Here is a 60948-nt window from a genome sequence, read left to right as displayed (position 1 = left end):
TGGAGAAGTCCCACTTTAATAGCTATCTCTTAATGAAAGATCTTTCCTACTGAGTCATGCTGTTCCTTATATTCAGTGGCAGCAAACGCATAAATTAATAATTGTATAAATTAATAATTCAAATAAAGCGTAAAATAGTTACACAAATTGATAATTTATAGCAATGATGTTCCTTTGCTGAAGTCGGGTTAATTGCAAAAATTGTAAAACAATAATATTTAGAGATTAAAATACAAAAGGGGATCTAAGCCCCCTCCGTGTCCATGCCTGCCTGTAACTGTAATAGTACATCAAAATTTTCAAAACATTTATTATTTTCTCAACTTTTTCCTTGTTTTTAATTTTTTACTAATGATAATGTGCTACAAGAGTAACTGACTCAATATACAATAGACTTAATTTGATATAAATAAGAAAAAAAAAATAAAAAGTCCCTTAAACTATGTGGGAGGCCTGTTTTCTCTACGCGCAGTGTATTTATATAGACCAGGGCGGATCTGTTTTGAGGTGGATGTAAGAGGTGACATTCGGATTTTTGCAGTTGCAGATAAAGTTAGGTGACAACTTCAGTAATAATTAACATAACATTGATAAAAAAATTAAAATATTTAAACATTTAGGAAAATATCGAATTTTTTCTATTTTCTTTGCATATAACTTCAAAAAGATTTATTTTGGAACAATGTCGTACAGAAATAAAATAAAGATAATTAAATTTTGTATGATATACGACTGGTTAAAAATGTCTTAAATTATTACCATTTCTGAAAAATGGCAATAAATACAAAATAAGGGGGCAAAGTAAGCCTGTTTTTGTTCAATGTTTTTCAACCACTTTGGTTGCATTAAGAACCTTCGTAATTCATTTAAAAAAATCTTATAACATACTTAAACCGTTCACCAAATTAAAAAATCGACCTATAAGATTTTGCATAATAATTTTGCAATCAAAATTTTTTTAAAAAAGTTTAAATTTTTTAAAAACTTTCTGAACAAAAAGTAGACCCTTTAATTTAAAAGGTTTCTAATTTTTTAACATATAAACATGCGCTCTATCTATCTAATACACCTTACAGAATTAAAATCGGATTATTTAAACAGCCTCACCAATGTTTCAAAGTTATAAACAATTTTTTGGCTTATAAACAAATTAGTTTTATCGCCAGAGAGGGTGCAACGGCCTGCTTTATTTAGATGGACTTACCCAAGCCTTTTTTATGTATTTTGACCTGTAGAACACGAATTTTTTGGGTAACAGTTGATCTGGATGTCGATAAGATTGTTATAAACAAATAACTTGAGGAATTACATAACAGCGATTTTTGGTAAAAAAAACATTTTTTTGTATTTCTTGAGTAATTCTAAGCAAAAAATGTTCTTACAAGTTTTTTCGTAGGATGCATAGTTTTCGAGATAAACGCGGTTGAACTTTCAAAAAATCGAATTGCAATTTTTGAATCCGAATAACTTTTGATTAAAAAATAAAATAGCAATTCTGCTAACAGTATTTTAAAGTTTAAGTCAAATTATACCGGTTTTGATTATTTGCATTGATAAAAATTAATTTTTTTATTGTTAAACAAAGCTATTTGCTTATAAGCCAAAAAACTGTTTATAATTTTAAGACATTGCTGAGGCCCCTTAAATAATTCGATTTTAATTCTGTACAGTGTACTAGATATGTATAGTGCCTCTTTATATAGAAAAAAATTAGCCAACTTCTAAATAGTCTACTTTTTAAAATAAAATAAAAATGTATACCATTTTTATTCAGTTGCAATGCGAAGGCAAAACAATCTTACTTTTCAATTAGAATACGGAGTGCAGTCCAGCCCCTTGAATCGCGATTTTCGGCTCTTATTGGAGCCTTCATCGGAAGGAACGTAGGCACTGTTCTCCATATTTTAACTGATTCGTATCGAGAGGTTTTCCCACCCATTGCAACTGAAGTGATGATAGTAGGTGGCTAGCGCCATCTGGCATTGAAAGACGAAGTAGTTTTCAATCCTAATAGTAAATTATTAATATTGAAAATATCAAAAATATTACTAAAAGATTTTTAAATTGAAAACTTGTTGGTACACTTTCCTGGTGACAACTCCAAGACTTCTACAATTTGCAAGTCAAAATTTATTAGGTCGATTTTAATGAAATTTGGTAGACGGCTGAAGTATGCTATAAGAATTTTCTAAGTGAATTACTAAGGTTCTAAGTGCCAGCGAAGTAGTTAAAATACTTTGAATAACAACAGGCTTATTTTGCCCCCTTATCTTGTATTTATTGCTATATTGCAGAAAGGGTAATACTTTAAGACATTTTTAAGCAGTCGTAAATCATACAAAATTAAATTATCTTTATTTTATTTTTGTGCGACTTTGTTCCAAAACGAATCGTTTTAAAGTTATAAGCAAAGAAAGTAGAAAAGAAATCGATATTTTTCGAGATTTTTAAATATTTTAATTTTTTTAATTACGTCAATAGTTTTGATGGGAAATAAGTCACAATTTTACTAAAAAAATTTCCCATCAAACTAGTTAATTGCAAAAATGTCACAAGAAAATAGCTTCAGAACAACTTTAATTTTTTTATTAATGTTCCGGGCATATTTGAGAAGGAGCATAAGTCAATTATTATTATTGAAGTTGTCACCTAACTTTAACTGCAACTGCAAAAATCCGAATGTCAGCTCTCACATCCAAAAATAGACGTTTTTTCACAGATCAGCCCTGGTCTAATATTTAACTTTATAATTAGGTTGTGGATAACACTGTTATCTTTAAGTGTTTATTTGAAGCCAATATAACCGTCTCTACAATCGAATCAGTACACATCTCTACTTTTAAACAAACAACTCTGTTAAAAAAACAAAATACACGATGAGATGAAATTATTATTTATAAACATTTATTTCAAGTTTTTTGTTTGTTACGGTTTGTTGAGTATTTGTTATACTGAATTGTATTTAAAAAATTTGATTATTCTTTTAGTAGCTTTCATGAGTGTTGAGGGACTGTTTATTCACGGCAATGTTATACATTGTACTTTATAGTATAGGGGCTTATTTAATATTTAATCTGGTCTTCAAAATTTACGTGAAGTTAAATACTATGTCGTGTAAGAATAAGGTGTGTCTTGTAGGGAAAACTGTTATAGTCACAGGAGCCAACACAGGTAAGAACATTTTTAAAATACCTAAACGGCCTTCAGACAATTCAATCTGTCGTCCAACTTGTTGTACAACTGAAGCAGTGTTAAGCCGGCCCCTCACGATACTGCCGTGTCGTTCGACAAAATCGTCATTGATATCAATTCTGCAGTTCTGCAGCAGAGAAACCAATAATTTCTCTCTGGTACAATCGTAACGATTTTGTTGGATTCATGTGCAAAATGTGTAAAACAAAATCCTTCAACCTAATACACGATTACCAACCTATTTTGCATCGGTTTCTTGTCTTTTCCCAATTTTAAAATGGAAACGTTTATCACCCTTTATAAAATATAACATTTTAAAATTATTGTCATTTACATTTTGCTTTCTTCGGTTTCTTTGACTGTGGACTTGATCCATAAACCCAAATAAATTTAAAATTTATTTAAAAACTACCAAATAATAAAAACTGATATTTTTCTAGATATTATTGAGTGGTTGTGTTATCAGATTAGGTTTATATTATTAGGTTATCAAATGTGCTAGGATCAAATCAACATTGATTTGTCACATTAGTGATACGTGATAACTAATCTAATTTATGGTATCAAAAATATAATAAATCTCATTTTAACACTTCAGTATTATTGATACATTCATAAATTCGAGTCACTCTATTTAAATTTTCATATTTTCATTTGATGTACTAAACCTTTCGAAAGTGCTAAACCAAAGAGAAACACAAAAAAACTTTAAAAATTTGATGGACATGATGATGGAAGACTCCACTGAAGGAATGGTACAAAATCAAGCTGGAAAAAGATGTCAAAATTAAATAGGAGTTAGACAAAGAGATGCACTATCAGCCTTACTTCTGATTACTATTGGATAGTATTATTAACGAAATAAAAGCACCAGGAACAATTTTCAACAAGCTGGCAAGCAATAATAAACGAGAGAATTCAATACTTATGCTGTAACTGTCACTATTTTCCTCCATAACTCGGAATATATCGATCGCACGAAAAAACTGTAAGAATAGAAATTATAGAAAATCACATTTTCAACAAATGTAGTTCTCATACTTTTTGTCTAAAAGTTGAAAATGGCGGAGATATTGAGCAAAAACGTTTCTCGTTTAAAATCAAGATGGCGGTTAAAACAACGGTGGAATTCAGTCGAGATTTTAAATTTACACTATTATGGACCCCTAAAGATTGGAAAAATAAAATTTAGAGCAGCTCCTAATGCAAGGTTAGGCCTGTTATTTGTCTAACCCGACTGGACTAGTTTCCGAAATATGGTTATGTAAAGTTTTCCAAAAAAATCCAAAACACCGCCGACCATACTTTATTGGATTAGTTGTAGAAGCTGTCCTAATTGAGCTAGAACGCAGGGGGCAGTGGCGTGCTGGCCATATAAATGAATCGGTGCCATCACCGAGAGGCCGCGGCTTCTTGAGGCCGGCCAAAGAGGTTCACAAAAAATTTTAGATATAATAGGTCTGGATCGCGCGTATGAAAAAAAAGTTGACTAATAGCAAGCTGAAAATTTGTTAATAGCTTAAGGGTGTCTAGTCGGACAAACTTTGATATATGGGAACACTGGAACAGGGAATGTTTTAATATTTCTAAAACTAAGCGGTTTAGCATGAACGACCTTCTACATAAAATTGTTCTACATTAAATTTGAAATAAAAAAGGCCCTATGCATAACCCTTCTAAAATGAACGGTTTTAAAGTTACGGAGGTAGTATAGTATAATTGGTCCAAAAAAAGGCCTAACCCAGACATCCAAAGTAAAAGTTTTCCTTCAACACCAAATTGTTCTATATGGTCCACATATTGTTCAATAAAAGGTTACACCATTTTAAGCGTCCGGTTTGGGGGAGAGAAGGGGGAGAAGTCGGTAAATTAGTAGTTTTTTTAAGTTTTTCGTCAATATTTCTAAAATTATGCTTTAGCGTAAGGAATGTTCTATAGAAAAATGTTCTACATAAAATTTAAAACAAAAAAGGTTCTATACATAATTGTTATAAAATCAACGGTTCCCGAGTTACGGAGGGTGAAAAGTGGAGGTTTTCGATACTTTTTATATTCACTGATTTCTCCCCCCTCTCCCCCCCCAAACCCGACGCTCAAAATGGTGTGACTTTTTTCTGAACATTATGTGGACCATATAGAACAATTTGGAGTTGGAGGATAACTTTCACTTTGGATGTCTGGGTTTTTGGTATAGTTATAAATATCATAAATATTGCCCAAAAAATATAAAAAGTATCGAAAACCTCGACTTTTCACCCTCCCTAACTCTGGAACCGTTGATTTTATAACCATTATGTATAGAACCATTGTTTGTTTTAAATTTCATGTAGAATATTTTTGTATATAACATTGTTTACGCTAAAGCACAGTTTTAGAATTATTGACGAAAAACTTAAAAAAAACTACTAATTTACCGGCTTCTCTCCCATCTCCCTCCCAAACCGGACGCCCAAAATGGTGTAACTTTTTACTGAACAATATGTGGACCATATAGAACATTTTGGCGTTGGAGGAAAACTTTTACTTTGGATGTTTGGGTTAGGCCTTTTTTTGGACCAGTTATACTATACTACCTCCGTAACTTTGGAACCATTCATTTTAGAAAGATTATGAATAGGGCCTTTTTTATTTCAAATTTAATGTAGAACAATTTTATATAGAGGGTTGTTCATGCTAAACCGCATGGTATTTTTTTTTTCCTGGAAGCCGTCTGTTGTGAACCGGTTGTACTGCAGCCACTTGGCTTATTGTCCATACCGCATGGTATTAGAAATATTGGCGAAAAACTTAAAAAACTACGAATTTACCGATTTCTCCCCCCTCTCCCCCCCAAACCCGACGCTTAAAATGGTGTGACTTTTTTCTGGACATTGTGTGGACCATATAGAACAATTTGGTGTTGAAGTATAACTTTCACTTTGGATGTCTGGGTTATGCCATCTTTTGGATCAACTATACTACACTACAAGTATATTTATGGTTGTTCAATTTTCTTCAAACATGTATGATGTATGTACCTACTGTGCAGAATAAAAAATGGAAAAACGTTTTGCACAATTTTGACCGAATTATTGGAAGTATCAAAAAACGATTTGATCAAGACAAATCGTTTTATGACGATATAATCACTCTACATCCTAGAAATTTTGATACAATAAAAAATGGTATACCTTTAACGGCATTTAAATCATTTACTGAAAAATTCAGAAATTGTTATCCTACCATATCTGGGACTTGGGACTGCAATTACAGAAGAATTCGTGGATTTTGCTGATAAATCGATTGTATTAAAAAATAGGATTTTGCAAAATACTGAAATTATAGAAGATCGAGTTAATGATGAATATGTTTAGTCTACAGAAAATATAAAGGATTATTAATCTAAGTGATAATGAATATGAAGTAACAAATGACAATGTTGTTGATATCGTGAAAACTTCACCTCCATGTGGTACTAAAAAGTGTAAAGATTGTATAGCTTACTGTTACGCTGTTTTGCTTCAGTGTGCTTATCCAAATTTAAATAGTATATTATAAGTAGGGAGCGGATTTATATGCGATCAATTTTGATGAAATATGCGCATATATATGCAGTAAAAAATTACAAAATATGCTCAAGATATGCACAAAAATTCAAAAAATGCGCATTTCGAGAAACCACAAATTTTCTGTTCTATTCTAGCGGGCTCATTTATAGGGGTGCGGCAATCTTATTTATTATCTTTCAAATAAAATCATTATTTTTTATATATGCAATTTATTCACATTTTTTTTTTTGAAACTGGTACCAATAGTTACCTATTTAAAATAAAACAACAATATCACTATATATCTTCGATCATAATTCACTACAATGTGTTTTTCCAAATTTTTTACGAGGAAACATTTTCTTTGATCAGATAAAATATGTTTATAACTTAAAAAACTCCTTTCAACATCAACAGAAGTAATTGGGGCGTATTTAAAATAACTTGTTAAAACCGAAAATTCTGCACCAAAATCAATTTCAAAATTTCCATTAAAAATTTCGCATTATATGTCATGCATAAAAAACTATGGTTAAAGGTGTAAATTCTATTAAAAATAGGGGATTTAAAAGAATCACCAGAATTACAGGTATCTACTAAATATAATAAAAGTAAATAAAATTCGGATTTCCCATTAAACCATTCTTCATCATTTTAACATCCTACAATCATTTTATAACGGCGTCCTATAAGCACTATAAGTAAATACTTGGTGTAAAGATCGGGTATTTTTTAAGAAAAAATGAAAAGGCAGTGAATGAGCCGCCTCTCTTCAGGTAGTTCTCGAATTAATAGATACGACAGCCTGTGCGGGGAAATATTTTGTGTTGAATTAAAAAATTAAAACTTGTTTTTGGACTTAAATGTTTTTAAATAGGCACAAAATATGCATGTTTCTTTAAAAATATGCAAAATTTAGTAAAGTTCTTAAATATGCAAAATATGTATGCAATATGCATTTAGCATAAAATCCGCTCCCTAATTATAAGCATTTATTAACTTTTTCAGTAACATAAGTATCTTGCGAAAGAAGCTTTTCAACGTTCAAATACATAGAAAAATCGGTTAAGAAGTACTTTAACACAAGATCGCTTGGAAACATGTATGCTAATGGCTATAGAAAAAAGAAGCTTTGAATGAGCTTAAAAATGATGAAAAAATCTACGAATTTGCTCAAAAATTTACTTTAATGCGGAAATTATAAAATAATGTTTAGATTATTGTGTTGTATTAACATTTTAAATATTGTTAAATGAAAGTATTTGCTCTGTACTTGTATTTGTACTCTCTTGTGTAATTGATTTACTAAACTCCAACTCAACACATAACTGAAAAATTCTCAAAATTTTATTTTACTTTTATCTTAATTACATCAAATTCATATTATATTTTTCAGAAAATTATGATTTCTGCCTTACTACATACAATATTGTCATACATGTCATTTACTATTTATAAGATTGCTTATTCTTAAATAAAAAAATATAGCAAATTAAAAAAAAATCATTGAATTCAAAGTTTTATGTTTGATTTCAAAATCATTTATATTTTTGTTTATTTGATTTTATAAATAACGAGTAAAACATCCTTATAATAGAAGGTAAAATGAGGATGGGAGGCCGCTTTTATATAAAATCACCGGGCCGCTTGACAAGTTCCAGCACGCCACTGGCAGGGGGAGCTGTCATTTTAAGCTATTTACAGTGATATATTATTATACAACATGATGTTATGATGAACAAGTTTTTCTCAAACAAAAGAAAATTATTTTGACTAATTTTTTTTTCCAAAAAGAACATAATTTAAAATTTTCATAATATTCCTACAAATACATAGTACTGTTGTTAATAACATAAAAATTTTATCGTGGGATGGTGATGGGTTCAACATAAAAAAAAATAAATTTCATATATACAGTATGGTCCAAGTGAAAGGAATAAATTCGTATTTTCGCAAACTGGTGACTGGAAGGAAAAATCCCGAAACAGGTCGATTTTTATTTTTAAATTGTAATTTTTTGGAATATATATCATACTAGTGACGTCATCCATCTGCTCGTGATTTGAAATATTATATATATATTTCTGGCGAAAGTAAAATCTATTTTAAATTAAATAAATCACATACATTCTTCTTTTTTTGTTAATTAATTTAATTAACAACAAAACTTTTTTTCCCACGTGTATAAATAATTATATTATTGTTTATATTACTCAATAGATAATTGAATAACCTTTCAAATGAGCTAGCACACGACCTATAGTCTCATTTAAAAAAGTCACCGATTACGTCATCACGCCCAGATGGATGACGTCACCAGTATGATATATATGCCAAAAAATTACAATTTAAAAATAAAAATCGACCTGTTTCGGGATTTTTCCTTAAAGTAGCTAGCTTCCGACATTACGAATTTTTTCCTTCCATTTGCACCATACCGTATGTGTGAAATTTATTTTTGTTATGTTGAACCCATCACCATCCCATGATGTACAATTAGTCCATTCTTTCACGGTTTTTGCTCTAAATTTTAAAGAACCGCTTGGATTGACATGAAATTTGGCATACGTATAGCTTACATGTCAAAGAAAAAAAGTGATATTGTGCCGATGTGTGCTTTTGCCCAGGGGGTGACCTTCACCCCTCTTGGGGGTGAAAAAAGATATGTCCAAAATAAGTCCAGAAATAGGTAAACTGACAAGTTTTAAGTAACTTTTGTTCTATAGAGCTTTTTCGCCAAGTCAACACTTTTCGAGTTATTTGCGAGTGAATATGTTCATTTTTCAACAAAATAACCACATTTTTAGACGGTTTTTCGCAAATAACTCAAAAAGTAAGTATTTTGTCGAAAAAAACGTTCTTAGCAAAAATATAGCCTATAAAAAAATAAAAAAAATGTGTACGCGTTAGGTCTCTGGATCTCGTAGAACCAGAGTTATAGCCAGTGAAGAATAGATTCATATTCAGCAAATTTCAAATAGAATATTTCGACGTGAAATATCCAAAAAATTAAGCACTTTTTGGGGAAAACCCATTATGACTTTTTTAAAGTGTTTAAAAAAAGTTTTATTTCTGTTTTTACAAAAAGTTTCTAGCATTAAATTTAAGCAAGTTACGCTCAAAATAAAGTTGGTCCCTTTTGTTTTTGCAAAAAAAATCGGGAAGACCACCCCCTAATTAGCAACTTAAATGAAATTAATCGTTACCGCTCCACAAATTATTTTACTTATGTTGTTTTTATATGATCTGTAAGTTTCATCGATTCAAAGTGCTTATTTTTGAAAAAATTTGGTTTCAAAGTAAAATTTTTAAAAATTTAAATTTTGAAAAATAAGGTTTTTTCAAAATAACTTAAAAATTGTTAGAGATACCAAAAGTCTCGAAAAACAAAAAAAGTCAGATTTGCTTTTCTAAATATGATGTATTTTTTTGTTTTTCTGTTAGACAAAAAGTGATTCAGATTTGGTGTTTCTAAATTTGCATACATTCGTGATCAGTGACTCGTTCAACCACTTTTAACTATAGCCCTTTCAATAATAAGGACTTTGAACCCATGAAACTTACAGATCATATAAACAATATATACACGAGTTAAGAAACTTGTAAAGTCGTAACGATTAAGTTCATTTAAGATACTAATTAGGGGGTGATTTTCTCGATTTTTTTACCAAAACCAAAAGGGATTAACTTTATTTTGAGCGTAACTTGTTTAATTATGACGCTAGAAATTTTTTTTATAAAACAAAAATGAAGCTTTTTGTAAACACTTTAAATAAGTTGTAATGAGTTTTTCCCGAAATGTGCTTCATTTTTGGTTATTTCACGTTAAAATGTTCCATTTGGAATTTGACGAATATGAACCTATTTTTCATTAGCTATAACTCTGCTTCTACTAGGTGTAGAGACGTTATATATACACCATTTTTTTAAATTTTTTATAGGCTATATTTTTGCTGAGAATGTTTTTCCCACAAAATACTTACTATTTGAGTTATTTGCGAAAAACCGTCTAAAAGCGTGGTTATTTTGTTGAAAAAATGAACATATTCACTGCCAAATAACTCGAAAAGTATTGACTTAGTTAAAAAACTCTATAGAATAAAAGTTACTTAAAATTAGCCAGTTTATCCACTTCCTGACTTTCTTTGGACGAATAGTTTTTCACCCCCAAGAGGGGGTGAAAACCACCCCCAGGGCAAAAGCACATATCGGCACAATATCACTTTTTTCTTTGACTTGTTAGCTACGTGTATGCCAAATTTCATGTCAATCCAAGCGGTTCTTTAAAATTTAGAGGTTTTGCAATATTTTACCGTTAAAGAACGGACTAAATGTATTTGTAGGAATATTATGAAAATTTTGAATTATGTACTTTTTGGAAAAACACTTAATCAAAATATATTTTTTTTGTTTGAGAAAAACTTGTTTACCATAACATCATGCAGTATATATTACTTTAAAGAGCTTAAAAAATGTTGCAAAATGACAGCTCTCAAGCTTCTACAACTATTCCAATAAAGTATGGTCACGATGTTTTGGATTTTTTTGGAAAACTTCACATAACCATATTTCGGAAACGGCTTGAGATAAAAATTAAAAATTTTGTATTTTTCTTCATCTATTCATCCACTATGAATACTTTAAATTTTAACAAAATTTAAATAGGTCAGGAAAAAAATTAATTCAAAGTGTGTTGATTTGACCTGGAATAGCTCGGTATTAAAAATTGTTAATTTCTAAAAGTTTATTTTTCATAGTTTGTTCTGTTAGTTTTAAACATTAAATGTATTAAAAATTGTTAATTTCTAAAAGTTTATTTTTCATAGTTGGTTCTGTTAGTTTTAAACATTACATACAAAAGTATTCAGCAGATTTTAAATGTTTTAGGTATAGGATTTGAAACAGCTTTAGATTGTGCTAAACGGGGGGCAAGAGTAATTTTAGCATGTAGGGATCATCTTAAAGGAACTGTAGCTGTCCAAAATATTCAAACTTTAACGAAAAACCAGAACGTAGTTCTAAAAATTTTAGATTTAGCTTCGTTATCATCCGTTAAAAACTTTGCCAATGATATTCTACGAACAGAGGAAAAACTGGATATATTAATAAATAATGCGGGGGCCTTATTGCTTGGTGATCAATTGACTGAAGATGGTCTTCAGTTTGAGATGCAAATTAATTACTTTGGACCAGTTTTATTAACACTTATGTTAGTTAGTAAGTAAATTTGTTTATTTTTGTTTGTTTATGCTATATTTTGTTTAACCTCTGTAGAACAAAAGTTGCTAAGAATTAGTCAGTTTATCCATTTGTAGACTTACTTTTTTGTCATTATTCTTAATGGTTTGTTTATTATTTGTTCTAAGAGTTTCATACGTGTACAGGACATAGCAAGGTCAATCATTGATAGTTATTACTAAAGACCGGCTTATATGTTCCTGTTTTGACTGAAATATGTGCATATATATGTCTGAAATATGAGTAAAATATGTTGAAAATGTTCCCTAAAAGTTTAAAATATGTTCCAAATATGTGGAATATGTGAAAAACATTTTAAAGTAACAAGAAAATATGCATTAAAAATGTAAACTTTTATTTAATAACGGTAAGTACATATAGTGACAAAATTAACCTAAATATACCAATGTATACATCTAGTACCTATTACTATTACTTACGTTTCTACATTTTATTCCTTCTTATAAAAACAATTCACAATCAAATGTTTTTCAATATTTTCATTAGTAAGATTATGTCGCCTATCCGTTAGTAGTAATTTGTATGTTGAAAATCTTCGTTCAACATCAACTGATGTAATTGGTGCAAATTTTAAAACATTAACAATCTCCGCATTTAAATTGGTATTAACGTCAAAATCGCCACAAATAATTTGGTTTGCTTCCTGTAATAATAATTTTAAATCCAATTACATTCGTTTATTATATTAATAACTTGCCAGTAGCCTCTAAAAATGAAGTATCAGATTTGGGAATCTGGTTAGAAACTGCCATTCTCATGCCACATCAATCAAGTAACAAACAGGGCGATGAAAGTACTGGGATTTATCCAACGCACATCTGCAGACCTGTCTTTGTTCACATGTAGAAAACTTTATTGTGGTCTCGTTAGGCCCATTCTAGAGTTTGGATCAGTTGTATGGTCCTCATCATACAACTGTTACATTGAACATATTGAAAGAGTCCAAAATAAATTTTTGAGGGTAGCAGCTTATAAGAGTGGATACAGGAGAGAGGAATATGACTATCAGTGGGTAAGAGATAGTCTAAATTTACCAACACTTGAGTCAAGGAGGACATTGTTAGATTTATGCTTCCTACACAAAGTTATTAATGCTTTCATAGATTGTCCTCAATTGATATCACTTTTTAGTCTTAAAGTTCCTAGTAGAAGCAACAGACAATCAGAAATCTTTTCAGTGCCATTGAAATGAACCGACTACACGATTGGTTCGGAGTGCTAATAGCCTGCCAAGACAGATGGATATTTTTGACTCCAAAATTGGTTTGTTGAAAAAACAACTAAGGGGTATCTTACAATAAGTTTGTTGTAGTTCTGTATTGTTCTTACAATATGTTTGTTTGTATTATTCTGATGTGTTTATTATTTTAATAATTTATTATTGTTGAGGTGTAACTTGTAAAAGTCTTGTTGTGTGTAAAACTTGTAAATGGATGCCGTAAATAAATAAATAAATAAGTAAATAAATAAATAAATAAATAAATAAATCAATATTTTTCTGTAAAGTTTCAATTCATTTTTTATTTATTGATTGTCCAATTTTTCCAGAAACTTCTTCAGCCTTTTCCTTAAATTTCTGAATTAAATTAAGAGACTCTTGTAGTGGAAACGATTCAGTTTCAAGATTGAGGATGGTTTTATAAACAAATTCATAATTCGATTTAATAAAACAAAGCTCATTGTGCAGTGATCTGTTTTCTAAAATTGATTTGCATTTTGAAATCGGACCAATATTTGTTTCTTCAAAACATAAAATTAGTCCTTTTATAGGGAGAAAATGGTCCGCATAAAAACAGGCAGCTTTTAAATATGTTCCCCAACTTGTGATTATAGACTCCGGTAGCAAAGAAGTATTTAGTAATTTTTCTTCATATATCTGAATCCTTAAAGGCGATTTTAAAAATATTTTCTTCACGTTGCTAATTAAACTATTAAATGTAGGATATTAATTTCGAAACTCTTCCGCCACTCTGTTTAAACCATGCGCCAAATACGTCACATGAATTAAATTGGGATATAAAACTTTTAGTTGTTGGCCATCTTTGACCATGTATGATGCATCGAAAACCATAAGCAAGATTTTGTTAGTTGGAACAATGTCGAGAAGGAAAAAGTTCATGAAAGCATCATTTATAAACCTAACCATTGTTACATGGTTAACTGTGTCAAGCTGTTTACAGCCAAAAATATGTCAAAATATGCCAAAATATGTTAAAAATATGCCAAAATATGTCAAACGGTCGAAAATATGTTCAAACCGTCAAAATATGTTAAAAAACCGAAAATATTCTAAATATGTAAAATTAAATTAGTGTCAAACTCTTTTAATTATCATAATTCGTCCACATCCTGAAGCGTTTGATTGTATCTTTGATGGTTGTCGATATGCAAAAAACATATAATCCGGTCTTTAGTTATTACATTCTCGGCTATCTCCTTTTTTCTATATGGAGTATTATTAGGGACATTTTCGAATCTTCCAGAATTTCTTAATTTTTCTATATTTTATTCTTTATTTCAAGTGATATTTTGTTCTCAATTTTTCACATGTTTTTTTATAATTACTACTGTTATTCTGTCCACTCCAGGAGCTTTCTGATACTTCAACGTTTTTATTGCTTCTTCTAATTCTTCCACGTTTATTGACTTTTCTGTGTTGTCTTCCAATATATTTTTTTGTTTTTCATTAATGTCGTCGGATTATCACCACTAATAGTTCCTCAAAGAGTTGTTTCCAAAATATTTTAACTGTTGATCTTGTTTCTATTATATTTCATGTTTTTTGTGCCCTTATCGTCTTCAAGTTTCTGCAAAATAGCTTTTGCAGGAGCGTCATTTGAAATTTTGTTTGGGGGGGGGGGGGCAAGCGCTATATATACAATACATTATATATGATGTTATGATGAATATTGATGTATTTTCTGTAAATTTCAGTCATTTTCAGGGCCAGGGGGGCAAATGCCCCTCCCTGGACGCCCAAATGGCGCCCCTGAGCTTTTGATTACGTTTGCTATTCATTTATTAATTTTATCTCCTCATTTTTCGCAATTATCTCTTTTTGTTGCTATTACTAATATCTTTACCAGTTTTTCTTTCATTTTTAGAGTTATTGTATTTCTCAGTTGTTTTACTTTTCAGATATAGTTTACATGCTATTTTCTTCACTTTTAGTTGATTTATAATTCTTCAGACCACCAAGCTGTCTGTAGCTTTGTTGAGTCTTTTTTAATTGTTCCACATACTGCACTCAACGAAAAAGGTACGTAATATCAATAAAAATGTTAATTCAGACAACAAACGCAATTCTTAAAATTTGTCCAATTCTTGGTTTTATTGGAACAACAAAGCGATGTTCATCAATTCATTATTTTCGTTAGTTGAGCCAATGTATTACGTTTATTGAATGGACGAACATTCATTATGTATACCATAATATCACTTTATTGATATTACGAACTCAGTTCATTGAGTCAACGAACACTGTTTATTGAAACAACAACGTCGTTAATTGACCGACGAAGACCATTCGTTGTGCCAATAACAGTGTTATTTCTCCTAACGTATTTCGTTTATTTCTACAATTATTTCCGTTTATTGTTACAATTAATTCCGTTCATTGGCACAATAAATACGGTTATTCTTACAAGCAATTCTATTCATTCTTACAATCAGTTTCGTTCACTCCTACTATGAACGTATTTTATATTAATAATTACTGAATGCATTAGCCCAATGTATCATATTAATTGATTAATAATAATTTTTTAAATCCCCTTTTTTGTCCTTAACCTTTAGGACTTTACATTGTGTTATTTCTCATAATTATTATATCGCTTATACAGTGCACTGGAATAAGTGTTACACTCCCCCCCCCCTTATTAACTTATTTATTTTTAGTACATAAGCAAAACGCTCAGACGGGTCGATTTTTAAAATTATCTAAGTATTATATAACATCAATGTTTCGAACTTGTGACAGGCGTAACTTTGATTTTTTTTAATGGGAAAGTACATCATGTGACAGCTCATTTTAAAGTGTTTGAAATGGTGATTTCAAAAATGTATAACACTTTAATCATTTTTGAGAGCGCAGGGGCAAAATTTCGATCGAATTATTTTTAAACGCATTCATTTTTTTGGAATCCTGAGAAAACTAATGAGTATTTTTGAAAAATTTAACCGCAGAATAAAAGACTACATTATTACTGAGGGCTGAAAGTCCCTTAGAATAAACAAGAAGTTTCTTTTGAATAGTATATTTGAAATAAAAAAATCATACTAAATTTTCTATTTTTCACCCCTGTGACTTATTAAAATAATCATTATAGAAGTTCTCAGGGACGTCAGACCCTCGATAATACTGTAATATTTTATTCTGCGTTTAAATTTTCAAAAATACTAATTATTGTTTTTCATTCAGGATTCGAAAATTCATTTTCAGTTCATCTTATAAATAACATCACAAGACAATATTAAAAGTAAACACTTACAAACATAAGACACTGATAAGTTTATTTTTAATTAGAATGTTCTCCCGTATCTACCTTATCAGAAAAAACTTACTTTTATTCAAATATAAAAAATAAGTAATATCTTATCCTTATCTTCCTTCTACTACGGACTACACTTGGAAACAAAATGCAATTATTATTCGGCACTTTCAAAGAAAAGCCGTTACATTTCAAATGGTCAAGCAAAACATTTATTGTCTCAACAACCACGATTATTGTCACAATTAACGCATTGATTGTGGGAATTAAAGGCCGTAGTAGATTAATTAATGCATTCGTTGGCACAACAATCAGTGTACATCTATTCAATAATCATATATTACTCTATATTAACAACATTTGTACATTGTTTTAATGAAATCTGTACGTTGTTACGATAAACCAAGGTAATTGCTTGTCATCTACGAAATCAAGAACGTGAGTTGCTGCCACAATTAACAGTATTTATTAAATATACGAAACTAAGTTCTTGGCTGAATAAATTGAGTGTTATTGATTAATGTACTCTAGTTGTTCTCACAATTATTATTCAATCATTGTGACAATAACCAAGTACATTCGTCAATGTCTAAAAGTTCGTTGAAACAACAAATTAAATTGTTGTGAGAACGAAATACTATTCAATAATCACTGTTAATCAATATTACGAACTAAATTTTTTTGAGTGTGCGTTAGCTGCATATAATAGTAGATCCTTATAGTTGTTCCATAGGTTGTAGGTATATATCACAGATTAACCCAACAATGTTGGGTTAATCTGTGGTATATATCATTATTTCCTTCCGTTTCTTTTAGTGTTCTAAGTGTTTCGTTTATTTTGTTTCAAATATTTTTGCCTTTTTTTAGATTATATGTTTTTATCATCCTTTTTAAACCTAAAATTATGTCAAAGTTTTAAAGTTTTCAACCTAGTGGAAATATTAAAAATATTAAAAAATAATTACGTATTTTTTATGGGAAATAAGCCACAATTTTACTAAAAAATGAATTTATTAACGTTTCGAAGCCCAAATCGGGTTTCGTTGTCAAAATACCAAATACTATTAAAATAAAACAAACATGTTGTTGCTCAGTAAAAAATTTTTTCTAATAATTTATTTAATCTGACTCATTTATATTGGCAATTCAGACGTATATTATATATTTTAAAGTAGAAGACTTTAAAATGATATCGCCAATATTTATGAGTTGCGTTCCTGGGACGACTTTACTAAAAGATAGATCATTCGATTACATGAAATCAATCTCAACTCAAGAATATCCGCCGCAAAAAAATCATAGCATGTGATCTGTCTTTAAAAAGACAACCAAATGCAACGATGACAGTAAAATTCTCGCGTTAGAGATTCCATAGTAAATCACGAGGGAAAACCAGGAAAAAACCTCGTGATACTATCCCGACATCGTAAGTATTTGATCTTACATTTAATCTACCTTCAAAAAACTAATACCAAATTCTGATTTTATATGTTTAAATTATAAATAATATTAATATTACATAGATATACAATAAGTAATACTAAAATACAAAATGTGTACTAACTCGATATGTTATTGACTTACTAATCGTGGTATTTTCTTCCTATTGAATTCCTCTTTCAGTATGGGTAACCACATCCTACTGCATTCTACCGAGGAATTTGCGACACAATTGGTTTCATTTAGCATAATTAGAGCCGCTTCTTTGATTTTTCTCTTTTTACTATCTGATTCTTTCAGGACTATACTTGAATATCTCCACTGAACTCTATGTTCATTATCCCATGCGTGTTGACATATTTGAGATCTATCAAATTCTCTATTTTTAATATAAGACTGATGTTCACTTATTCTAACGTTTAATGGTCTTGATGTTTCACCTAAATAAAATTTTTCGCATTCACAATTAGTAAGTCAATAACATATCGAGTTAGTACACATTTTATATTTTAGTATTACTTATTGTATATCTATGTAATATTAATATTATTTATAATTTAAACATATTAAAGTCAGAATTTGGTATTAGTTTTTTGAAGGTAGATTAAATATAAGACCAAATACTTACGATGTCGGGATAGTATCACGAGGTTTTTTCCTGGTTTTCCCTCGTGATTTACTATGGAATCTCTAACGCGAGAATTTTACTGTCATCGCTGCATTTGGTTGTCTTTTTAAAGACAGATCACATGCTATGATTTTTTTACGACGGATATTCTTGAGTTGAGATTGATTTCATGTAATCAAATGAACTATCTTTTAGTAAAGTCGTCCCAGGAACGCAACTCATAAATATTGGCGATATCATTTTAAAGTCTTCTACTTTAAAATGTATAATATACGTCTGAATTGCCAATATAAATGAGTCAGATTAAATAAATTATTAGAAAATTTTTTTTACTTAGCAACAACATGTTTGGTTATTTTAATATTATTTTGTATTTTGACAACGAAACCTGATTTGGGCTTCGAAACGTTAATAAATTCATTTTTTAGTAAAATTGTGGCTTATTTCCCATAAAAAATACGTAATTATAAAAATGCCACAAGGAAATAGCTTCAGAACAACATTAAAAAATATTAAAAATAATCCTAAAAAATTGCAAGCTTTAGAAAAATTGGCTTCTAAAAATTGCAAGCCAGATGGATGCTGAAGCGAAGAAAACAAGAGGGAATTCAAAAAACTTACAATTCACGACCCACGATCCCGTCTGTTCAGCTGGTAAATTCCAACGGAAAATGGACCAAGTTACTCAAAGACGTAAAACCAATATAAAATGAAACAAAAATGTATACCATTTTTACTCAGTTGCAATGCGAAGGCAAAACTGTCTTATTTTTCACTTAGAACAGCACTCTAAATCGACGATTTTCGACTCTATTTGGAGTCATCATCAGAGAGGAGTAGGCCTGCTGCTTTCTGCCCCAAATGATCAATCTCGTAGAGCTTATCCCCGCATTGCAACTGACGTCCATGGAGTAGGTGTCTAACGACATCTGGTAACTGAAAGTCAAAGTTTTAAAGTTTTCAACCTATTGGAAATATTAAAAATATTAAAAAATATTAAAAATATTTCTAAAAGATATTTAATTGAAAACTTATTGGACCATTTTCCTGGTAATACCTCCATGGTTTCTAAAAATTGCAATCCAGATGGATGCTGAAGCTCTCGGAGATTGGTCACTTGGGGCAGAGAGCAGCAGGCTTACGCCTCTCTGATGATGATTCCAAATAGAGTCGAAAATCGTCGATTTATAGTGCTGGCTTGCGCTCTCTGTTCTAAGTGAAAAATAAGACAATTTTCCTTCGCATTGCAACTGAATAAAAATGGTATATATTTTTATTTAATTTTATATTGGTTTTACTCCTTTGAGTAACTAGGTCCATTTTCCGTTGGAATTTACCAGCTGAACAGACGGGGCCGTGAATTGTAAGTTTTTTGAATTCCCTCTTGTCTTCTTCGCTTCAGCATCCATCTGGTTTGCAATTTTTAGAAGCCATGGAGGTGTTACAAGGAAAATGGTCCAATAAGTTTTTAATTAAATATCTTTCAGGCATATTTTTAAAATTTTTTTCCTACGACTGATACATAATATATGTATTATACTTGTGGTGTTTGCAATATAATGCCATATAATAATCCCTTAGGGATTAATAATGCGGGATTAATAGCTATTAATCCCTCTGGCACAACAATCACAAAATTCACCACGGAAACAAAATAATCAACCTCAAAAAGTGTCACTGTCAAACGAATGTATATTTGACAGTTTGTGTTGAGATGGACGAAAATGAAGAATCTTTTAATTGTACACCACCAGAAATTTTAGAACTAGCTACAGCAACAGCATCTACCTTAATACCTGAAACATCGAAATCCATTTATAATAAAACGTACGCAACCTTCAACGAATGGCGTGTTCGAAACAACGCGAAATCATTTTCCGAAAATGTTCTGCTGGCCTATTTCGCTGAATTAAGTGCAAAATATAAACTGTCTTCATTATGGTCATTCTATTCAATGATTAAATCTATGTAGAGAATAAACCATGACGTTAATCTGGACTACAGCAGATACTATCGCTAAAGAGATAAACAGTAATGTACCATCTTCTTGTTCTACAGCAATCGAGATCCCAAATATTTGTATTAAAAACTCTACTAAAGTTAATGACGATTCTCAACCAATTCAGTTTATTAATTGTACTATTACTAATTTTAATGTTTTTAACAAATAAAGTTGTTCATTAAAAATCTTAAATTAATTAATTTGTCGTAGATAAAGTAGAGTATACTACTCGCAATAATGACTCTCATTCCCTCGGAATGTTACTCCCTCGCCGCTAACGCGGCTCGGTTCGTAAATATTCCTCGGGAATAATAGCCATCATTATTGACTCGTGGTATAATCTACTATTAATATTTTTAATATTTACATTAGGTCTAAAATTTTAAAACTTTGACTTTCAGTTACCAGATGTCGTTAGACACCTACTCCATGGACGTCAGTTGCTATGCGGGGATAAGCTTTCGGAGATTGGTCACTTGGGCCAGAGAGCAGCAGGCCTACGCCTCTCTGATGATGATTCCAAATAGAGTCGAAAATCGTCGATTTATAGTGCTGGCTTGCGCTCTCTGTTCTAAGTGAAAAATAAGACAATTTTCCTTCTCATTGCAACTGAATAAATATGGTATATATTTTTATTTAATTTTATATTGGTTTTACTCCTTTGAGTAACTAGGTCCATTTTCCGTTTGAATTAACCAGCTGAACAGACGGGGTCGTGAATTGTAAGTTTTTTGAATTCCCTCTTGTCTTCTTCGCTTCAGCATCCATCTGGTTTGCAATTTTTAGAAGCCATGGAGGTGTTACCAGGAAAATGGTACAATAAGTTTTCAATTAAATATCTTTCAGGCATATTTTTAATATTTTTTAATATTTTTTAATATTTTTTAATATTTTTTAATATTTTTTAATATTTTTTAATATTTTTAATATTTACATTAGGTTTAAAATTTTAAAACTTTGACTTTCAGTTACCAGATGTCGTTAGACACCTATTCCATGGACGTCAGTTGCAATGCGGGGATAAGCCTCGGAGATTGGTCACTTGGGGCAGAGAGCAGCCTCTCTGATGATGACTCCATATAGAGTCAAAAATCGTCGATTTAGAGTGCTGGCTTGCGCTCTTTGTTCTAAGTGAAAAATAAGACAGTTTTGCCTTCGCATTGCAACTGAATAAAAATGGTTTACATTTTTATTTCATTCTAAAATTATGTATTTTGGTTTATTTTCATTGTTAAATATTTTCCTTTTACATATTCTTAGTCCGTGTATTTCATGTATTTTATTTTTGTGGCTTCTTCTTTAATTGTCGTCTCCTAATCGGAGGTTGGATATCATCATCACTATCTTTACTCTATCTACAGATACTCTGAATAGGTCTATAGAACTGCATTTAAACCAGTCCCTTAGATTCTCCAACCACGACACTCTCCTTTTTCAATACTTCTTTCACCTCTTATCTTTTCCTGTATTATCAGTTTTAGTACTTCATATCGCTGTGCCCTCATTATGTGTCCCAGATATTGTAACTTTCTAATTTTTGTTGTGTTTATTATTTCGCATTCTTTGTCCATTTCTCGTAATACTTCCGTGTTCGTTGTCTTCTGTGTCCATGCTATTCTAAGTATCTTTCTGTAACATCACATTTCAAATTAATGACTAGCTTATTTATTATTTATATATGTGTTCTTGCTTCAATCGAGAACACGTAGCATTTTCAAGCCCTTACTCTCAGTTATAATCCAAGGTCTTTGTTGCAGAGAACTGTTTTCATTTTTACAAACGCATTTCTTGCTATTTCTATCCTAGTTCTTATTTCTGTTGTTTGATCATTTTTCTCTGAAATCTAGGTTCATAGGTATTTGTATTTATCAACCCTTTCTATCGGTACATTTACCAAATGTGTGCTTGTTCGTATGTTTGTTTTCTTAGTTATTATCATGTATTTGGTTTTTTTTAATCTATTTTTAGTCCATATTCTTTAAAGAAAGGGTTAGTTTTGTTTAGTAGTAGTCGGAGTTGTTCAGCAGAGCCTGCCATATTTACGGTGTGATCTGCATATCTTATTTTGTTAATCGATCTTCCGTTAATTATTATTTCTTTACTTTTAGCTAGTAACGCTTCTTCAAAAATGGCATTTTTGTGTCATTAATGTACAATTCATTTGTTATTTTTTTAGATTTACTAAAAAAATCCGCACCCAGTAGAATAATTAACGTTTCTTCAGTAGTAGCTAAGTATGCTAAACTCGATGTAAAAAATCTTAATGGAAAGCCAAGCTATCCTATTACTAAATTGTGCAACATATTGTTCACTCAAGAGTTGGCCAAGAAATTAAATGAGTTTAACATTAGTGTGTTTGCGCTTCATCCAGGCATGATAGCTACTGACATAATGACTAGACATCTATGGCCTATTGTGAACTCATGTGTCATTCCTTTATCAAGAGTTGTGATAAAAGTAAGTGTTTTTGAATTATACAGTACTGGAAATATTTTTTCGTAACATAGGCACATTCAACGCAATAAGTTAGATTCTGGATTTCCTATTTAATTCATTTGTTCGACTGCACTGAACTGAGGTAACACATCGGATTGCATCGTTTGTGCCATAGCCAGCGGTAAAGTGATTACTGTCGAACAAATTTTGTTTATATAAATTTTAAATTAATATAAATATAAAGTTAATAAGAGACCTCAGTTCGGTGCAGTCGAACAAATGAATTAAATATGAAAGATGGCGATATTGTCCTGAAATTTATACTGGTTTATATCAAATCCAGAATCTAACTTATTGCATTGAAAGTTCCTATGTTCCGAAAAAAGATTTCCTTCCAATACTGTATGTATCATTAAATCATCTAAGCTTTGTGTCTGTATAGAAATATGTTTCGAATATATTTTAATTACTGCGTGTCGTTTTCATGATAACTGCATGTCTTTTTCGGGCGTTATTAAATCAGCCCTGAAAATAGTGCGGTTCGGATGCTTAAATCAAATGTAATTATTGTGAAATTTAGTTCGCTTAGGTAAATATATTTTATTGGAATAAAGTTTCAACGATAAAATGTAAATACGAAATATGGAAATATAAAATAGAACTCGTAGCCCTCCTTCTATATTTGGCTATTTGATATAACATCTTCGTTTCACCTTCCTTAGTATCAAGTTGTTCTTATAGAAAAAAAAAAAAGAAAATAGGAAGGTCTCAGATATAGAATTCATTATTAAAAATAATATACACTATTTATATACACAATTGAAATCTAGAAACCTTCCTTATTAGAACCATTCTCTGTTAGCATCCTGAATCTCTACCTCCTACCATTTACAGGGCATAGAGACGACGAAAATAGAAAACGGAAATGATTCTACAATATGCAATCACATTCCGTTTTCCTTCATCTAGGAAAAGGTACAAGAAATGTTTCTTAGTACTCACAATTTGAGTAAAGATAGAAGTGAATTAAAGGAAAGAACCCCACAGAAACCTTATGGGAAATGGCACTCTGTCAAATGCTCTGAAACTTTGGGTTCTCGTAGTCCTTGATTTGTAGAACAAAAGACTCAATAGGCGCGTAGCTCCAAAAAATCATAGTTTTGAGATAAGCCTCTGAGGTTATAGAGTGAGGACGTTTGAGTTTGAAGAATAAATTCATTTTCCCGATAATGGGCGACTTTGGAGATAAATCCCGAATTAGGTCGATTTTTATTTATAAATTAAAATTTTTTGGCATATATACAGGGTGTTTCATTGGGAAACGGAAATACTTTAATGGTGAATAGAGGTCACCGAGTCGGTTCTAGATATGCTACATTTTTTGCCCTACCGACTTTTATAACCGAGTTACAGGGTGTTTTATTGATTTTGTCCATTTTTTCCTAAGCCATAACTTTAGAACCACCATGTATATTTTTTTGATATTTGGTACAACTATGTCTCATTCAAAACCCAAACGACCGACATACTAACCATAAGAAAAATCCAGGTCCGGATTAACAAAAATTTATAAAGTAATTGTGACCTTAAAACAACACCCTGTATATTCAAATTTTGAAAATCTGTTTGCATGTTTGAAAAGAGCACAAAAAAGTAAGTTTAATGGTTCACTTTAATTTTTCGGCCAGACAATTTTATGACTTTAATTTTGAAATTATATTGAATTTTTTAAAAACTCGGACATTAAATAGCAGATATTATTAACTTTTAGTTATAAATTATTAAATATAATGAATAAATACTCTTTTTAAAAATAATCAATACTTATTTACCACATTGGAACGACCCAATTAGTAATCACAAGAAAAACCCAGGGCTGGATTAACCAAAAAAATATAAAGTAATTGTGCCCTTGAAACAACACCCTGTATATTGAAGTTTTGAAAATTTGTTTGCGTATTTTAAAAGAACATAGAAAACTGCGTTAAAAGGTGTATGTCAAATTTTTGCGGAGATAATTTAATTACGGCAGTTTTGAAATCCTATTGATTAATTCTGTCAAGGTGACAAGAAACTGCCAGAAAAATTAAGGACAAGCCTAATGTAATAGAAAATCGATTCGAAATCTTTTAAAACGAGCAAGGAAATGCATCGAACAAAATGGCGGACATTTTGAACAACTGTTATAGTTCAAATATTTTTAATTTATGTTAAATTGTTTTTCTTATTATTTTTATTAGATATAGCTGTTTTTCTTTAATTTACTAAATCATTAAAATATCCCAATTCTCATAATTCTAATTTTTAATGATGTGCATACAGCTACAAATCCAGAGAATCCATGAAGCCAGCGTAGTAAATAAGTATTAAGTATTTTTAAAATAAGTATTGATTCATTAACATTAAATTATTAAAAGTGTATTATAACACCTTGTTTTTTAATCTCAGACTTCTTTAAAATTTCAATATAATTTCAAAATTGATGTAATTAAATCTACGGCGTAAAAAATTAAAATAAATCTTTAATCACAGTTTTTATGCTCTTTTAAAATGCGCAGACAAATTTTCAAAATTTCAATATACAGGGTGTTGGTTCAAGGTCAAAATTACTTTATATTTTTTTGTTAATCCGGACCTGGATTTTTCTTGTCATTAGTAATTGGGTCCTTCCAACGTGGTAAATAAGTATTGATTATTTTTAAAATGAGTATTTATTCATTAATTTTAATAATTTGTAACTAAAAGGTAATAATATCTGCTTTTTAATGTCAGAGTTCTTAAAAAATTCGATATAATTTCAAAATTAAAGTCATAAAATTGTCTGGCCGAAAAATTTAAGCGAACCGTTAAACTTACTTTTTTGTGCTCTTTTCAAATATGCAAACATATTTTCAAAATTTGAATCTACAGGGTGTTGTTTTAAGGTCACAATTACTTTATAATTTTTTGTTAATCCGGACCTGGATTTTTCTTATGGTTAGTATGTCGGTCGTTTGGGTTTTGAATGAGACATAGTTGTACCAAATATCAAAAAAATATACAGGGAGGTTCTAAAGTTATGGCTTAGGAAAGAAATGGGCAAAATCGATAAAACACCCTGTAACTCGGTTATAAAAGTCGGTAGGGCAAAAATGTAGTATATCTAAAACCGGCTCGGTGACCTCTATTCACCGCTAAAGTATTTCCGTTTCCCAATGAAACACCCTGTATAAGTCTAGTGACGTCATCCATCTGGACGTGATGACGCAGTCGATGATTTTTTTAAATGAGAATATGGGTCGTGTGATAGTTCATTCGAAAGGTTATTCAATTCTCTATGGACTAATATAAACATTAACATAATTATTTATACAGGGTGCCCAATTTTTTTTTAATTAAATTAATTGTGACAAAAGGAATACTGTATGTAATTTATTTAATGCAAAATACATTTTACTGCTATCAGAAAACAGAAAAAAATGTTTATTTGAAAATAAACATAGATTTTCTCTTAAATTAAATGTTCAAACTGCTTAGAGGCAGGTGGTTGGCAGCTTTAATATTTAATTTAAGCGAAAAACAATATTTATTTATCAAATAAACATTTTTTTCTGTTTTCGGACAACAGTAAAATGTATTTCGAATTAAATAAATTATATACATTCTTCTTTTTGTCTCAATTAATTTAATTCTAAAAATTTTTGTCGGCACCCTGTATAAATAATTACGTTGGTGTTTATATTAGTGAATAGAGAATTGAATAACCTTCCAATGAGCTATCACATGACCCCTATTTTTATTTAAAAAAATTATCGATTACGTCATCACGCCCAGATGGATGACATCACTAGTATGATATTTAATATACCGAAAAATTATAATTTAAAAATAAAAACAGACCTGATTCAGGATTTATTTCCAGTGTAGCCCATTCTCGAGAAAATTAATTTATTCTTCAAACTCAAACGTCTCACTCTATAACCTCAGATGCTTATATCTTAAAACCATGATTTTTTGGAGCTAGGGGCCCATTGAGTCTTTTGTTCTACACATCAAGGACTACCAAAACCCAAAGTTTCAGAACATTTGACAGAGGCCATTTCCCATAAGGTTTCATTGGGGTCCTTTATGTTTTCATCACAAACAGCGCTGTTTCTGCTGTAACCTTCGTCAGTACAGATGATTGCCCGCCTCTAAATCAACAGAAAACCAAATTGCATATTTGAGGGAAATATTGTCCGTTTTTTATTTTCGATAGAAAACGGAAATACTTTCAGTTTTCTATTTTCGTCGTCTCTATGCCTTGTAAATGGTAGAAGGCAGAGATTCAGGATGCTAACAGAGAATGATTCTAATAAGGAACGTTTCTTGATTTAAATTGGTGTATATTATTTTTAATAATGTATTCTGCATTTGAGACCTTCCTACTTTCTATTTTTTAAATAGATGTCGCTGCAGCTGCCTCATAAAGGGTATTTCAATTTATCTTTGAAATTTCCCGTAAATAAGCAATTTGGTTTTGTGTTGATTTAGTGGCGGGCAAGTATCTGTACTGACGAGGTTACACCAGAAACAGCGCTGTCTGCAGATTATGCCTTGCCTCTGAACCGAAATAAAACATAAATTGCCTTTAATTCCCGTGCCTTTACTCAGATTGTGAGTACTAAGAACCATTTCTTGTACCTTTTACTAGACGAAGGAAAACGGAAGGGAAACGGACGGATTTACATATTGTACATTCCTTTCCGACCGAAAGGACAGACGGAACGGAAAGCCTGTAAAGGAGTCAGTAGAACACTTCATAGGAAGAAATCTGAAATTAGAGGTCAAACTGAGAGGAGCGGTGAAGATCGGCGACCAAATCTTTGTAGCAGAAATGGAAAACCTAAAGGATAAGCTGAGTGTACTAAAAAACAAAGGAAAACTGAAAAATCTACAGGGACAAAAGGTGTATATAGAATCAGATTTAACAAGAAAGGAAAGGGAAATACAAGCAAAAATTAGGAAAATGGCAAAAGAAGAAAAAGACAAAGGTAATACTACGAAGATAGGATATATGAAACTGGAGATTAATGGAAGGGAGTGGAAATGGGGCCATAATAAAGAAAAACTTATACAAACTCACAGAAATATCGGGAAAGGGACTCCAAAAAACTAAAAGAAAATAATGAGACCGGACCCACAACAATGACGACCAAAGCAATGAATGGGAAAAGCGATAGGGAAAAAGATGATGCAAAGGTAAACAAGGATGAAAATAGGAAAAAGGGGAAAGCTAGATTGCAGAAAAAAGGAGAGATAAAAATGGGAACATGGAATGTGAGAAGCATCAATGGAAAAGAGGAAGAACTGGTAGAAGATACGATAAGACAAAAAATAGAAATACTAGGAATAACAGAATCGAAGATGAAAGGAAAAGGTCTTAAGAAAATACACAAAGGATATTGGTTACTTTGGGTAGTAGCGGATACAAAAGAGAGAGCAAAAGAAGGAGTCGGGATAATAATTGCACCGAATAGACTACAACACGTTATAGAAGAAACATATGTTAACCAGAGAATATTATCGGTGAAAATGAAACTGATGGACGAAGAAATATGGACAATAATAACAGCCTACGGAGTAAATGAAGATGCAAGAAAGGAAGAGAAAGATAAATTTTTCGAGGAGCTCCAAATGCAAATTGATAATGGGGAAGAAAACATAATTGTAATGGGAGATCTAAACGGTAGAGTCGGAAACAACAACAGCGGAATAGAGGAGTGTATGGGAAAAGAAGGAGAAGAAATGCTAAACAGAAATGGTGAAAGAATAATAGAAATATGTATGGAGAACAAATTAGTTATAACAAATACAAAATTTAAACATAAAGAAGTACACAAATACACGAGAGTACAAGACAGCAGAAACGAAAAATCAATCATAGATTACTTTTTGGTAAGCAGCAACAAATGGAAAAGAGTACAGGATACGAAAGTGAAAAGAGGCTCGGAGATTGGCAGTGACCACCATCTAGTAATAATGAGAATAAGAAAAACAGAGGAAAAAGAAGAAAAGAGAAGAAAGGTAGTAAATGAAAAAATAAAAAGTTACAAATTAAAAGAGAAAATATATAAGAAGAAATTCCAAGAAAAATTAGATAATACTTTGAAACGGAGGGCAAAAAATACAAATATAGAAAAAAAAATGGGAATATCTAAAAACCAGCATAATCAAAGCAGCTGAGGAAACTTGCGGGAAAGCAAAAATAGCAAATACTAACATGAGGAGAACAGAATGGTGGACGGAACAAATACGAGAGAAAATAAAGAACAAAAAAGACAAATGGAAGAGATACCTAAGCACAAAACAACCGGAAGATTACGAAGCATATAAAGAAAAAAGGAAAGAGGTTAAAATAGCGGTGAAAGCAGGAAAGCAAAGGTCATGGGAGAGATTTGGACAAAAAATGACAAAAAATTATAGGGAAAACCAAAAACTCTTCTAAGGTGCATTAAAACAACTCAGACAAAAGAAAGAGCACATTATGCCGAATATAAAAGACAAGAATGGAAACGTACTAACAGAAGAAAAACAAATAATGGAAAGATGGAGAGAACATTTCAAAGAGCTAACTCATGTAGACAAGGACAACATAGGGGAGATACAAGAAAGGAATGAAGAACAACAAGTGGAATCCATAACAAGAGAGGAATTAGAGAAAGCAATAGAAAGAGTAAAACTGTTCAAAGCACCAGGCAAGGATCATATCACCCCGGAAATGATAAAATTCATGGGGACAGAGGGAATGGATAGCATGAAAGAACTAATGAATGATATCATAAATAGAGCAGAATTACCAAAGGACTGGAAGAAAGACATTATATTACCAATACACAAAAAGGGAGACAAGAGAAACTGTGATAATTGCCGAGGTATCACCATATCAAGTATCCCTGGGAAGGTATTAGCAAGAATAATAGAGACAAGAATAAAAACCCAAATAGAAACAACTATGGAAGACGCACAGTGTGGATTCAGGAAGGACAGAAGCACGCAAGACCTAATATTCACATTAAGACAATTAAGTGAGAAGGTAATCAAGAAGAATAGAGAGATACATACGTGCTTCATTGACCTGGAAAAGGCGTTTGACAGAATCCGAAGAAAGGACGTTTAGAAGACACTAACAGGAAGGGGAGTCGACAGACACATAATAGAAGTAATAAAGGATATGTACAAAAATAATACAAATACAGTAAGAACCAATAACGAGGAATCCAGAGAATTTTCTACAAGTCAAGGCATCAAACAGGGATGCGTGCTGAGTCCACTGTTATTCTCAGTGGTACTGGATGAAGCAATAAAGAAAGCCAAGAGAAGAATGAGAAAACTAACATTAGGATACTGGCAAATGAAACAGACTCAACTATCGGAGCTACTATTTGCAGACGACATGGTAATGATAGCAGAAAACAGAGAAGACTTACAGAACAATCTTGAAATCCTAGAAGAAGAACTATCAAACATAAATATGAAAATTAATACAGAGAAAACAAAAACAATGATAATTTCAAATACGAGGAAGACACACGCAATAGAATTAGACGGGAAACAACTAGAGCAAGTGGAATATTTTAAATACCTAGGAGTAATAATCGAATCAAATGGTAAACAAGACATGGAAATAAACGAGAGAATGGGACGAACAGGAAGCTTATTTAACACTATGAAAACAACATTTTTTGGGAAAAAAGAGATACCGGAAAAAGTAAAAACGGCAGTCGTTAAATCAGTAGTTAGACCAACAATCATGTATAGCAGCGAGACATGGACATTGACGGGGAGACAAAAATCCAGAGTCAATGCTATGGAAATGAGGTTCCTGAGGAAAATAGCAAACAGAAAGAGGACAGACAAAATACGAAACGAAACAATTAGACAAAACCTAAAACTAGAACCAATCAATCAAAAAATAGTAGAAGGACAACTTAGATGGTTCGGGCACGTGTGTAGAATGTCGAACGAGAGGCTAACAAAACGAGTGTTCGAAACGAGAGTGCAGGGGAAAAACAAAAGAGGGAGACCAAGAGTTATGTGGGTAGATGAAATCAGGAAAGAAGTCGAGAAGAAGGGATTGACATTGGAAAGTGCAAGAAACCTAACGCAAGATCGGAAAGCATGGAGACTACATGGAAAGCTTAGGACTAAATAAGTAAGTAAGTAAGATTCCTTTCCGTTTTATATTTTCGTCGCCACTATGCCTTGTAAATAGTAGAAGTAGAGATTCAGGATGCTAACAGCTAGTTAACATCCTGACGCTGAGGACAGTGTCCTCAAAGAGGGTATCAATTTATCTTTGAAATTTTCCTTAAATAGACAATTTGATTTTACAAGGGATAATAGGAAATTTGCAATTTGGCAAGTTATACCAGAAACAACGATGTCTGCAGATTGTGCCTTACCGCTGAATCGAAATAAAACACAAAAATTGCCTTTAATTCAATTCTGTTCTTATAGATATTTACAATCTTTTGCTACTGCTACCTTCAGTTCTATTATACTTTAGATTAGTTTAATATTGAATGTGAAATTAAAAATTTAGTTAAATCTATTCAATTTTTTGAATATCCTTGAATTGTGAATTCATGTAAGTACCCTTTTAAACCTTGATTTGTTATTCTGAAGCTATTTCCTTGTGGCATTTTTATAATTTGTTAAATTTGTTAATATATTTTTAAATAACTGAACTTTGTATCGAATATTTTAATTTTAATAATAGTGTTCATTTATTTTGCAATTTCAAGGTTATGTAGACAATATTTTAGACAAATTCTATTTTATAGTGTTTTAGAATTCATAATAAAAATTATACAGAGTGTTCCAACGAAAATTTGACCTCCCTCCCAGATACTAAGAATTTCTTCAGAATTAAAAAAAACATGTCAATTTGTATCGAAAGGGGGACGAATTTTCAAGCAAAATTCGTCCCCCTTTCCTTGCTTCTACAGGACCCTATAATTTTTTTTAATTTGCGGAATAACTTTAAAGATAATTTTGGATTTAACTAATTTATAATATTTATTTCCCATAAAAATACGTAATTATAATTTATAATAAATTTGTTAAGTACAAAATTATCTTCAAACTTATTACGTAAATTAAAAAAATAGAGCGTCGTTTAGAGAAAAAAATTACCTTTTAAATGATGTGCCACTAGACCACAAAAAAGGGGTGGTCGATGCGGGGCAGTAGGGGGTTACATTTGAGAGCATGAATTTTGCAAGAAAATTCATCCCCCTCTTATTAAAATTGACGTGTTTTTTTAAATTGTGAAGAAGCTCTTAGTTTCTGAGTTTTTTGGGGAGGGGGGGGGGGTCAAATTTTCGTTGGAACAGACTGTAATGTTTCTTTGTTCAAAACAACTGATATGGAAAAGTAAATTATATAATTTCCTAAGAATGGTTATATAGTAGGGTGATGCGAAAAAAGTCAAGTTGATAATCCCGTATCGCTATAGTGCGGAAAAGTTGCGATTGGTAATTACAAGAAAAACAAAACAAAAATTATTAAAATCGGACTTTATCTTCCGATCCCGCAACGGGCCTAAAGATTATGAAAAAAATGAAATTTTACCTTGTCTTCGGAAATTTTTATTTATCCTTCATGTACGTTTTATTTATCGCTATAGTAAAATTTATTTACAGTTTGCATGGTTAAGTAATAAAAACAACAGTTTTACGCATCTAACGAATATCTTCCGATCCAGCAAGGTCAATAAAAATCTATAAATATTTGAAATTTTCGATGATTTTGATAAATTAAAAACATTTAGTTATCTCATTCTTCTCCTACATTGTGAAGTTTTTCGCTTGTTTATATATTGTATGACAATTCTTAAACAACCCAGAACTCACAACGAGGAAGTGGTTGCACTTCTAGCTCCACACACACCCTTCTCTCCAACCAACCAATGAGTGATTTTTATATTATTTACGTAGTAAATTTCTTTTTCATACTTGTATCTAGCTTTTAAACATCAACTTTGTATTGTGATTTGGTGGTAGAATCTGGCAGCATGGACCTTGATTTAAGTGTTGCCCTTATGAATCCATCTCTTGATTGGGGTCCACATACATTACACCAGGGGTGACCAACTTAATCGGACTCGAGGTCTACTGTCTGCCTTTCTAATTCTCTGGGATCTACTGACTAGGAATTTTTGCAATATTTAGGACGGGAATAGATAGGTAATTAGATAATTTTTTCTTACCATCGATCGACTGACCTAGGGGTCGCGATCGACGGGTTGGCCTCCCCTGCATTAGACGATGCTTCCGTGACCAACTTTAGGCACCTCTCATCAGCTTGCGTATGTCAGGGATAGTTTTGTACATTCTAGTCTGGTATGTCGCCCGATGTAATGCAAGAACTTATATCTTCATTTGACACTTCGAAGAAGTGGTGGAGAAGATAGTTTTGCAACAGTCTGCCATAGTTTTGCAACATTATATTCCAGTCTATTATTTCAGTTTAGTCCCGTGCTTCAAAATTTCAAGTAGTAGGGAGAAAGGAAACACATTAGAGAGCTAGGGGTAAGGAGAGTGTTAAAAGCCGGATAGACTAAAGCCAAGGGCAAACGTATTAGAAATTTCATCCCTCCTACTTTAAATTTTGAAGCACAGGACTACACTGAAATATTAGATTGGAATGTTGCAAAACTATCTTCTCCACCAGTTCTTCAAAGCGTTTTAAATGAAGATGTAAGTTCCTACATTATATCAGGCAACACGCCAGACTGGAATGTACAAAACCATCCCTGTCATACGCAAGCTGTCTAGCATTACGTAGAGTTGGTCACGGTAGTATCGTCTAATGTGTGTGGGACCCAATCAAGAGATGGATTCATCAAGGCAACACTTAAATCAAGGTCCATGCTGCCAGATTTTACCACCAAATCAAAATTCAAAGTTGGCGTTTAAAAGCTGGATACAAACAAATGAAAAAGAAATGTACTATGTAAATAATGTAAAAACCACACACTCATTGGTTGTATGGAGAGAAGGGTGTGGATGGAGTAAAAAGTGCAGCCACCTTCTTGTTGTGAGTTCTGGGTCGTTTAAATATTATACAATATTTAAACAAGCGAAGAGCTTCACAATGTAACAGAGAAATGAGATAACTAAATGTTTTTTAATTTATCAAAATCATCAACAATTTCAAATTTTTATAGATTTTGGTTGACCTTGCGGGATCGGAAGATATTCGATAAGTGCGTAAAACTATTGTTTTTATTACTCAACCATGCAAACTGTAAATAAATTTTACTATAGCGATAAATAAAATCTACATGGAGAATAAATAAAAATTTCCGAAAAAAAGGTAAAATTTCATTTTTTCATAATCTTTAGGCCCGTTGCGGGATCGGAAGATAAATTCCGATTTGAATAATTTTTGTTTTGTTTTTCTTGTAATTACCAATCGCAACTTTTCCGCACTATAGCGATACTGGATTATCAACTTGACTTTTTTCGCACCACCCTATTATACATATAGTACCATTGTTTAACTACACATCTAGTCATACAATGATAGTACGTAATGACGGCCTATTCAGTATGTCATAGTAAGTTGGAACCACAAGTAAAAGCATTTTATTATGAATTTTTGCAAAAAAATTCGTCATCCGTTATTTTGTCGGTACTGTGCCACTATTTCCCACTGTCTCACCCCCTTATTTTCAGATGGTTTCTGACTGCATCTTTCCACCTATTTCAAGGCAGCCCTACAGATCTTCTCCCATCTGGTGTTTTCTAAAAGATATTGTTATAAAGTAATTCTCATTACTACGTATCACATGCTCTACCCGTCTCAGTCTGTTGGCTTTTACTCGTATATATCTCACTAGATTTTTCTTTCCGAAGAGTGACTCTAACGTTGTCCCTGCGTTGTGCCTGCGTGTCCATTCATTGAATTTATTTACTTTTTTTTGTTAGCATCTATGTTTCGCTTCCACACATATCTACTGATCGTAATATAGTCTTGTATAATGGATTTTTGCACCTTGTAGAAGTTTTGACCTCGTTAGATGTTTAATTGCAATAAAAGATCTGTTTTCTGCCAGTATTGGCTTTCAACTTCTCGTTTTACTTTGTTGTCATTGGTGACTGTTGTTCCTAGATATTTAAATTCTTTAACCTCCTCGAAGTTATGATCATTTATAGTAATATTTTGATTATTCGACATCGTTCTTGTTTTTGAAATGATCATGTATTTTGTATAAACGATCATGTATAGCGAAACGCTTTAATTACTATTTTTGCAAATATTTTTTCTTAATTTTTAATAACTTTTCTCAAAACGAAACAACATTACTCATTTAAAACTCACATGTAATATACAAACCATATGCCAACAAGGGCTGTTGATTTCGAGAAACCAAAATGAACCTGAACAGGTTGTATAAAATTAATGTTTTTTCAAGGAAACACTAATGGATTACAATCTCAGATTACCACACTCTTAATATCAACTGCTTAAAATAGAAAAAGGTTCTCATCTTTTAAAAGACATATGTTAGTAATGTATTGCCTTTCTAGATAGTGTAACACCGCAAGCATCATGACAGGATAGAGTGTTGTGGTCTTGCAGTCTCCATTTAGCATCAAACCAAGCACCAAATCGATACAACACCAGGTCCACCCGTTTTTTCTACGCCTCGACTATTAGCACCTGACAAACTGAAATGGGCTAAACAATTTGAAAATCTTCGGCATTTAGGCATCATAAGACCATCAAAAAGTAACTGGTCTACTCCACTGCATATGGTCCCGAAGAAAGGTGAAGAATGGAGACCCTGCGGAGATTATCGACGTCTAAACCAAAGAACAGTAGTTCCAGATCGATATCCAATTCCGCCCATCGAAGATTTCATTCAATCAATCAATCAATATTCTTTATTTCATCTTCTTCTTCTTTATGTGCCGTCTTCTACCGAAGGTTGGCGACCATCAAACGATAGGTTTCTCTGTTTTGTGCCGCATGTATTATGTTCGCAGCTTCTGGTATTTGAAACCATTCTCTCAAGTTTCTCAGCCAGGATTTCTTCTTCCTGCCCAAACCTCTTCTACCTTCAATCTTGCCTTCGACGATAAGCTGTAGCAGACTGTACTTATCATTACGGAACACATGGCCCAGGTATGACGCTTTCCTCCTTTTAACAGTTGTTAACAATTCCAACTCTTTACCCATTCGTCTCAATACCTCTGTGTTGGTCACTCTGTCTGTCCAAGGAATTCTCAGTATGCGTCGATACAGCCACATTTCTAGAGCCGCTAACTTCTTTATAGTTGCTGCTGTTAACGTCCACCCTTCTACTCCGTAAAGTAGCGTAGAGAGTACATAGCATTTTGTGGCGCGCCATCGGAGGTTAACGCTTAGGTTGCGGTTGCTTAAGAGCTTTCTCATTTTTATGAATTTGGATCTTGCTATTTCAATTCGGATCCTAATCTCTACGTCTGGGTCCCACTTATCATTTACTGTATATCCCAGATATTTAAATCGGTGTACTCTTTCAATACGTTCGGCTTCAATATTCAGGTCGATATGTTGAATGTTCTTTTTACTGATCACCATAAATTTAGTTTTCTTTCTATTGATCTTCAGTCCAAATTGGTTGCCAGTTGTATTTACTCTATTTAGCATCATCTGTAAATCTTCGATGTTATCGGCTAGTATAACAGTATCATCTGCATATCGAAAATTACTTATTGGTACGCCATTAATCTTGATGCCCTCATTGTACTCTTCTAGTGCCTCTAGAAATATTTGTTCCGTGTACACGTTGAAAAGCAGTGGCGAAAGAATACAGCCCTGTCTAACCCCTCTAGAAATGGTTATGTTTTCACTCACCATATGTCCATTCTTTATGTGGGCTGTTTGATTCCAATATAGATTTTTTATAATCTGGATGTCCTTAGTGTCAAGTCCTGAAAGATGTAATAGTTCTATGAGTTTGTCATGTTTGATAGTATCAAATGCTTTCTCATAGTCGATAAAACAGGCGTAAACATCTTTCTGTTGATTCAGGCATTTTTGAATCAAGACTTGTATTGCAAATAGGGGCTCTCGAGTTCCAAAACCGCATCTAAAACCGAACTGTGTTTTACTTATGCTGTGTTCTAATTTTGCTCGTATTCTGGAATGGATAATACGCAAGAATACTTTAAGGGTATGACTCATTAAACTTATAAGGCGATATTCGCTACACGTCTTAGAATTGGATTTCTTGGGAAGGGGCACAAATGTAGATTTCAGCCAGTCCGATGGAATTTGACCAGTATCGTATATCTTATTGAACAGTTTCAATACTACATTCATGTTGTTCTCGTTAAAGACTTTTAAAAATTCGACTGGTATTTCATCGCATCCTGTTGCTTTCCCATCTTTCGTTTGATCTATAGCTTTTATCACCTCACTTTTCAATATTTTTGGTCCATTCAGATCAAGAGAGTTCGTAGAAATATGACGATAATCCGTAAACAAATCTTTTATGTAAATTGCCCAAGTCTGTAACTGTTCTTCTTTATCTACAATAAGTTTGTTGTTCTCGTCTATTAACTTACCAAACTGTTTTTTCTTGTAAGTATAAGAAAACTCCTTAATTTTTTTATGCATGTTAAAACTATCGTGTCTTCGTTCTAGCTCTTCTATCTCTTGACATTTTTCTTGTAACCATTTCTCTTTGGATTCTTTTATCTTTCTGCTGACAGTTCTATCTGACTTTTACAAGTATTGAAATGCGTCAAATACAACCTATGAGTAAAAACTATAAGCATTTACATAAAAACAGTTAACATAAAAACCCATAAAATATACACAAAAACATACAAATTGTTAAAAAGATGCCCGCAAGTATTCCTCTAACGAATAGAAAGTGTTTACCAAAAGTAAGTCCTTAACTGTTCTCTTAAATACATAAATATTTGACTCTTTAACATAATTAGGTAATTTATTATACAAACGAACGCATCTTGGGTAAGGACCCTTGCCTACAACGGTCAAGTTGCGAAGAGGGGTCACCAAATTATTTCTGTAACGAAAATTGTAGCCACTCATTAACGAAACATCATTTCTGCAAATAAAATTGCCTCTATGTGACTTTACATAAACAACACAACTAAAAATATACAGCGAAATTACAGTTAAAATATTTAATTGCTTAAAAACTGGTCTACAGGAATCCAAGCGCCTTCTAAACGTCATGGTACGAATATTTTTTTTTTGAAGAACAAGCACCTCATTAATTCGTGAGCGATTTCCCCAACAAACTAAGCAATATTGCAAAATTGACTGTGCATGAGCAAAATAGTAAAGTTTTAAGATATCTAGGGAGACAAAATTCCTAAATTGCCATAGAACATACCAGTGCACAGACAATCTTCCCACTACATAATCAACGTGAGAGCTCCAAGACAAATTAGAATCCAGGTAAACACCTAACAACTTAGTGGAGTGGCTATTTACCACTGACCCATTGTCAAGTTTTACTAATGGACTCATCTGCATAGTAGAAGGTGAAAAGGTTACCATATTGGTCTTTGATCCATTTAAGATTAGGGCATTATTTAAACAGTAATGAGTCATACTTTTCACAAGACAGTTTGCTTTTTGTACTACATGAAAAAAATTATTGGAATTTAGTGCAACTGTGGTATCGTCAGCAAATTGAGTGACATAACAGCCCGATTGCTGTTCCATGTTTTCTACTCGAACGCTTATTGCATCAGAAAAATTATCTAACGAATGGGGAACCAAACATGTTGAGCTATCGTTTATCAGTTGATTTAAATCATTGACGAAAATCAAAAATAAAAGAGGGCTAATGATACTTCCCTGTGGAACTCTGGAGAGGACACTTTCTTCTGAAGAAAATATTATATTTCCATTCACATTGACCTTAACTTTTTGAAACCTATTCGATAAAAAGGTGTGGATCCACTTTAACGCAGTTCCTCTAACACCACTATGATAAAGTTTTTCCAGCAGCATTGGATGATTTACAGTTTCAAAAGCTCGTGCTAAGTCAAAAAACAAACAGATAACTTTATTACCCTTATCAAAGGTCAGTTATTTCGGTCAGTCGCTAGCTGGTAAGACAATATTTTCTACAATAGATTTAGTTAGAGCATACAACCAGATACCAGTAGCCACCGAAGACATACCAAAACCGCCGTTACCACACCATTTGGACTGTACGAGTACTTATATATGCCTTTTGGTTTACGAAACGCAGGACAGACTTCCTAGCGTTCCATAGATGAGATTTTACGTGGTCTAGACTTCGCCTACGCCTACATCAATGACATTCTCATTGCATCAGAATCCGAAGAGCAGCATATGTCGCATTTGGAAGAAATTTTCAAAAGGCTTAAGCATTTTGGCGTTGTGATAAACCCAGCAAAGTGTCAATTCAAAGTGACATTACCTTTCTGGGATACACAGTATCAGATGGAGGACTCACACCTCCACAAGAAAAAGTAGCAGCTGTACAAAATTTCACTCAGCCAAAAACAGTGAAGGACCTACGCAGATTTCTAGGTATGTTAAACTTCTACCGAAGGTTCATGCCCAACGCAGCTGAGATACAAGCACCACTACATGATGCCCTAAAAGGTAATGCCAAAGAAAAAGCACCAATTGAATGGACACCACAGCGAATCCAAGCCTTTGATGACTGCAAAAACAGTTTAGCTAACGCTGCTTTACTGAGCCACCCTGTAAACGATGTTGATATCTCCATCACTTGTGACGCCTCTGATTTATGTGCTAGAGCTATACTGCAACAAAAAACGGATACAGGTATGAAACCTTTAGCTTTCTTTTCTAAGAAATTCTCACCTAGCGAAAAGAAATATAGTGCATACGACAGAAAACTATAAGCTATATATCTAGCCATAAAACACTTCAGACATATGATCGAAGGCAAGGACATAACGATATACACAGACCAAAAACCAATCACCTTCGCCTTTACTCAGAAGCTAGACAAATGTAGTCCTAGACAGTTCAGATATTTAGACTATATAGGACAGCTTTGCACTAACATTCAGCACATTTCTGGATTAACAAATATTGTGGCAGACGCACTACCTCGAGTCGATAGCATCAAGAAAGATATCGACATCATGGACTTAGCTCTCGCACAAGAAACTGATCCAGAACTGCAAAATTTCTTAAGTGAGAAAACATCACTGCAAATGAAGAAAATACGATTTTCCGAACAAAACGTGAGTTTGTACTGTGACGTATCAACATCTACAGCCAGACCATTCGTACCGAAATGACTTCGAATGGCAATTTTTCACACCATGCATAACCTAGCACATCCCGGAATCAACAGTTCTGTGAAGATGATCATACAGCGATATGTTTGGCCATCCATTAAATCAGATGTGAGGAAATGGACTCGAGTGTGTCTACAGTGCCAAAAATCAAAAATATCGCGCCACATTGTTTCACCTATTGGAAGTTTTCTACCACCTTCCAGCTGATTCGAACATGCCCACATAGACATTATAGTGATGCCGATTTCAGAAGGAAACAGATACTGTCTAACATGCGTCGACCGTTTCACACGTTGGCCAGAAGCTTTCCCGATGCCTAATCAAGAAGCGGACACAGCAGCCAGAACATTTTTTTCTGGTTGGATAGCTCGTTTCGGCACTCCCAAGCGCATCACAACGGATCAAGGCCGACAATTCGAATCGCATCTCTTCAAATCAATCTGCAAATTAACTGGAACTACCCATTTAAGGACAACCGCCTATCATCCTCAAGCAAATGGTATGGTAGAAAGGTTTCATCGACAGTTAAAAGCAGCTATTCGATGTCATGAAAATATCCGATGGATTGAAAGCCTACCTTTAGTGTTACTGGGCATAAGAGCGGCGTGGAGAGAAGATTTAGGAACTTCAGCCGCCGAACTCGTTTATGGAGAACCATTGTGTTTGCCAGGTGAAGTCTTGTTTTCGTCGCAAAGAAACACCGACAATAGTGCTCACATTTACTTAAAAACGCTTCGAAACCATTTCGAAAATTTCCGTCCTAAGCAACCAAAAGCATCATGGATCCAAAAGCACCTTCATTTTCAAAGACATGAAAACCACCTCTCAAGTTTTCGTCCGCCGTGGTACAATCAAAAGCAGCTTAGAAAACGGTCCTTTTCCAGTTATTAAGCGAGGTGACAAGACTTTTGTCGTACGTGTAAATGGAAAAGAAAAACAATTTCCATAGACAGATTGAAACCGGCGTACGAGCGTCACGAAAGTATCAATCACGAGCCAGAAAAAATGACAGAATCCAGCGAAACAAAGAGCAAACCTAAGAGAAAAGCAAGATTTACCGGAAGTTGTTAAGAAAATGTCGGTTAACAGTGAATTCAGTGATTTTTCTTTCTCCTCGTATAAACATTGCGTTGTTTTATTTTCTGCTATTCTCAATTTTTATCATATGTATATATTATGTATTATCTATCACCTTATTCTCTCGAACGGGGGTGTATAGCGATACGCTTTAATTACTATTTTTGCTAATTTTATTTTCTTAATTTCTAATAACTTTTCTCAAAACGAAACAACATTAGTCATTTAAAACTCACATTTAATATACAAACCATATGCCAACAAGGGCCGTTGATTTCGAGAAACCAAAATGAACCTAAACAGATTGTATAAAATTAATGTTTTTTCGAGGAAACACTAATGGATTACGATCTCAGATTGCCACATTCTTTATGTCAATTGCTTAAAATACAAAAAGGTTCTCATCTTTTAAAAGGCACATGTTAATAATTTATTGCCTTTCTAGATAGTGTAACACCGCAAGCATCATGACAAAATAGAGTGTTGTCTACACAGCGTTCTCTACACAGCATGCGAACGATGCAGACACACCCTCGCTGGCGCTAACAAACAACCCTCTTTCGAGATATAAGCAAAACACCGCTTGTTTACCCAAAATAAATAAATATATTACTGTTCGTTGCTACACTTATTTTTTATTAATTCCGTCAACCACATCACCGGAATAGTAATATTTTCATTATTCGCCATCGTTCTTGTTTTTGAAACGATCATGTATTTTGTTTTATTTTCATTTACTTTTAGGATGGTATTTATTTATTTATTGACTTTGTGGATTGCTGCCCTAAAAAAGACGGTAGTGGTCAAGTTAAACCGCTTTTGAAGGTTATGAAACCAGAATATTCTTCTTACTCCTGGACCTCTTTTTCCCATTTTCTATGCATCTTACCTTGAAGTATAGTCCGAAACAGGTCTTCTTCATTGGTACAACTTCTTCGTTGGTAACTTTGTCAATCCAGTATATTATGTTCAACATACGTCTATTTTTCTGTTTGAAAAATCCATTCAATTATAGTCAGTTGGTTCTGTTCATATTATATCAATTAGTCTTTGGTCATTGTCATTCAAAGTTTCTTCTCCAAATTTTCCACACACCGTGTCATTTTTTTGCCCATTTTTGAATTAAGTTACCGCATACAATTCTATTGTTCAATAACTATATTATACTGGGGTCTAGGACGTTTCATCGCCGCCGTTTCGATGCCGCCAGTTCATCGCCGGCCGATTCATCGCCGGCCGTTTCGATGCCGCCGGTTCATCGCCAGTCAGTTAATCGCTAACTGATATATTTCCTAATTTTCGACCAATTTTCGACAGTTACATTTATTATTTATTTTTAGTATTAATTAGGAATTCTAGGAAATGCGAGATATGACCATTCCCGTTTCCATACTTAATCTTTGAATAGACTTTTAAACTTTTATAATATAAAATATAATTTAACATTACAAATTTAATACTGTTTAGTATCAAATTTAGGAGAAGTAGAAATAGAACAGTAAATTAATATAATAATATTTTTTATCTATTTATTTGTCATAAGTTTTGAACTGAATTTAACGTTGTTTCGTGTCATCTCCCATAATACAAGACACAAAATCAACTGACTAACTGGCGATGAAACGTCCGGCGATGAAACGGCCGGCGATGAAATGGACCGGCGATGAACCGGCGGCATCGAAACGGCGGCGATGAACCGGCGGCGATGAAACGTCCCATTCCGATTATACTGTTCTATTGTATTATATTAAGTTCTATTGTAGTACCTAGTCTTCATGTTTCTTCATTTAACTGTTCGAGGAAAGTAACTGTGTATCAATTCCTAGCATTTACTCCGTATATTCCCAAACGCTGTATCCCTGTATTGGCAAATTTTTATTATTCGCTAACTCAGTGGTTTCCAAGTTGCTATGTAGTTTCTAAACCTTCTGTGTGGTGATCAATGATACTCCTCGTTGTGGTCTCTTTTCTTTAGGAGCCCCACTATATAAGTGATCATATTTTCCCCAATATCTTTCCCCAATATCAGTTATCTTTCTGATCCTTTACCATTTCTTGGTTTCTTTTAGTACAACTGCAATTTTAATATTTAACCTATCTACTTCACTTACTGTTTCATTTATTTTTTTTTTGAGAGACCCTCTACAGTCCTTATTCCACAACTTGTAATATTTTTCCATAGTTTAGTCCGTACAAAATTTCCTATATAGTCCGAGGCTTTTGATTAGGGTTTTTAGAAATATTTTTAATAGGCATAAGGCAGGGGACTAAAGTATATTGTGTTATACCTATGTCTTTTATGAGCTCTACAATTGAGAATAAACTGTAATTCCAAAACGGATTCTTTGTTTGACGATATTAAAAAAAACTTAATTTATAAGTACAGTGGAACCTCGATAACTCGGATTAATCTGGACCGCGGCCGATCGGGTTATCGAAAATCCGGATTAGCCGGAGAATATGGTAAAAATTAATAAAATACGGTATACTTACAGATAAACTCCGTTAGAATTGAAATAACATGAAATATAATATATAAATATGCACAGTACGTACACATCTAAATTACTAAAAACACGCAAACACAAACCTAAGCAAACGGAAGCGAACAATACAATACTGTATTCATACAGTCACCATCGGAAGGATGTTTTGTTATTATGTATTAAGAACAGTGAAAACTAAGACCATTGATTAAAAAACAATTTTTTAAATAGTCTTTCTTAAACAATGCTAACAAAGTTTGAAATAAAAAAATAAAGGAATACTACAGACAGGTGCCTGTTGTTTCTGCCGGCTTGTGCCATGAGTCATTTTTATTATCGTATAGTTCAAATTACACAAATACACATTATCTCTCAAATATTATATTACATACATACATTTTTATTGTTGAAATTTTTATCTGATAATTAACTATTTTGATGGGAAATAAGCCACAATTAAATTGAAAAAATAATTTTATTAACATTTCGACACCCAGAACGGGTGTCATTGTCAAAATACAAAATATATACTGAAAATCAAAATGTTTATCTGATGAAAATCGGTCCGGGTTAGCCGGACTTCCGGGTTATCGGTGGCCGACTTATCGGGGTTCCACTGTATGTATGTACACTATTCAGCACCATATTTCCAATATCATATACATCAGCTATTTTTTTAATACTTCTTGAGATGAAAATGCCTATATATTCTTATTTATTGACAATTTCTTTTTGTAGACTCCTGAAGAAGGTGCCCAAACAACAATCTACGCTGCTACCGAACCAGGTATAGAACACTTAACGGGAGGATTTTTCTCAGAGTGCCGTTATCAGAAACATTATAAAACTGCTAGAGATCCACAGTTAGCACAACAGCTTTGGGATGAAACTATGAAATTATTAAATTATAACGACTGATCAAAATGATATGATATGAAAATAAAGTTTTATAAATTTTTATAATTTTTTAAATATATAAAATAATTTTTTCGCACCTTTGTAAAGCATACAAAGCGGTAGCAAATTACGAAAAAATCTTGAGCAGCCAAAGTTCGAAAATTGAATTTTTTAAGTGTTTTGGGTTATGATTGAAAATTATTCTCTGAAATCTTCTCCTTTCAACGATATACATTGAGCACGTAAAGGTTGGAATAAATTCATTTTTTCATAAATGGGCAATTTTGGAAAAACATTCCAAAACAGGTAAATTTTTATTTTTAAATTACGACTTTTTCGTATATATATCATACTAGTGACGTCACCCATCTGGACGTGATGACGTCATCGATGATTTTTTTTAAATGAGAATAGGGGTCTTGTGATAGATTATTTGAAAGGTAATTCAATTCTCTATTTAGTAATATAAAGATTAACAAAATTATTTATACAGGGTGTCCAAAACATTTTTTTTATTTAAATTTATTAACATAAAAAGAAGAATGTGTGTAATTTAGTTAATTCAAAATACATTTTACTGCTATCAGAAAACAGGAAAAAAATGTTTATTTGACAAATCAAAATTGTTTTTTGCTTAAATTCAATATTAAAACAGCCACTCACCTGCCTCTTGACAGTTTGAACATTTAATTTAAACGAAAAGCAATGAATATTTTCCAAATAAACATTTTTTTCTGTTTTCTGAGAGCAGTAAAATGTATTTTGAATTAAATAAATTACATACATTCTTCTTTTTATGTCAATAAATTTAATTCAATTTTTTTTGAACACCCTGAATAAATAATTAAGTAAATGATTATATTACTGAATAGAGAATTGAATTACCATTCAAATCAGCTATCACATGACCCTTATTCTTATTTAAAAAATCATCGATTACGTCATTACGCCCAGATGGGTGACATCACTAGAATGATATATATGCCAAAAAGTCGTAGTTTAAAAATAAAAATTGACCTATTTCGGGATTTTTTTCAAAATCGCCCATTCATGAAAAAATGAATTTATTCCAACCTTTACGTGCTCAATGTATAACACATTATAGTAGAAAATATCCATGGTTACCAAATTATTTGTTTTTTGAACATTATCTGCACTCAACTTTTGACGACAGTTTTGGTGAAGGGTTCTGCTTGAGCGCATAAAACCTGCTTGCCCGATTTTACGAATTCTCGGTCTTTTAACTTTTGATGTCAAATATCTCTGGATCCTTAGATGATAGAAGATCGAAGTTCTTACAATAGTTGTAGATGGATAATATCATGTTCCTGGTAAAGTTTTATTTTTGTTATTCGTCGGTTTTTGGGATCGCTGAATACGAATACTCCATCAGAATCGGCCACTGGAGCACTTAGTGTCTACTGTCACTACTATAAGGCACGTCAACTTTTGGAGTATCGAGGGTTTTCGGCATTAAATTGATGCAAGCAGATTAATTTGGGATTTTTGGTGTTGCTGAACACAACTACGCCATCAGAACCTATCTCCGGAGCTCTTGATGCCCACGGTCCCTGCTAAGTCACGTCATCTTCTGGAGTTTCCAAGGTCTTTGGCACTGAATGCATGCAAATATATTACTAGGCTGCCAAGGGACCGCTGAAAACGAGTACGCCATCAGAACCGACCCATGGTCACCTGCTAATCTTCTGGAATTTGGAGGGTTTTTGGGCACCAGGTGCAGCGGGGGGTCGGTCCTGATGGCGTATTCCTGTCCAGCGACCCCAAAAAACCCTGAGTAATCTGTTTGCATTAATTTAGTGGCGAAAACCCTCCAAACTCCAGATGACATGCCTTCGCAGTGAACCTGGGCACCAGGTGCTCCGGTGGTCGGTTCTGATAGCTTATTCGTTCTCAGCGACCTCAAAAACCCCCGAGCAACAAAACCTGGCCCTTAATACACTTACTTTTACATATTTTTCCTGACATCATCCTGAACACAAAACACAATGCAAAAAGTTGCAAGTTTCTATGTGCTGTATTCAGGGCCGCGTTTAGGTCAATTGACGCCCTAGGCAATTCTCTAGTAGCCGCCCTTCAAACATGTACCATTTTTGCAAAAAAAATGCAGAAATTTTTATTTAAATAAGAATACACTAAAAATGGATTTAAACTACGATGTTTATATACCTATAACAGAAAAAATTGTCATTCTAGTTCGATCACATCAAAGACTTCTCTTCAAAAAAAGACTTTTCAAAAAAAAATTTTCTTGACAAAATCGATAAATTGTTAACAAATTCTTACGTCATGTCATACTTGATGGGAAATTATTTTTAATTCTTGAATTTTCGAAAATCCCTTTTCAGCGGACACGTTGGCAACTGCAACTGGGATGCACAAATAAATGTACAAAGCAGTGTCAAAATTATTGAAAATATCTTTTAATCCACTTAGTGCAGTCACTGAAGGTTTTTCCCTCCGATTTCGTTGAACCTCCATCGATTTTCATAAAAATTGGTGAGTAGTTAGAGGATACCTAAAGCAACAAAGGTGACATGATGCCAACTTGCGCTTTTACCGTGGTGGTAAAATTATTTTTTTTTAATAATACCATAAATCGATAGAGAGACAAATTCAAAGCAAAATTTTTTATACTAAGTTATTAATATAAATCAATACTTTTTATTAAAGATCAAAGATTTTATTTTTTCGTAAAAAATGCATGTTTTAAAGCTGTTTTTCACGTATAACTCAAAAACTATAAGCTTTTACAAAAAAGTAATTATTACTAAAATTGAAGATAATAAAAAGGCTGAATACACTTCTCACTTAAAGAAATAAACTAATGTTAATTCAAATTGTGTTATGGGTAATTGAATGTATATTTTTTTCAACGAGTATTCAAACTGAAATAACGGGAAAACGATCATTTTATAAAAATACCTACCAAACACTTGTCAAAGTACTTCGGAGTACCTATCAAATGAGCTCCAGTAGAAGTTAATAGCATCACAATTAAGCAAGTTATGATGAAAATAAGAGAACCCTTTAGAACTATTTAAGAAAAAGTGAAAAATAAAACATAAGTACTCCATTTCCACAAAAATTAAAATGTATAGTAATCCTTAGAAGAATTTCTTTATATTAGCATAAATAATTATTTCAGTAATTTTGAAGGTTTAGAATGCATATTTTTAAAAAACAGTTATAATTTTAAAAAATCAGAAATTTTAAAATTATCGTAATTTTCATTTTCTTTTGATACTCCAAAAATACTCAATATACGTAAAAAGTGATATATGTATAATATAACCCAATTTTAGTTTTTTCTGCATCAAATATTTTACCTTTTTATTATTTCTGTAGGGTAAAAAATAACCGAGATAGAAACGTGTAATCGAGACAAATTTTTCTGCGAGAACCATGTAACCGGGGCCATTTAACCTTTTATTTTTAAAAAAGTAAGGGGTTTAAAAGATTAAATTCAACGTGGTTTAATAACCATTAAAATTAAATTTCAAATGGTTTTTAGGCAAACTTGATATCGTAAAAATTAACGGAGTTATTAAAAAAAAAACAATAACTTTTTTGGAAAAATTTTTAAAAGATAAATTATGAAAAATATTTTCTGCATAAATTTTAATGCTATCAACTTGTTCGGGGGCTCATTTGATAGATATTTCTAAGTAATTTGACAAATGTTTGATAAGGTTATGTTGTAAAATGCATCATTTTCCCGTTATTTAAGCTTGAATACTTAGATTTGGGTACTCACCGAAAAAAATATATATTCAATTACCTATAACTCACTTTTAGTTAACATTAAAAGGTTTTTCCACTAAGGAGTTTATTTAATTTTTTATTAGGTTCGATTTTGGTAATCATAACTTTTTTGTAAAATCTTATAATTTTTGAATTATTTATGAAAAATCGGTTAAAAACATGCATTTTTTTCACGAAAAATGAAAATCTTTGATCTTGAATCACTCAAAAAGTTTTGAATTATTTTAATAACTTGATATAACAGATTCTACTTAGAATTTGTCCCTTTATCGACTTATGGGGTTATTTTTAATAAAATAATCCACTCCCAGGGTAAAAGCGCATGTTGGCACCATGTCACCTTTGTTCCTTGAGATATGCTCTAACCACTCACCAATTTTCATGCAAATTGACCAAAGTTCAATGAAATCGGAGGTAATAGCTCATATCCACCTTCAGTGACTGCACTAACTCTTCTAGCTAACTATTCTTTAAATAGTAAGATAAGTATGTCAATTGGTGATTTTATTGTGGTAGGTATCCAAATCACCCTTTAAGAGAATGCATTCATGTATGAATGATGTATCTTGGTCGTCTTTATTTTGTATCAGATTTTCAGCTTCTTTAATAATTTCTTCATTGCTTAATTTTGGAAAATATGTTAATAACACGAAAACGTTGATAAATAAGTAATAAGAATTTTCTTTTTCTCTTTCTTATTTCTTTATATGTTTTATTTGGGCACAATTTTTTGACTTCCTTGCGGTAAAGCAATTTGAAAGAGCTTTAATGATAGAAATTTTTATTTATTTTTTTTTTTAATTTTTCACACTCTTTAATGACAGAACTTAGATCCATAATTTTTAAATAAAAATATTTTTCTGTACAGTATTTTTGCCGCCCTCTCATAATGTACCGCCCTAGGCAACTACCTATGTTGCCTAATGGATAAAGCAGCCCTGGCTGTATTTAAAAATTGATTTATTTTTTCCTAAATGCCAGTAATCACATCATTTATTTATTTGTCAAGGAGTTTAATTGTACACGTCGTGTGACCGCCCTGTTTGCCATCGAAATCGCAAAGCTCGTATACTTGCCAAGTAGGCAAATAATTGCGTATTTGCCAAGTACACGAGTCGTTTGAGTCTTCCTTTAGACAGTGGTTATAGAAATCATTTTTAAGTGGACTAATAATGATATAATAGATAACGCTTAGATAACTATGGTTATCTTTTAAGGTTTATTGTAAGCTAAAGGGTCGTTTAAACACAGCGCTAAATCAAACAACTTATCAAGGTCAATCGAGTTGTTGCACCTTATCATTGTGTGTAAACGGTGCATCGCACGACTTATCAAAGTTGGAGTTGGGTTGAAGTTGGTATTGGATTGAATCAACTTGGATTGCATCGTCGTGTCTAAACGGTACAGCGATTTATCATTGGAGTTGGGTTGCATCAATTTAGGAGAATCTTACCGAATTAGAATTTATTTACATATCCAATTAAATGTACAGGGTGATTGATTAGTGGGGTAAAGCTACGTAGATCCGTTATAGTAATAGATATAATAATTATATAAGTATATAGATCCAATAAAAGTTAATTACAAAAATTGTAGCCAATTTTGAGATTCACATTTCAAAATTAATTAGAATGTTACAGAGGGTGTTCGATAACATAGTGGCAGAACTAACTTATGTTTTTTTAAATGGAACACCCTGTATTTTATTTTATATTCAAAATCTTCTTAACTTCGCCATTACAAATGTATAAAGGATTGTTATTTTACAAAGTTATAACCAATTTTATACGAAAATTGTAACAAGTTAACTCATTGTATAAATAAAAATAAGCACAAAAGCAATAGATTATTGATGCCATAATTTTTTATTTATTCGCGATTGAAACGGAATATAGAGGGCAGGTCGAATGCAGGAAAATAGCCGATATAAATGGTATAAACAAAAATTTAATTGAGGAACAGAACAATACCGATTTGATTTAAAATATTTTAATCGTATATACAATAAATTAAAATACATATTTTAATTTTTGTATAGACATGACTGCCTGTTTTTTCAATGTGCCTCTAGTAAGTAGTCGTGCAGTCGTTTTCATGGTCTTACCACTGATCGTCTGCCTATTGGGAAACCGTCTCTCGCTGTCCTGACTACTCTGTTGTCATTCGGCTTATATGTGGTCATTCCATTCTATTCTTCTGTTTTTTACCCTGTCTTCTGTCGTACATCTGCACTTCGAGCTCTGTCCCATAGAGTCTCACCATCGATTTTTCGAAGGGTTTTCATCTCCGCTGTTTCGAGCAATCTTTTGTTCTCTCTGTGTCGGGTGTTTCTACCGCGTATGTCATTATTATTCTGATGACTGTGTTGTAAATTCTGCCTTTCATATCTTTTCCGATATTTTTATTTCTCCATATTGTGTCATTCAGGCAACCTGAATTCAGGCAAATCTTTCATTCTGCGTTTAAATTTCTCAAAAATACTTAGGATTTTTAGTTTTCTCAGGATTCCAAAGTTCTACGTTCTACAGTGTGGCAAAACCAAATGGAATAACTTCGTTATTTCGTAAACCGACGACTAAAAAATCCGGAAACAGGTCGATTTTTATTTTTAAATTATGATTTTGTGGCATTTACATACTAGTGACGTCATCCATCTCGTAGCTGAAATAAAAAATATACATGCGGACCAATGTAAAAAAGGTCATTTCATTGTTGTCTTCTTACCGGCGTGAGAAATACAAAATAACATTTACTATTTTATTTGGACATAAGCCACAATTCTAGTTTGAAATCAAGTTTACTTGACGTTTCGACTTTCACTTCGGAAATCGTTATCAATATAAAAAACATTCATAAATTAAAAATTTAACTTTGTTTCGGGTGAAGCAATGCAGTTGGAACAAGCAGAATATTATAATTGTCACCGGAAAGCGAAAAAGGTAACGCACAACTTGGAAGAACCTATAGTTTTCTAATTTCGTTTCTGGTGAAGCAACGCAGTTGGAACAAGCAGATAATATTATAATTATGTCACCGGAAAGCGAAAAAGGTAACGCAAAACTTGGAAGAGCCTATAGTTTTCTAACTTCGTTTCTGGTGAAGCAACGCAGTTGGAACAATCAGATATATTATAATTGTGTCAGCGGAAAGCGAAGAAGGTAGTCCCTGAAAACTATAGGTTATTCCAAGTTGTGCGTTACCTTTTTCTCTTACCGGTGACACAATTATAATATATCTGCTTGTTCCAACTCCGTTGCTTCACCAGAAGCGAAGTTAGAAAACTATAGGGTCTTCCAAGTTGTGAGTTACCTTTTTCACTTTCCGTTGACACAATTATAATATATCGGCTTGTTCCAACTCTGTTGTTTCACCAGAAGCGAAGTTAGAAAACTATAGGTTCTTCCAAGTTGTGCGTTACCCTTTTTGCTTCCCGGTGACACAATTATAATATATTTGCTTGTTCCAACTCCGTTTCTTCACCAGAAGCGAAGTTAGAAAACTATAGGCTCTTCCAAGTTGTGAGGTACCTTTTTCGCTTTCCGGTGACACAGTTATAATATATCTGCTTGTTCCAACTGCGTTGCTTCACCAGAAACGAAGTTAGAAATCTCTAGGTTCTTTCAAGTTGTGCGTTACCTTTTTCGCTTTCCGGTGACAATTATAATATTATATCTGATTTTTCCAACTGTGTTGCTTCACCAGAAACAAAGTTAAATTTTTAATTTATGAATGTTTTTTTTTATATTTTCAACTCAGACGCGCCAAAACCAACAAACCACTCGCAAACCCGTCCAAATACGTATTGCGAACCATCAAAGCTTTTGTTGAAAAACTGACAGAAGTTAGATTGTGGTGCGCCGTGTGCGTGCCGTTTGTGCGCCACTTGAAAACACGTACTAATCTGACGAACATGCTGCGCGCGAGCGGCTCGCACACCGAGCAGAGCGCATATGTATACCTGCCTTTACGATGAATTTTCTAACATTTTCTGCGAGTTAGGAAGTACCACGTTTTCAATGAGGAGTTTTCTAAAAAAAAAAAAAGAAAATAATTATCTATGACTGCCGAGTGGGAAAGAACTAAACTCTCTCTCGCGTAACTACCAGCTCCCACTCTGGTTTAGCACTTCTTTGCTCTTTGCTCGTACTCTTTCTTCGCTCCACTCTGAACGTGCACTTCTTTGCTCTTTGCTTGTGCTCTTTGCTCTTTGCTCGCACTCTTTCTTCGCTCCACTCTGAACGTACGCATAGGTAATGTTGTATACAAATTAAAGTACGGTAATGGTACTTTTTAATATTGATATAAAATACAGGGTATCCCATTTAAATTTTACTGAAAAAATAATGTACTTGAGTTTTAACTCACCCTTTATTAGATATAAAGTAAATTAGCAATATCAATAATTTTTTAAAATTTTGACAATAAATAAAAAAATATGGCATCAATAAACCATTGCCGTTGTGCTTATTTTTATTTATACAGTGAGTTGAACTTGTTACGATTTTCATATAAAATTGGTTATAGTTATAACTTTGTAAATACCCTGTATAACATACCCAACCTTTATATTTTGAAAGTAACAGGATCTATTTGTTTAGGATGAAAACTAGTTATAATTCATTGAAGGGTCTAAAAGGGTCTAATGTACACAATGGTCCCCTCTTCAACTTGTTGTGGTCAACTTATCGCAGCGTCTAAACAGCGTTTCAATCATCAACAAATCACAGCAACTTGTCATCACAACTAGTTGCACAACTTATCGCCGTGTTTAAACGCCCCTTAAGATAGCCGCCTCTAGACTCAGATCAGTACACGTTTCTACATTAATTCAATTAAACAACTACGCTGTCAAAAACACATGATGAGATAAATAAAAATTTAATATTATATACTTTACGGTTCTGTCTTTTTCATAATTAATTAAGTATATTTTGTGTTAACTTTTAAGATTGCTATTTGTTTTAGTATTTTATATACATTTAGAGAGACTGTATATCAGCAATAATGTTGTTTTTTTTACTTTATATTATATTTGCTTTAGTAATATTTAACTTGATCTTCAAATTTTACGTCAAGTTTAATACTATGTCGTGTAAGAATAAGGTTTGTCTTGTAGGAAAAACGGTTATAGTTACAGGATCAAATACAGGTGAGAAATTTTTGAACTAATTTTCCTTCTTCCTATGCTATAGTGCAGCGTTTCCCAAACTTATTTTTCCGTGGCCCGGTTATTTTTGTGCTGATCCTTCGTGACCCACTAATTTTTTTGTATACCCTGGCGTGTGTATGTGTACCTACATGAAAACATACTTAAATGTTTATTATAGTTTTATATACAGGGTGTTTCATTAATAATTGTCCATATAGTAACTGGAGAAACCTTAGCACAAAATACGAAGATTTAACCTAAAACACTTAAATAAAATGTGGTTCCTTACTGAGTTACAGGGTGTTTTATCTAAATATTTAAAAATTATTTTTGCTCAGCATTTTAAAACTATTCGACGTATCCTTTTCGTACTTGGCAGAAAGTGCGATTACTAGACACCCTACTAAATTATGATAAACAAACGTTTCTAGCTACTATCAGAGGCGTACGATAGGGGATGGTGAATGGTTGACCCTTCTCAAATTCTACGCCACTGGAGGAATTACTATTTTAGTGCCAATTTTAGATTCTACAATACTTTCTACATAAATAATATACTCTTCATTGGTAACCATAAAGTCATTAGTTTTCGAGATATTTGAAGTTACATATGAAACGGCACAGTTATTTTGATTAATTTATGCTATGATTCATATGATTAAAATTTAAAAATTATTTGTACCCAGTACTTTAAAACTATTTGGCGTATCCTTATCATACTTGACATAAAGTGGAGGTACTGAACACCCTACTAAATTAAGATAAATAATCATTTCTAGCTACTACCAGAGGCGTACGACAGGGGATAGTGGCTGGTTGACCCTTCCCAAATTCTATGCCACTGACAAAATTGCTATTTTAGTGTAATTTTTTGATTTTGCAATACTTTTCATATAAATAATATACTCTTCATTGGTAACGATAAAATGATTAGATTTCGAGATATTTGAAATTAAAAATGAAGCGACACAATACACTGATCAAAATAACCGTGTCGTTTCATTTTTAACTTCAAATATCTCGAAAACTAATGACTTTATCGTTACGAACGAAGAGTATATTATTTTCATAGAAAATATTGGAGACTCCAAAAATTGAACTAAAATAGCAATTTCGCCAGTGGCGTAAAATTTGGAAAGGGTCAACCTTTCACTTTCCCCCGTCGTACGCCTCTGGTAAAAGCCATAAACGTCTGTTTAACATAATTTAGTAGTTCGTACAGTACCAATACTTTCTGCCAAGTATGAAAAGGATACGTCGAATAGTATTAAAATGCTCAGCAAAAATATTTTTTAAATTTTTAGATAAAACACCCTGTAACTCAGTAAGGAACCACATTTTATTTAAGTGTTTTAGGTTAAATCTTCGTATTTTGTGCTAAGGTTTCTCCAGTTACTATATGAACAATTATTAATGAAACACCCTGTATTTTAATAAAGAATCATTACTAATGTAGCTCAAACAAAAATGTAATAAAACATAATAAAAATCAAATACTTTATTAACGAGAAACATGCAGTTTTTTCTGGTTAACTAAAAACTTCACATTCGGAAGAAAATATGTTAATTTTATTTGGATTTCAAGGACACTGGTTTTCGAGGAAAATCACTGTTGAAAACCCTGCCTCACACTTATAGGTCGTAACAAAAGGAATTAAAAACTTTATCGTTTACAGCCAAAAATCTATCAGTGGTATTTTGTCAAATATGTCTTTGAGTGCCCTATCACAAGATAGTCCACTACTGGGATTCTACGTCCATTTTAAATTGCTTCCTTATCCATGCTTTGTTGCTGTGGATGGTGGGAAAATATTCCTTCAGATTTGCCTCACAATGCTACTACATTGCTACCTTGTAATATCATATTTAAATTGTTCAATAAGTCAAAAATATCACAAAGATAGGCCACCTTGATTAACCAACAGAAATCATGTAAACTGTTTTTAAATTGAAGTATTGCATCCCTAGCCGTTGGTGGATGTTGTTATAAAAACCTTGAAATCTCTTACTTGAATTCAATAAGTATTTTTAAAACATTCAATTTTGATAGCATTCCATTTTGTTACACTTCGCAGTGTAACAGAAGATGTTCATGTTCACTCCCCATATCTTTGCACAATACAGAGAATACTCTTGAGTTCAGTCGGCCAGATTTTATGAAGTTTATAAATTTTATACAGTCTTGCATAGATTCGGTTAAAAACAGTGGCATTTTTTGAGATCTAATGCCTCTCCGTGGATGCTACATCGCACCCAAACACATTCTGGTGCTACGGCTTTGATCCTCGGAAAAGCCTGGCGTCAGTCAGAGAGCGGCCTTAAAAAGCAAGTTGTGAAACGACGAGGTGACCCGGCATTTTGCTTTCATGGCCCGGTACCGGGTCGCCATCCAACATTTGGGAAACGCTGCTATAGTGCTTTGACGAATTATCTTAAGGTCAGACGTCTGTCTTTTGTGGCATGCAAAAGTTTGCCAGTGTTAGTTATGCCTGTCTAGTTCTTTATATTTCGCAGCCACACAATTGTTTGCGACCTACTCCTCTCTTGCCTCAATTTTTCGTTGGATGATTAATTGTGGGATTGCGTATTTCTCCCCTCTCAGGATATGGCCTAGGCAGTGGCGGCTCGTGGCTTTAGGGACAGGGTCGACAAGGTTTTTTTCTCCTCAGATAGGTATACCATCTAATTGAAAGGCTTCAATCATCATAGAAGATTTTTGTTTTTTTTTTATTTTTTTGTTTTTTTTTTGTTTTTCTCACATAGATTTAGATCCTAAACATGTTTATAAATTAACTTCAGTCTATGTTGTTTGGGCGTAGCAAAATGGGTTATAACATCATCGTAAAATTTATTAATGTGTTGGAGAGATTTTAATAGTTTTTTTCTATTGACATTTGAGAAAAGCTTGACATGCTCTTTTGTTTCATGGTGTTTCGACAATACGTTTTGACACTTTTGAGACAAGAGAAATCCAATTCATTTAAGGCTATGGGTACAAAATTCGCAAGTATTTTACGGCTATCCCTAACTTTTCTGTCTTTACATGGCAAATTACGTGTAGTAAAATTCACACTGGTATGGATATGTACAAATTACTAGAATGTCATTCTACTTGTCAATGTCATAACTAGCTTAAAGAGATGGCTTTTGAATGTTCTTGGATAACTGTTTTTTTTTGTATAATTGGAAATTATTAATTCAGTTAATAAATGTGATAATTTTTTCACTAGCTATGTATTCAGTGATTGTAATAATTTATATGTACCTACAACAAAAACTAATACTCAATCGAGAAAAGAGGAAAAGTGTTAAAGTGACTTTTTAATAATATATTGTTACCTACTATGGTGCGCTTACAATTTTGAATATCTTTAACAACAAAATACTTGGATCACAGACTATATCTTGATTTATTCTCTGCTTCTATCTTCCATAAATAATACACGATAAATAACTTTTTATAAAGTTCACCTCTTAAATCAATTATTTATCCAATATTATTTAATCAACAACTAAAAATATTCCCGATTCATGTTAAATAATTATTTTAAATTGTCACTGATTGTCAGTGTCTGACTTACAATATTCTATTCGACGACTAAGTGCGTTGTATGACAAAGATAGATTTGGAAAATATTACCACGGACATTGTGTTCATTTTTTTCGAATCCTGAAAAAACCACTAAATATTTTTGAAAAATCTAAACGCAGAATGAAAGACTAAATTATTACCCAGGGCGGAAAGTCCCTTAGAATAAATGAAAAGTTTATTTTGAATGAGATATTTGAAATTAAAAATAACACTAAATTTTCTCTTAGTTTTTCACCCCTGTAACTTATTAAAATAAATATTATAGAAGTTCTCAGGGACTTTCGGCCCTCGCTAATAACGTAATCTATCATTCTGAGTTTAAATTTTTTCAAAATACTTATTAGTTTTCTCAGGATTCGAAAAAAATGAATCCCAATTTGAATAGCATTGCAGCCGAAAAAACGTACCGATCCTCTTAAGAGGAAACAGTAGCGATCAACAGGGAGCAACAAACGCGTTCCAAGATTGCGGCTGTAATTTTAAATATTTTGTGGAGATATTTGGCACACTTATTCGTAATATAATAAAGAATGACGATACATAGCCCAATTTCAGAAATATGTTAGTATGTGGAAATTACTCTATAACTAAATAAAATATTGCAAAACGGAGCCTGTACCGCCATTAAGAAAGACAAAAAAATACACTTTCTTCAAATAAATTTTTTTATCCCGTGCCTAGATTTTGTGTCACATTGAAACTACCAAAAATCGATTTTTTATAACAAGAAATCGAACGTCACTGATTTGGCAACATTTCGCCCCTATGTGTATAAAAATTATTGTTTTTGATAGTATAAACGTCACTGTCAGTGTCGAATCACCGACGCACTGTTGCCTCACTTTTGAAAGTTCGCAGAACTTTCGGAATCTTGGACCGCATTTGTTGCTACCTGTTGATCGCTACTGTATCACCTTAAGGCAAAAGTTGGTAGCAATGAGAGAATTCATGATAATAATTTATTAATTTCGGGAACAGTTTGTTGCAATGAACTGCAGTATATAAAATTATATATATTTTGTAACTTATCCCATCTTCCGAAAATATTTGGATCAGCATATAAAACTTTTAATTAATTTCTTTAGTTATTTATTTGATTAAAGGATGATGCATAATTTTAATACACTTGTCTAATAGATATTTTGAAAATTCTTTGGCGTAACTTTTAAATTTTTGCAAATCTTCAAAATTTGAAAAAAAAAGGAGTATCTATTTGCACAAATAATAATAGTATCAAAAATTTCAAAATATACTTGTTTTTCGAGATCCGTGTCATACTTTTGTATTTTTTGGGGGTGTTCGGAAATATCAAGCGAATCCAAAACGTCACTACGTATATTATATTGAAAATTACTATCTCTAAGATTTTTTACCAGCTTTGTTATTCTATTTTTGGAATAAATAATGTCAGTTGACTGATTTTCAACAACATTGAATATCTTATCACTTTGGGTAATACTTTCTTAAAAATATGTAAAAAAATATTAAAAGAATAATTATTTAGTAAAGTTTTCAAACCGATTGCTTCACGAATCGAGATAATATCATCACTTGCAAAATTGTCGCCTTTTTTAATAAAATAAAATTAAAAACTTCCAAAAGTTGTTTACGAAAATCTGCTACAATGAAAATTTTTTGCTCAATTAGAAATCCAATGAAATCAATTAATTTGTGGTCATCTGATTGAATACAACCAATAAAACCAACATTATACTGAAAACAGATCCCATGGGCTGTTTTCACTCAATCATGTAGCTATGGATACCTACATTTCGTTTCATTTCGATTTTGACATTTCAAATATTCAATATTTCAAAATGTCACGATTTGGTTGTAATACTGATGAGAATATTAATGAAATTATCGAATCAAATATACCAAAGAATACTTGTTAATTGCACATTTAAATAAATTGTTTCTGCTCTGTATTTTTTTTTCATAACCAGCAAAAAGTTTTCTATCCGAATAACCCTCGAACATTGATAAATGCTCAAAAATTTTTTAACAACTTTCTCAAGCTTGTTGCTTACAGGCAACAGACCTCCGCCTACGGCGTCGGTCTGTTTCCAAGCAACAAGCTTTCGAAATCTGTTATAAAATTTTTTCGAACAATTATCAATATCCTTGGGTTATTACTACTGAAAACTAACCGAGATTTAAAATTCCAAAAGCTACTTTATTTTGGTAATGGAAATGTATAATTGGTTGCCTAATATTCCACAGCGCAGCGCTTCAAATCGTAGATCTAGGGACGGCTCGCCGTCCCGGTCGAAGCTGATCTTATAAAAAAGAATTCATACTATCGCAATCGGATGCACGGCTGGGATTATTAATTTGAAAAGTTTCTTATTGATTGATCGAATTCTTTTAAAAACAATGAATAACATTTAGTCTGTATTATCTCACAGATTTTTTTTTATTTTACAGAAACAAATATCATCAACTCTGGATTAAATTAAATATTTAGAAAATCTACAATGTGTCCATAATGTGTGGGTCGGCACTGCCGACCCTGCCGACCCTGACAGGCCGCCACTGGGCCTAGGTATCCAATCTTTCGTGCCTTGACCAAGTTGAGCAATTCTCTCTCAGTATTTGATCTTCTGAAGACTTCTTCGTTTTTTACCCTATCTGTCCATGGTATGAGGAACATTCTTCTGAAGGTCCACATTTCAGAGGGCCAGGACATTTGTTGCGTCCTATTTCTCTCTTGCCTTCAATTGTATTCTCGATTATAAGTTGAAGGAACTGGAATTTTTCTTTTCGTATGATGTGATCCAGATACTCGGATTTTTGATGGTTTCGAAAAGTTGACGTTCTTGGTTGATTCTTTTAAGAACATCTACATTTGTGCCGTATATATTTTCGTCGTCCATGGTATCTTTAGGACACGGCGATAAAGCCACATTTCGAAGGCTTCTAATCTCATTATATCTCTCGTTTTGAGTGAGTGTCCAGCCCTCTACGCCATATAGCAGTACCGACCATACGTAACACTTGGTAAACCTTAATCTCAGTTGAAGATCGAACTCTGAACAGGTCAGTACCTTTCTGAACACTTCCCTTCCTTCTTATATGTGTGGGTTTGGATATAGAATTGTCTATTTTTAATTCTGCCGTTTGATACGTCGACCAGTCGCTTGAAATCCCGCTTTGTGGAGTTTCTATTAGTAGATAACAGGATGGTGATCCGTCTAGCAGGGCTCTAAGGAAATGCTTGCTTGATTTCAGTCTAGCAGGATACGGCTGGTGGCTAAATAGGGGATGGCGGTTTTCAACGGTTTGTTTGGATCTTTGGATGAATTCTTGAGCAGTTCTAAGGAAGTCAGGATATCAGAGGCCTTAAGCTTTATATAGTTTATCAAAGGGAGTTGATCTTATACACCCGGTAACGAGTAATGAGTCTGCAAGTTTCGTTTAGACTCACATTCACTTTCTTGGTGTACGCAAGGTGTACGCAGATCTTCTCCATACGAGCATGCGTATTCCGCTGTTGACAAGCATACCGCATGAGCTGTTGATCTTAGTACTGTGGGTTTGGCGCCAAATTTACTATTGTTAAGTTTACTTGAAAGGTTGCTGCACGTATTCACCCTCTTTTGTTTTCTTTTACAGTGGAAACTGTAGGTTAATGAGCGGTCTAGTGTGACTCAGAGGTATATTGGATTTTCGGTGTGCTTTCATCAT

At 32.6% G+C, this 60948-nt stretch overlaps 2 protein-coding genes across 4 annotated transcripts in view; both read left to right on the top strand.

Annotated features, from left to right (window-relative positions):
* Positions 1 to 2828: 2828 nt before the first annotated feature.
* LOC114328973 (retinol dehydrogenase 11) lies at positions 2829 to 44803 on the top strand. The gene is made up of 4 exons (XM_028277977.2): positions 2829 to 3171; positions 11607 to 11936; positions 22715 to 22995; positions 44579 to 44803. Exons 1-4 carry the CDS (start codon positions 3027 to 3029, stop codon positions 44756 to 44758), a joined length of 936 nt encoding a protein of 311 aa, XP_028133778.1. The 5' UTR covers positions 2829 to 3026; the 3' UTR covers positions 44759 to 44803.
* An 8558-nt stretch (positions 44804 to 53361) lies between these two features.
* The window catches only part of LOC114328980 (retinol dehydrogenase 11-like), a 43814-nt gene continuing 36227 nt past the window's right edge, over positions 53362 to 60948 (top strand). For all 3 annotated transcript variants that reach the window (XM_050647872.1, XM_050647873.1, XM_050647871.1), the window contains exon 1: positions 53362 to 53669. In XM_050647872.1, coding sequence (XP_050503829.1) covers positions 53525 to 53669 — 145 coding nt within the window. In that variant the 5' untranslated portion in view covers positions 53362 to 53524. The remainder of the gene's footprint in view (positions 53670 to 60948) is intronic.

Source organism: Diabrotica virgifera, chromosome 3 (genome assembly GCF_917563875.1).
Source record: "Diabrotica virgifera virgifera chromosome 3, PGI_DIABVI_V3a".
Classification (NCBI taxonomy): Eukaryota; Metazoa; Arthropoda; class Insecta; order Coleoptera; family Chrysomelidae; genus Diabrotica; species Diabrotica virgifera.
This window is presented reverse-complemented; position numbering and strand designations above follow the sequence as displayed.

What these genes read in the sequence shown, in the direction of transcription:
- LOC114328973 (XM_028277977.2), top strand. Translation starts at nt 3,027, where the DNA reads ATGTTATACATTGTACTTTATAGTATAGGGGCTTATTTAATATTTAAT. An exon ending in AGTCACAGGAGCCAACACAG is followed by an intron (nt 3,172 to 11,606) that starts GTAAGAACATTT and finishes TAAATGTTTTAG; the next exon opens with GTATAGGATTTGAAACAGCT. An exon ending in ATTAACACTTATGTTAGTTA is followed by an intron (nt 11,937 to 22,714) that starts GTAAGTAAATTT and finishes TTATTTTTTTAG; the next exon opens with ATTTACTAAAAAAATCCGCA.